The sequence below is a fragment of the Gopherus evgoodei genome, chromosome 2 (genome assembly GCF_007399415.2).
Source record: "Gopherus evgoodei ecotype Sinaloan lineage chromosome 2, rGopEvg1_v1.p, whole genome shotgun sequence".
Taxonomy (NCBI): Eukaryota; Metazoa; Chordata; order Testudines; family Testudinidae; genus Gopherus; species Gopherus evgoodei.
The window spans coordinates 254428803-254500891 of NC_044323.1; the positions used below are offsets into that span (position 1 = coordinate 254428803).

The following is a 72089-nucleotide window of genomic DNA, read 5'->3' on the forward strand; positions in this document are numbered from 1 at the left end:
AGATCCCAGTACCAGGTGCAACCAGAACTGTCCATGCCCAATAGTTGGGATTTGGTACAGTGTCTCTGCTCATTTGGACATTGGTGCCAGTGATACCAGTGTCTGCCATTGGCACCCACTAAAGCCCTATAACTCCTTGTTGGTCTATGATGCTATGCACTAGTACTGATGAGCATAGGATTTCAAGGCATTTATGTGGTATATCCTGCATCTCCTGAGCACTTGGAACATGTTGTCGTTCTCAGAAGAGGTAGGAGACTGATCTGGAGCCAGGGAATAACATTTTCACATTGCAAGACATCCCCAAGGTGTGGTTAGTAGGGCATCATCTGGACAGGAGGTTGTAGCTGGTACCATCTGTCCCTCACTCGAGCAGCCTACTCCTGGCTCTGGTCTGAGAGATGCAATGTGGACAGGTCCAGTAGCTGGAGTGGGGATGATAGTCTATGCCAAAAGTACAGTATAGTAGCTAGTTGTGGGTAGTACTGAGATGTTATGGGGGCCTAAATGCTCCACATGCCATGATCATATGACATCAGACCCCATGATGTTTGGTCCCAGTGATCCCAGGACCAGGCTGGGTCAATACCACACACTGCCATCAGCCACAGGTATATGCCTCTTATCTCCCGGGCGAGGCTGATGCTGTCAAGCACTGGAACCTGAACTGGGGCCAGCTGATGGCTTTCCTGGGAGTCTGAAGAGAAGAGGGAAGAGTCTTCCAGGAAGGGTGGGGCTTGCCCTGTAGGTGTAGGGGGAACTTGACTGGATGGTAGAAGCAACAAAGTCACTAGGCCCAGGAACCTGGACAGTGTCGGGGTAGAGCAGCTCCAGTAGTTGAATGGGTGCCAGCCTTGGGAGCATCTGCAGATTGGTGCTCAGGTGACTGCACTAGAGCCAGTGGAGGAGGCAATAGAATGGCCAATACTGAAGTCAGGCTTCTGCTGGTACCATGCTAGCCAGTTGTCTCTCCAACTGCCCAGCTATCAAGGTGGCTAAAATGGCCACAGCAGCAACAGATGGAGCCTCTATTGTGGCCAGGGCTACTCAGCTGCATGGGGTCCAATGCTCAGGGAACTTCTCTTCAGTTTTGAGGCACCTTTAATGTCTGACAGCCTGGTGGCCTTGTGCAGCCCCAAAGTCAGATCCAGAGAGGAGGATCTTCAGATCGTCTCCTTTGAAGACTTATGCTTTAAGTCCAATTTGTCTCGGCTTTCCAGATGAGGAAGCCGTAGGCCTGAGTGACTCTTCAGTAGTTTGACACTGAAGCTGGGGCAGTCTGACAGCCTCTGGGCTCCTGAGGATCCAGGTGCCCAGAGACCATGATCAGAGACCAACTTCACTGCCTGTTCCATGAAAAAAGGCTCTTGAGTGCCTCTACTTTGAGTGCTCGGTCCATTTTGAGAAGCATCTGCAGATTTCACAACTTTCCAGGACATGCCCCTCACTGAGGGAGAACAGATCTCTTGTCTGTGGTTCAGAGGCATGACTGCCTTGCAGGACAAGCAGTTCTTAAAGCCCAGGGGCTTGCCATGGTCAACCATAGAAGCTGGTACTGCCAGCAACTGCAGGGAAGGATTATTTCTCTCTCCCTGACCCCCACACTCCACTCAGCATCCCATAGACCTAAGTAAGTAACACTAAAGTAGAGGTAAATCCTGAAGGGAGTTGCTCCAACATATGCCACAGGCAGTGAGAAGGAATTGGTGTGATGGGGCAGCTCAACCCTTTATACCCTCACAAAGCATGTGAAGAAAGGAAGGGTACATGTGCCACCCCATTAGATATTGCTGACTAAGAAAATTCTCCAATGCACGTGCACTAGACTTGCACCCACCTGTACTTTTTAGTGTACTTACTTCTTGCTAGGAAGTGCTAACACTTTTTATCTGGCCAGAGCATGTCATTTGGCAAGATCACCTCCGAGGCTTCTTTATGTAACAAATAACAGGTGCAAGATAACGGATGCACACAATAGAGTTAATAAGTAATATATCTGCATACAACACAGAGGCAGAAATATTTTGATTATCTAAAAAAGTCTACACGTTGTGAATTCCATTCAAATACTCTCTATTTACATCTGCCCTTTGCAGCGTGTCACCGGAGGCAACAAAATGCAACAAAAAACAGTGCTTGCTTCATCTGCACTTTTATGCAGGGGCAGTCAAACTAGTGACATCCTATCAATCAAGGCTCCACTGAGTTCTGAGAATGACTCTTCAGAGAGGTCAAGTTTTTAAAGAACACAGCACCCATGTTGAGAGCAAATGTCTAAATGGGAGCTGAGCTCACTTAAACATCAAAATTAGTGGTCACATTTTCAAGAGAACTCAGTACATGGGGTGCTGCGTGCTTCTGAGAGCCTGGCCCTTATTTAGGTGACTAAGTGGGAGATGGGCTGTTTTGAAAACCTGATCCCAATTGCGATTGCAGAGTACTTTTTGAAATTTTGCCCTAACTGCTTCACTATGGGTGGTCAGATTTTGTACTAGAGATGACAGCAACTCATTTTCTACATAATCTTGTTGTACGAATATCCTTTTTGCACAACCATCTAGCCATCCATGAAGACTGAAGAGCCATTTGTATAGTAAAATTACTTCATACTGCAACATTCTATGCGTCACTGAAATTCCTCAGAAAAAACTGGCGGAATGGTGAGCCTTTCCAGAAAGGAAACTGCACCTTCTTAGTTCCCAAGCCACCTTTGTTAAAGTTCCCATTGCAGAATGACTTTCAATTTACACCTGCTGGGGGATAAGCACCTGATCAAAAGCCCATTGTGGTCAATGGGACTGTTTCCATGACTTCAGTGGGCTTTGAATCAGGCCCTAAATTCAATTAGGGTGAAAGTGAATTGTACTAAAAAGGGTTACATTTGCTGGGGAGTAAATAGGAGAGGAGAGGTTGTGCATGAGCTGAAGGACAATAACATCAAGGAAGGTTTATGGTGACATGCTCGTCATTTAAGTGGTACTTTTCATCACACATTCATGGATAACTAAATTTGGCACTGGAGCTGCTGGCAATTAACAACTTGGTAGGAAAATCTTTAACAATGTTTTAAATTCCAGATCAAGTTTATTTTAAAGTAGCATATCCATTAGGGTTGCCAACTTTCAAATCCCTGAAAACCAAACACCCGTGCCCTACTCCTTCCTCCGGGGCCCCTCCCTGTCCTGCCTCTTCCTCTGAGCCCTGCCCCCAGCCCTGCTGTTTCTGCCCATCCCATCACTCATTCTTCACCCTTGCCCCCGTTGCTAACTCCCCCATGCCCCAGGATTCACCTGCTGCCTGCAGAGCTGGGCTGGGAGGAGCTGACGCAGAGAGTCAGCCCCTAGATTGAGAAGCTGGGGTGTGGAAATCAGGGCACAGCCACGTGCAGACATGTTACACACACACACACACACACACACACACACACACCCAGTACTTACATTGGAGCCTGGTTCGGGAGCCAGACAGTTCTCTGTTAGGCTGGGGGGTAGGAACAGCAGCAGCTGCTAAGCAGAGCCATTCTTCTAGGCTCCAGCAGCAGCCAATGACCTCCAGGGGAGTCCAGTCACTGCAGGTAACTGGACTTTTAGTATCCGGTCAGCTGTGCTGTGCTGACCTGACTTGATGTTGCCAGTTTCCCCTTTCAACCAGACATTCTGGTAAAAAACAAACAAAAAAAAAAACAAAAACAGGCACCTGGCAACCCTAACATCCCCTAACTTTTAAGAAAAAGGGCACAAAGTTTCAAATCCTAAATCCAAACTGGTTTTGAGTGTTAGGTCCTCCACCACGAAAGAAGCATTTTTTCTGGAAGCCACACATGTTAAATTGACTATAACTCACACGCAGCTTCATCAGTGTCACTCAAAATTTAAGATTTTTTTTCCATGCTGAGTTTCAGGGGAAAAAAAAAATCAGGTCTAAAGGACGTTTTTGTGTGGCCCCAGCTGATGGAGCCAGTAACCCAGGAATTGTTCATGCACAGGGGGAAATCCCTGAATGGCAGAGTCAGTGTAAGGCTCTGTGCCACTACTACAGTACTTGCTGCCCTGTTCAGGGAACACAGAGGGCCTGGCCAGAGTGGCACTGTTTTCCGGCTCTTACTGGCTGACCAAAAGGCCCCTTGGGGTCACGGTCACCAGGCACAAGTTATCACAGCCCTTGGCACAGTCTAAGTAGAACTAGGACACAGTCAAAATTGACTTGTTTACGTTATTCAGTTAGACCTAGCCATAAACAATATTTGCCAAAGCATATAATCTTAGTACAAGACAGATTAAGATGGGGTTCTGAAACTGGGGGTCAGGATCCCCCAGGGGTTGCAAAGTTACTACATGGGTGTTGCAAGCAATCAGCTTCCACCCCAAACTCCACTTTGCATCCAGCATTATTAATGGTATTAAATATATAAAAAAGGGTTTTTAATTTATAAGGGGGGGTCACACTCAGAGGCTTGCTATGTGAAAGAGGTCACCAGTACAAAAGTTTGAGAACCACTGAATTACGAGGATCTCTAAAACTCAGTAGCCAAATGTACAAAAGAAGGGTATAGACAGGGAGTAGGGATGTCAGCAAGTGGTTCAGGAGTTTGGTAGTGGGATGCAGCATCCTTCACCACAAAAATTGCCGTAAGAGCTGATACTGAGTGCATCTGAGCACTGGTAACTCTTATCGCTAACTATGGGCCTAATCCATTGTAGTCAGTCTTAGCAAAGAGCTCCATTCTCCATATGCACTGAAGTATCTTCTCATTTCTTTGGGTCAGTGTTGAGATACATTGGCAGGGAAGCAGGTAGTGCTACACTCATGGTCTGTGAATAAACTGCAAGCTTCATTTTCCAGCATCTTTTGCAAATATTAAATATGCTTAAAGTTGTGACATTAACCAAAAAAAAGAAGAAATTCATGAAAGGATTTGAGCAGATTGTGACCCAAGAATCTTTAACCTGGCAAAGGGGTTACAAGAATATCCTGATTCTGGTTCACCATTTGAAGTCTCAAATGAAAGCTGGGAACACACGGTTCATAAAGATCATTGTGAAATGTATGCATGAATTGTATACTGAAAATATATTCTTAAACTCTGTATCAAGGTACTACTCACTAGCAAATGTGAAAAACAGGTTATTTCAGATAAACATTTATCTCTGTCCTGATGTAAATTAAGCATTGTAAGCCAACACAATGGATACCTATTTGCATACGAAGTCAAATATAAACAAGGAAGTGAAATCAACAGAAAAGGAGCACACAGGAAAAAACCAGACATGTGCAGAGGGATGTTATCCTGTCTATGAGTAAAGGCAATGAATTTTGAGGTTATCTGTAAAACAGAAAGAAGACACCAGGGTATCCGCATAAAGAAAGTAAATGTACAAAGTGTTTGTATTAATGAAAGCTGGAGACATGGGCAGCTGGTGGACGCCTCCTTTGGGGAGGCTACCTCCTGGCCCCACCCCTTCCACGTGAGGCCCTGCCCCCCATGGCCAGAGCAGCCTCCTCCCCCTTTCCCCCACTCAACTGGAGAAGCCCCCATGGGCTAGCCAGAACTGCAAACCCCTTTCTCCAGCTGCGCCAGCAGGATGACCCGAGCGGCCCCAGCAGCGCTGGTGGGCCGACACACAGGCTGGCCAACCTGAGCACACAGTCCCTGCCACCTGAGTCACCCCAGCTCCAGGCCAGCCTGAGCAGCCCCAGCTGGAGAATCAGAAATGTGGCATGCCTCCCCCTCCTGAAACCCCCAGATGCTCAGCAGAAGAACGCTGAGCTTTTTATATGTGCCAGGCAGGTTCCAGGGTGGCTGAGGAAGCAGTATCTGCTACTCAGCTTCCCGGGTTCATTAGTAAACTCCTCAGATGCCCCAGAACCTGCATAATACTAAATAAAAACATGCAACCCGCATTCCGCAGTAGTGGCTGCACTAGGGAAGGCTGAGCTTTCCCTGGCCTATTGTACCCACTACCTATGGCTGGGTCTCAGCCAGCCTTGGTTTAAAAAGTGTTAGAGAATTTTGGGTGAGAAACTTTTTTAGACATGGAATTTAACCTGTCACTTAAGCTTAGTCTCTTGTTATGGTTTTGTTTGATATAACCATTTCCCCCCCCCAATATCGGTGTATTCTATCACCTGAATTTCTAGTTTTTGATAGTAAACTTCTTCTTGTTTTCATTATAACGATATCTGAGTGCTATGGTGTTAAGCAAAGTACTGTTCTGCGTTGAATATTAAAAGTTGGTGTTTAGTGTTCTTTTGAGTATAGCAGGCCTAGTAATACTATCAGTGTTCAGTGGATAAGAGGCTGGACACTGCAAGGAATGCTCTGAGTATGGGGGGTGTTGATGTGTGCCTGTTGCTACCTGTAGAGAGAGAGCGAGGTCTGCAGAGGCCTGGAAGGTAGTGGTTATGTTGCCAGAGACTGTTGGTTTTATAGAGCTAATCCACAACAAGCAGAGACAAGATTCCTTGATGCTAAGGGCAGGAAGTGGTGAGGATCCTCACAACCGGGCTGCCCCTGGAGAGCATCACATATACTATGGCAAAACCATAAAACTAACCAGATAATGCAGTGACTATGCTGGTCACTTATTGCTCCAACCTTTGGATCTCTAGCAATAGATTTGGAAGTCTGAGGTTTCTGCTTTGTAATTGAAGTCTTAGAGATTACATTAAATGAAAGAGACACAGGGCTTAAAAATGTCTTTGTTACTACATGTATTAGTTTATTACTGAGTTAAATACGTGAAATTACTGCTGCTGGTCTTGTTTTGTCAGGGCACTCCTGTAAGTTAAGCATCAATTAAGGCTTTGGTTGACTAGTTTTGGTGTTACATATAAAAGTATCAGGTATGTGACAGCACATGGCTGCCCAATTTAGAACAGAGTTCTACTCCCAGATTTACCAGCCATTCTTGTCACCAGCCTTTTGGCCAAATCGATACAAGAATGCATCTGAGGACATTAGAGGGTGCAGAGGTTTCATGAGACTTTTTTTTTGTGTGTGTGTAAAAAGAATGCACCAGATATAGCTATATTTTTGAGAGAGATTGAAAACTGGGTGATGAAGCAAGATCACTGAGGAGAACGGATCTGCAGATTTTTCCATTATGATATCATTGAAAACCATTATGTTTTTCATGGAAGTTCCTCCTAACTTTATTATGCTTTTAATGTGTTTAAAGTAAATGCAACTCATTGAAAGATTAACTCAATTCACTCTATTTGACAATACAAAGGGCTAACTTGTTAGTATCAGTACAGTCTTGAAGTACCTTTTCCAATGCTGATATATGATACGTGATGTCTCTTTTCAAAGGAAACTACTGTACCTTTAATCAGAACAAGACGACACAAAATTCAATGCACTGAGAATAAAGGCAGGAACGCTATTTAATAAGACAGTTTATTCTTTTCTTGTTATTATCAAAATGGCAATAACCTAGTTAAAATTATTAGCAAAAGTCATTTTAATATCTTCTTTTATAAGATTTCATTGCTAATTCTAATACTTTCAAGAAGATGAAAGTTCTCTTTGTAAAAAAGTGTTTCTGCTGCTTTGCTCACTGAAATATAGATGTGTCCATTTATCTAACTTCTTTTCTACTGGAAAATAAAATCAAAGAAAACGTTTGTGGAAATTTTTAGGGAGTTAGCCAAGGAAGAAGTAACATTACACAGTGCATATATTTCATAATATTAAAACTAAGGTGTGGTGGATTGGACTTACCTCTTTGAGCACCCCCTAGGATCCGGACATAGTACTACCCTCTTCAGCTCCCAGTGCTCCCAGGAGGCCTTCAGCCTACTTCTGCAGGTCTTCTGTGGCTCAGCCCACTGGCCAGATCACATAGTCCAAAATCTTTCCAGGGTACAGTCCCTTCCCATTCTGGGCCAACTATAAACAAAACAGTTTCTTACCCTTTGCAGCTAAATTTCCTCTCCTGAATTGGGTCAGCAGGATTCTCTCTGAATTCCTGCCGCTGATTATAACCTGGGACCAGATCAGGGCCCTTTAGTAACAGTCTAGGGAACATCCTTCCTCACGTCTCTGGCTCTGGCCACAGACTGACTTGCTGATAATAGGCAGCTTCTTTTATTTTAGTCTGGTGGGCCTTGATTGGGTGCTGCTGGCTCCCAGTCCTTCTAGCTGTTGGAGGACCAAATCTCACTGGTTTCCAAAATGGCTACTCTTCTAGGCAAGCTGGGAGGTTGAATATTTGCTGTTCTTTTCCTCTTAAGACTGTTTCCTAGGGAAGGATGCAACGGAACAGCCAGTCAGGGACTTCCAACAGAGGGCTGTGAAGGCCTGGTACACCTGGTCACAAGAAGTTTTAAATCCAACAGGAATATCACTGTTACTTTATTTTGTGACTGAGTTGGGAATAGGAACATAAATATTACATTATCTTATTTTGTGAATAGGATCAGAAATGTTATTTTTAATTATACTGCACTGAAAATGTAAATAATGCTTTTCAAACCACAGAATAAGGGCTTGTCTTCACTGAAAATTTAACTCAAGTTAATGTTGCCATTAACTTGAGTCCCATGCACACACCCCAACCCCCACCCTTGACTTTAGTGTGATGGTGCTTTTAAATCCAGTTGCCTGGCCAATCTGGGTAGAAGCTACAGCTTGAGTGACCATACCACTAAGGCTACGTTTTAATCACGGGTATTTTTAGTAAAAAAAGTCATGGACAGGTCACAGGCCGTAAACAAAAATTCACGGCCCGTGACCTGTCCATGACTTGCACTATATATCCCTGACTAAAATCTTGGGGAAGGGCCGTGGGGTGAAGGGGGAGCGGGAGCAAGGGGCACCGCAGGTGCTAGGGGGGGCCGCAGCGATGCGCGGCCTTTGACCCTCGCTGGCAGGATGGATAAAAATCAATGATTTAAAAAAAAAATCAGATTTTTTTTAATTTAAGCTGGATTTTTTTGATAAAGCGATTTTTGAGGGAAAAAACCTACCTAAGGATAGTTTTAAGACACATTATAGCTCAGAGATATCTCATCATGGAATAGAGATTATAAATTCTAATTCTACAGTATGAGACAATATATTTATGTAATTTTAAAGGAAAGTTTTGTAAACGAGTTCCAATAGTTCATGGATTAGGGACCCAATTTTATGGGTTCCAGGGACTCCTGTATAGATTAATCTTTCTATCTACCCAATGGGATTCAGTGCTCAGTCTAGAAGATACCATCAGAGATGCTTAGTTTTTCAGTTCTCCAACTGTAGATGTGTCTCCAGAGATAACATGCTTGTTAACAGCAAAAATGTTTTAAAATAAATAAATAAAAATTTAGGGGTGAGAAATAACAGACCTGACCCTTGTTGTCCCTCTACAAATTTGCGTACATAGAGTCTATCCCTTACCTCTCTGTAAAAGGGCAAAGTTTCAAAAAGTTCAGTGAACAGAAGATTGTTGGGGATGGAATAAATCTGGACAAGGAGAAGAAGTCTGGAGATAAATGTGGGAAGGGAGGGACAGGCAGCAGAAACAAAAGTGAAACTGGAATATGCTGCTCTAACAGAAGTCTTGAGGTCTTTCTGAGTGTAGCCTTCATTGATTTGAGATCTACCATACCATTCTCTCACTAGAAGGGAAAACCTGGGCCGTAAGAGAGACCCAGTTTGGGAATATTTTAATGAAGTTCTTCAACCTGCGGGTAAGACAGAAATGCGTGCAAAATGGAAACAGTGCAACAAAGAAATGCAAGGCCTGGTTGCCTGAATGAAACAACATCATGAGACGTGCTCCTTCTCAGGAGGAAGCTGCGTTGAAGATGATGAAAGGAACATATCTGAACACGCAGAATCTTCAGGTTGGTATACTTAATATCACACTCTACTTCTTTCTTAAGGACTGCCTGTCTGTCTTCTGGACTATTCTTGAATTCATATTTGAGCAAAAAATATAGTTGTTGCTCTATGGTACTATCATTTTAGATGCAATTGCGATAAAATATAAATAGCTGAAATAGGCAGATCTTCCTTCTACAATTTCACCTTTAAAGTAGTACTGAGTGTCAGTGACTGCAATGAGTAATAGTAAATGAGCAGTATGGTAATAATAATTAAATAACTGCATTGACTTATTTTGTTTAGGAGAAGCCATTCTCAACATACAAGATTCTGAAGACTATCCATCTTCAAGATCACCATCATTTTCTCTAGTTTCAGAGTTATCTGCCAATGATAGTGTTTCAGTCACATCATGTATGTCACATAGTCACAGTATATCACCTCTAGCAAAAACAAAAAGAAATCTCCATCAACTATAGATAAGCTGTGATAAGAACCAGTAGATTACAAAAAGACGTAATTGATGAAAGAATTGCCAGGTTTGTTGTGCAACAAACTCTCCTTTCCATATGATTGAGAACCCATACTTCATTGATATGGTTCAGTCATTAAGACCAGAATACTGTCCACCCAACAGAGCAGATGTCGCAGGCAAATTGCTGGATAAAGTATATGAAAGAGAAACTGAGCAGTGTGCAAAAGGTCTAGAGGGTAAAATTGTTAACTTGAGTCTTGATGGGTGGAACAATGTCCACAATGATCCTGTTGTATGTGTTTGTGTGACAACAGAACAAGGGAATGTCTTCCTTACAGAAACAATTGATACATCAGGAAATGCACACACAGTAGAATACTTACAAGAAGTAGCAGTAAAAGCTATAACAAACTAACTGTGAAAAAAAATTCAAATGTCTAGTACGCAGCTTGGTCACAGACAATGCTGCAAATGTATCCAAGATGAGAAGAAATTATTTAGAAGAGAGTCCCAAGCTAACAACATAGGGTTGCACTGCTCATTTGATGCACCTCTTAGCCAAAAACTTCGGTGTTCCAGAAATAAAGGCTAATGTTGAAATTGCAAAATACTTCCGTAACAACCACTTTGCAGCAGCTGCTCTGAAAAAAGTGGGAGGAACCAAGCTAACTCTCCCACAAGATGTGCGACAGAACTCAGTAGTGGACTGTTTTGAGCATTATATCAAGAACTGGCCTAATCTGATGACAGTTTGTGAACAAAATAGTGAGAAAAATAGACGGCATTGTCAAAGCCAAAGTTCGCAACATTGGGCTTAAGAGAAATGTTGAACACATGCTGAGTATCCTGAAGCCTATTTCTGTAGCCTTGAACAAAATGCAGGGAAATAGCTGTTTTATTGCTGATGCTGTTGAAATTTGGAAGGAACTGAGTGAGATCTTAAAAAGAGAAATATGCAATGACAGAGTTAAATTATAAGCATTACAAATGAATGGGGCAAGCACTATCTCCAGCACATTTTCTTGCAAATATTCTCAACGCTTGGTACTGGGGTCAAACCTTAACCACGGAAGAAGAGGAGTTGGCTATGACATGCACATCCAGCAATCATCCCTCCATAATGCCAACTATAATAAACTTCAGAGCTAAGGGTGAACCATTCAAGAAACATATGTTTGCTGATGATGTTTTAAAGTCACACCAGTGAGCTAGTGGAAGTCACTTAAGCACTTAGATTCTGAAATTGTTAAAGTGATCGTCTCACTTTTAACAGCACTAGTTTCTTCTGCGGATGTAGAAAGAATATTTTCTTCCTTTGGACTAACTCATTCCAAATTGAGAAATTGTTTGGGACCTGAAAAAGCAGGAAAGCTTGTTTTTCTTTTTCAGATTATGAACAAACAAGAAAATGAAGGTGAAGACGACTGAGTTAGCTGCAGAATCCAATATTTTAAGTTTTTCATGTTGACCTGGCTGACACAATCTATTTATTTATTTTTAAAGTCATTTAACTATTTGAGTTAAAAACAAAAACAAACCTGATTTTAAGAAACTTGAATGTTTAACTAAATTCAAAAATTCATATGCTTGTTTTGTTAAAATATTATGTTTGCTGTTGAAGAAAAAACATCCAGAATACATAACGCTGATTTAGTTAAATAAAACAGTTTAAATGTCTGTCTAGTGATGCTCTCCTCCTAATACAGCATGGCAAGAAAATCCTCCAAATATTAATGATTAACCTGTTTAATTGGAGATAGTTCACCTCCCAATGACTTCATAAATATCTGCTTCAATTACTTTTGGTAAATGAAATAACCAAACAATCATTCATTTCCTGATATAGCTGTAAAACTAAACTAAAGTTTTCAAAATAAATCACTGTTTAAAAATGTAAGTTTCATTTTTAGAAGTACACACTATACATCTATCTCTGAGATGTGAAGAATATGCATTAAAGTTATAACAACCAACAAAAATGCACTTTTATGTAGAAATCCATGATTAAATCGAGTCTTCCTGACTAGTGATTTAAATCAATTTGATTTAAATCAAATCCACCCTGCCCATTGGTGCTGGGGGTAGAGTGGCAGGCTCCCTACCCAGCTCCATGGCTCCCTGGAAGTGGCGACATCCCTCAGCTCCTAGGCGGAGGCATGGCCAGGCAGCTCTGTGCACTGCCTCCGCCCTGAGCACTGGCTCCGCAGTTCCCATTGGCCAGGAACCGTGGCTAATAGGAGCTGAGGGGACAGTGCCTGGAGGTGAAGGCAGCATGCAGAGCCCCTGCACCTCCATGTAGGAGCCAAGGAATGTCACTGCTTCCAGGGAGCCCCCCACCCGAGGTAAAGCACTGCCCAGAGCCTTTGCCCCCTCCCGGACCCCAATCCCTCTTAGCCCCCCCACCCAAACTCCTGCTGCTGTTGGGGGAGGAGGGTGTGGTGGCCCAAGACTGTCCCAGCAACAGCCAGTTTGTCTGGCCCAGGCAGCCCCTGGGCCAGCAGCCACACCGGCCGCTGCAGGAGTCACAGAGGTCCCAGAAAGTCACGGAATCTGTGACTTCCTTGACAAACTCGCAGCCTTAACCATAACTCCTCAGGAGCTAATATGACCACTCTGCAGTGTGAATTAAGGCAAGCTCCACTTGAATGCTGGTAGTCCTCTAATGCCTTTTCCCAGTGTCCTCTATGCACCCAGAAAGGGCAGACAAGTTGTCCCACAATTCACTGGGAAAGTATAGCATGCCTCATCTTACAGTAGTGCAAAGAACCACAGGACATACTCCCATTAGTCTTAGTGCCACACACTAGTGAGTGCAGCACTAATGTAGATACAGAGGTTCAAGTGTTATTTTACACTGTGGCTGCTCGAACTTGTGCTAGGCTAACTTGAGAAGCGTAACTCCAGTGTAGATAACTCAAATTAACTCTACACCGAAGACATACTCTATAATAATGATACTCAGACTGAGGCTCCCAGCTGCAAGTGGCTCTTTAATATGTCTCCTGCAGCTCTTTGCAACACAGAATATTAAAACACTGTGTAATTTAATTATTAACCAGTCTAAGTTACTAATGAATCAGGATGCTTTTACTATATTATTAACCAATTGTAATTGATAAAAATAATAATACTTGGTCAGTCATTTTGCTGTGAGAATATATATATAAAATTTTTAATAGTTTCCCTGTCATACTGTTTAAAATATTAATATATAGTGCTATAGTAAATAAAGCTATGAATTCACACTACTGCAGCTCTTTTGGGTAACGTTGATCGCTAATTTGGCTTCTAAACCAGTGAGGTCTGAGTATCACTGGCCTATAACAACTGTTCCTGCCCCCAAGAGTTCATAATCCAAGGCCCCAATCTGTAATATGACACAAGGAACAACACTGAAGGTAGTGGTGGATCATCCCAGGTGAGGTACTAGAGATTATCAACTACAAAAAGAGAAGATTTGATCAGGAGTAGAGAGATCAATTTTGGATTCATAGGCATAATCGCTGCGTCATATAATGTACTGATCACAGGAATGAGTGCTGTAAACTTCTGAATTCTAATTCTGGCTCTGCCACTGGGTTCTTGTATAGACTTGAACAAATCATATGTAGAAAATTTTTCAAAAATGGCTAAAAATTTTGTCTGTTTTTGTGTGCCCAATCTCAAACACAAAGGGACCAATTTTTAGACTTGCTGAGTATCCCAGCTCCCACTGACTTCAAAAATAACTCAATATTGCTAACCTCAAGAGATAAATTAATGAATCAGACCTCCCCCACCCCGTCATGCAGGTTTTTTTTAAATAAAATCATGGTTTTAGTCTGTCTTTAGACTTTTTAACTTCCCTCTATTCCTCTGCCAATGTGTGTTTTATAATTTCAGGTTGAAAAGTCAACCTTTAATGCACACCACTCTTTGAGAGCCCAGATGGAGACTTCACTTACCTCAGGGATGAGGAGAGGTAAGGGAGGCCATGTATTTCCTAGCATTGTTTTATTGACCCCTCAGCAACATTTCTTTGCCTCCTGCTGCCCTGGCACTTCTTTATCTGGGACTCAATGGCACCACTTGTTTGACTCCCCACTACCGTGGGTCTTCTCCGCCTGGCGCCCAGCAACAGCTTTTCCCCAACTCCTTCCTCCACTGCCCCAGGGCCTCCTTTGTGCTCTAGGACCACATCTGAGGGGAGGGCTTAGTGGCAGAGTTGCTGTCATGTCCTTAGCCCAGAGGCTCTTGCACAGAGCTCTGCCTTCATTCCCAGCCCTGCAAATGGTGGGACCAGAGTTGCTTCTTGTGTCATTGCAACAGCTCCTCCTGCAGGCGGCAAAATCCGTGATGCACGATCAATTCGTGAGAGCTGGCAACAGTGCGGGGGCTGCTTGGAGGGCACTCTCCTCTCCCAGTACCCCCAGGCTGGGGAAGCAGCCACTCTACCCTCTCCATCTCCTGCCCCGTCACTATCCTTTGCAGCCCCCACACCTACCTCCACAATCCCCTGCTCCCCACTCACCTTTCACAGTGTCGCTGTTGCGCCTCACAGTTCCTGGCATGTCCCGTCTAGCCCCCGGACCATGGTGTGGCACAGCTACAGTGCCTGAGGGCATGGCTTCAACCTCTCTAAAAACAGCGGGAGGTAGCAGCCAACTTTATTATGGGCAGCCTCGCTCCTGATGCAGATAGACTGTAGGGAAATGGCAGCCATCTTACTTGCTTCAGCCCCATTAGCAGTAATAGGAGATGGTGGCCATTTTTAATAAGGGAAAATTCGAGCGTTGGTGGCCCTTCAGTAGGTTTTCATGGGACAGGTGAAAAAAACCAAACCACCACCACCACCGAAATTGCTAGATTAACAATCACCTTGTGAGAGTTGTCAGCACTGAGAACTGTGAGTACCCACTGTTAGGAGCTGACAAAGAGCTGCACAAAGGAAACCATTTACAGTGCACAACGTTTTATTGCTTTTACAAGAGCTGTGTGACATATTCTTGAGTGCCATCTCCTGGCACCTTATCTATTCTCCATGTACACAATGACAGAGCTCGCTGGTAACAGTCCACGCTTGTGAACAGCAGGCCCAATGTGCCTCAAACGGAGCAACTGAAAACTCTTCTATTCTGCATAGGTTTTAATACCATGCTCATCACTGTAGCATCTGAGCACCTTCCAGTAGTGCATTAAGCCACCTGAGTACACATCTATCACACATTATTTAGTCTCTCATCCTTTCCCCAGAGGGGGAGGAATCTGTAGAGAAGTTTCTTGTAGGAGTGTGTTTTCTTCTTAGATATATAGCTATAGATATACACACACACATCTGTTGCTATGTGTTTATATGAGAGAAGGCAAGATCACAGAAAAGAACTTGCACTTGGAGTGAAAGGTGGTGAGGTTTGTGAGGTTTGTGTCCTTAGCTCCTGGGGAATTCATGCCACAGTTCTGGACTGCCCCAGGAGAGAATTCTGTCTCCTGCACAGAAGAGCTCTACTCTTATTGTAGAGAGGTCCGCTGTGCCAGACAAGCATATCAACCACAGTCTTCATCCCAGAATTTTAGATGATCTTTTAGATGTTGTGGACACACGTAATGGAGTGCTTTGAAAATAAAGACTAAGACCTAGAACTTGATACAAGGTACACAAGGTTAGTGAATAATCCCGCACCTCTCAATTCTCTTACTTTCTCTGTCTCAGCTTCCCCATCTGTACAATGGGGGTAATGATTCCCTCACCCTCATGGGGGATTAGAGACAAAGAGGGTGAGATGATATTATTTAGTGCAGTTCTCAACTGGGGGTCCGCAGAACCCCAAACCCTTTCAGCAGGGCCATGGGGCCCTGCAGTTGAAACCAGGTGCCCTGAGCCCTGGCATCTCCTCTCCCCGATGGGGCTGAAGCTGGGAGCGGCGCAGTGCTGAAGCCTGCTCTTCCCCCCGAAGCCAGGAGCGGTGCAGGGCTGAAGCCAGGAGCCCCAGCACTCCCTGTGGGCAGAAGCCCTCAGCCCATGGGCAGATTTGGGGAGGCACAAGGGTGTTGGCCCCCCAAACTGCAGTCCCTTACCCAGAGTGGGGCAATCCAGGGGCAGTTCCACTCTCCCACACTTCCACCTCTCCCCCAGCCCCCCTCAGGCCCAGTTCTCTGGCCAGGTTGTGGGTGGGAAGCCAGAGCCAGGCAGTGCAGGTCAGCTGCTCCTCTGGCTGATGGTGTCATGGAGTGGGCAGCTGTGGCACTCCCTCATCTGCTGCTGGTGCTCAGGGTTGCAGCTGCTCCTCATCTCCCAGCACTTTAACTGCTCACGCAGCCGGTAAGAGCTTCCCAGACAAGGGACCCGGCTTGGTCCAGCAGAGCCATTCCAGGAGCAGCCACTGCAGGGGGTGCCTTCCTGGCACATAGCCCCTAGCTACTCCCTCCCTGCACCCTGAGCTACTCCCCTGCCTGCACACAGCCCCTAGCTTCCCCCTCCCTGCATCCTGAGCTACGTCCCTGCCGTCACACAGCCCCTGGGTATTTCCTGCCTGCACCCTGAACGGTTTTCAAACTTTTTGAGCCGAGTTCCCTCTTTGAGTTATATTTTTTGGTTATGGCCCTGCACAGCCCAGACCGGCTGGGTGGCCTACTGAGGTGAGTCGGGGGGTGGAGGTGGCACTCACTCCCTGGAGCCCGCTGTACAGAGCTGGCCCAAGCCCCATCAGCCTTTGCCCCCACCCAACACCAAAATAGAAGTCAAACTATGCCTGTGCCCCAGGGTCCCCTCCTGGCCCAAAGCTCCGAGTCCCCACTCCCCACCCCTGCTGGGCCCTGGAGTTTTTATAGCATGTTAGGAGGAGGCCTCAGCAAGAAAAAGGTTGAGAACCCCTGGTTTAGTGGACCAGCTTCTGTTGGTGAGAGAGAGACAAGCTTCCAAGCCACACAGAGCTCATCATGAAGGATGTAAGAATTAGCTTACTTAGCACTTGGAAGATGTTAGGGTACGTCCAGACTACCTGCCGTATCGGTGGGTTAAAATCGATTGCTCGGGGATCGATATATCGCGTCTAATCTAGACGCGATATATCGATCCCCCAGCGCGCTTATATCGATTCCGGAACTCCATCAACCCCAACGGAGTTCCGGAATCGACACGGAGAGCCGCGAACATCGATCCCGCGCCGTCTGGACGGGTGAGTAATCCGATCTTAGATATTCGACTTCAGCTGCGTTATTCATGTAGCTGAAGTTGCGTATCTAAGATCGATTTCCCCCCCCCCTAGTGTGGACCAGCCCTTAGAAGCAGTAGGTAAGAACTAAGGTACAAACTGAGCATCTGGATACAGGTATGGAGAATTCTCATTGAACTAAATGCCTAGGTAGCATATATATTCCTCTTGGCAGTGGGGCAGAGAAGGTGAGTGCTGTGTAAGTGACGGTCAGGGAGCAGGCTTGCCCTGTGCTCTCAGCAACCCTACAATTGGTATTCAGCCTGTAAGATCTCTGAGTGGGAGCTAGGGGCAGATGGAGAAGAGAGACACAGATGTTCAATGCCCTGGCAACCTACCTGACCGGTGTAGTGTGAGGCTACGTCTACACTACAGCATAAAATCGAAATTACTAAAACCGGTTTTATAAAACCGATATTATAAAATAGATTTTATGCGTCCACACTAGGGCACATTAATTCGGTGGTGTGCGTCCATGGTCCTAGGCTACCATCGATTTCCGGAGCGATGCACTCTGGGTAGCTACATTAAAGAAATGAGACCAATAACTTCGATTTCCGTCCACACTAACCCTAAATCGATATAGTAATATCGATTTTAGGGTTACTCCTCTCGTTGGGGAGGATTACAGAAATCGATTTTAAGAGCCCTTAAAATCGATTTAAAGTGCCTTGTAGTGTGGACGGGTACAGAGTTAAATCAATTTAACGCTATTTAAATCGATTTAACTGTGTAGTGTGGACCAGGCCTGAAAAACTGCTATCTGACTTGCTAGTTAGGGTGAACTGAGCATGCTCAGTAACATCTGCTGAAGCAACTGCCCTTCACCCTACCCTTACTTGGCGTCACATGCTGCGGACAGCTTTTTGGCTTAAAAAGGGGCAAAGGGGGCAAATTGGAGGGGGTGGCGGCCAGGGTCTGAGCAGGGGATGGAAATGGACTGGCTGAGGGGGGTCAAGCAGCTGGTGGCAGGGTTAGGATAGGGGTTGAGGAGAGGCAAAATCAGGGAGCTGGAATTGAGCTCAGGGGTCAGAGGCTGCCAGAGGGCAAAACACTGCACAGGGTAACAGTTATACCCCTGTGGACTGAGACACTAGTGTTTGCAAAAATAGGGTGGGGGAAAGTGGGGGCAGATTTTTTTTTTATTTGGTCAGAGGGGCTTTTTTATTTTCTGTCTCACAGGACAGTCCATCTCAGCATGGGCTTCTCAGGGCTGGGCATCCCAGTGCCTAGTCACCTCAGCTCCTTCCTATCTGATATAATTTACTCAGGCGCTGCAGGAGACTTAATTCAGTGAAATATTTTACATATATCCTCTCAGAAACAAAGAATCACTCATCAGTTTATATGACTGCATAAAGTCTCATAGCAGTTTAGAGATTTGTCTTATCTGCTGCTGGGATTCCCTGAATTGTGACTCCCTTACTTGTAATCTATTTTAAATATACTTTTGCTCCTTTTAATCGATTAATTTTTAAAATGTTATTTTCATTACTCTTAACACTTCATCATTTACCTTTGTTATCACTGAGCAGATGCATGTCATTGTACTATTTAATTTATATTTTAATAATATACTCATTGAAAATATATATAAGCTGCATAATACATGATGTTTAAATGACCTCACTCTATTAAGAAGTAATTGACACATTGATATAGGAGACAGGGTTGTTTGAAAGCTGAAGACTTTATGCTTCCATCTCACACCAGTGTCAACTTTTTCCTTTAGACACTCTTTGTTGCATATAAAAGAAAGTTAGTGTAGCCAGTGGTGGGCAGAGTAGGCTGATGTACAGCGATTGCTCACAATTTGCTATCTATCCCCGGACCAGAGGATGGGAAAGGTCAGAGGGTAGCAAATTAGGACAAGTCAGCAAATAAGAACAACCTTAAGAACATAAGAACGGCCGTACCGGGTCAGACCAAAGATCCATCTAGCTCAGTACCTGTCTACCGACAGTGGCCAATGCCAGGTGCCCCAGAGGGAGTGAACCTAACAGGCAATGATCAAGTGATCTCTCTGCTGCCATCCATCTCCATCCTCTGACCAACAGAGGCTAGGGACCCCATTCCTTACCCATCCTGGCTAATAGCCATTTATGGACTTCACAACCATGAATTTATCCAGTTCTCTTTTAAACACTGTTATAGTCCTAGCCTTCACAACCTCCTCAGGCAAGGAGTTCCACAAGTTGACTGTGCGCTGCATGAAGAAGAACTTCCTTTTATTTGTTTTAAACCTGCTGCCTATTAATTTCATTTGGTGACCCCTAGTTCTTGTATTATGGGAATAAGTAAATAACTTTTCCTTATCCACTTTCTCAACATCACTCATGATTTTATATACCTCTATCACAGGCCTGCACAACTTGTAAAGCGGCAAGGACCACATTACTCCAAAGAAAACAGTTGAGGGCTGAAACCTCCCGGCCCCACAGAAACACCCCACCCCAGGGCCGCCCAGCCCTGCGGAAACAAATCCTCCTTCCCCAGTGCTGCCCCACCAAAACAGCTGTGGGCCAAAAAGGAAGGTTGGGGGTGGAGAGGTGATACTTTATTTTAAATCAACCAGGGGCTCCCAGCTGAAGAGGTGGCTGGGAGCCCTCAGGGTCAAATTAAAAGGCCCAAGGCTCCAGTGGCTGGGGGAACCCGGCAGGGCCGGCTCTAGGTTTTTTGCTGCCCCAAACAAAAAAAAATTTGACTGCCCCCTGTCCCAGCCCCGGGCTTCCCCCTGTACCCCCTTGCTGCCCCAGTCCTGGGCTCTCCCCCCACTGACCCACACTCCCTGCCGCCCCAGCGCTGGGCTTCCCCCTTTCCTCCCCAACAGTGCCCTCCCCCCACCCTGCTGCTGCCCCAGCCCTGGGCTCCCCCCAACCAGTGCCCTCACACACGCACCTCCTGCCGCCCCAGCCGTGGGTCACTGGTAACGCTCCCAGGGCAGGTCATTCAGCAGGAATTTTGGATGTGCACAAAACACAGACAGGATTGGTTCCCATAAGGTTACAGAGCTGCAGTAAAGTGGAACAATTTTCAGCTTGTGTGATTGGAGGATATCTGGATGCATATTATAAGACTGTCCTCCATAAATGAGGAAAAGTTGAGGTGCCTTTATTATTCTTTTGTTCCACTCTTTCTTTCTATGGGGAATTTGCCAATGCAATATCACTGTCTTCCTTTTAAACAAACAAAAAGGTAATGGCTGTTGAAAATAGCAATTCCAGTCCTAATAAGCATTTCTTGCTCAATTTTATCCTACCTTTTCTACAGCAAGTTACAGTGGATCAGTATATTTGATTTGGGACAAATGAAGTAACAGCTGCCCAAACAGAGTTTGAGCACTCCTGAATTTTGAGGTGTTCAAATCTGGAAGGCAGGTGCTGAGGGTGGTGTGGGGGGGGTGAGGCTGTGGGCTCCGCGGGGGAGCATTGCAGCAACGTGTCTGGAGCTGCATGGAGCCAGACACGCTGGTCTGAGTGGCATGGTAAGGGGGCTAGGGGTTGGAGAAGGGGTAGCGGGTTTTGGGGGGCAGTCAGGGGACAGGGAGCAGGGGGAGTTGGATGGGGCGGAGGTTCAGGGGGGCTGTCAGGGGACAGGCAGCAGTTGGATAGGCATGGGAGTCCCAGGAGTTTATCACAGGTAGGGGGTGAGGTCCTGGGGGAAGGTTGGGGGGGTCTCAGGAGGGGGCAGTTGGGGACAAGAAGAAGAGAGGCTTAGATAGGTGCTGGGGTCCCAAGGGGCAGTTGGGGCAGAGGTCTCGGGAGGGGGCAATTGGGGGACAAGGAACAGCGGCATTTAGATAGAGGGTGGGGGTCCTGGGGGTCAGTTGGGGCAAGGGTCCGGGGAGGGGGCAATCAGCGTCTGCAGGCCGGGATTCAAAGGGCTCTGGGCTGCCCGCAGCCGCGGGGAGCCCTGAGCCCTTTAAATCTCAGCCACGGCTGGGAATCTCTACGGGCAGCCCAGAGCCCTTTGATTCCCGGCCGCAGCTGGGATTTAAAAGGCTCTGGGCTCCCCACGGCCGTATGTTGTGCAGGCCTGCTCTATCATATCACCCCTTAGTCTCCTCTTTTCCAAGCTGAAGAGACCTAGCCTCTTTAATCTTTCCTCATATGGGACCCTCTCCAAACCCCTAATCATTTTAGTTGCCTTTTTCTGAACCTTTTCTAGTGCTAGAATATCTTTTTTGAGATGAGGAGACTATATCTGTACACAGTATTCAAGATGTGGGCGTACCATGGATTTATATAAGGGCAATAATATATTCTCAGTCTTATTCTCTATCCCTTTTGTAATGATTCCCAACATCCTGTTTGCTTTTTTGACCGCCTCTGCACACTGCGTGGACATCTTCAGAGAACTGTCCACAATGACTCCAAGATCTTTTTTCTGACTCACTGTAGCTAAATTAGCCCCCATCATATTGTATGTATAGCTGGGGTTATTTTTTCCAATATGCATTACTTTACATTTATCCACATTAAATTTCATTTGCCATTTTGTTGCCAACCTTGTATCAGTAACTGCTACCGGAGCAAATCACAGCAGAAGCAGTTTTTTACACTAGGGCACTAGAGACCCGGCGGAGGCCGGCAGTGGGTGATTGACAGGAGGGGCGGTGCGCCAGGCAGTATGGCGGCCGCCATGGCACTGAGCTGCGGGGCTCGCTACGGGCCCTGTTCTCGGCAGCTGCTGGGGCCAAGCGCCCGTGGGCGGCTCGTGCGGCCGGCGGTCTGGGGAAGGAGCGCGGCCCCGGCTTCCAGCCAGCCCGGCCCCCGAGGGGAGGTGCAGTACTGCGCCGAGCTGCTGCGGTGAGTCCGGTGTGGGGCGGGCGCAGGGATGTAACCCCGTCCCCGCTCTGCGCTCCAGCCCCGGGAGGGGCTGTAATCCCTCCACCCTGAGCCCCAGCCCCGAGGGAGGGTCTGGCCTGTAACGCCCACCCTGAGACCCGTGGGGGGGGGGCTGTAACCCATGTTCTCCCAGTGAGTCCCAGCCGCGTGGGGGAGGGGCTGTAACCCCCGCCCCCACTCTGAGCCCCGTGGGGGGGAGTCTGTAACCCCTGTCCTCCCAGTGAGCCGCAGCCCCGTGGGGGAGGAGGGCTGTAACATACTAAAAAAGCAATAAAAGGCGTGACCCTAATTTACTTTGTAGTTGTTGCAAATTACCTTTAAAATTAATCCTCATTTTGGGGGAGCTGAAGTTACACAAGCAATGTAAGTCTTAAAATGTATCCCCTTGGGGGGAGTTTTACCCTCGTGGTTGAGGAGAGTGGAGGTAAAATTGGATTTAAAGCATGGAGAACTTTAAAATGAAGACTAATCAGTTTCACTGAAATTCACTGAAAGTGTTCATGGCTATAGTGAGATGTTTAAAGGGACACACCATCAGCATAAAAACACACTTCTGTCTGAACATTCTTTGCTTCCTTGTTGTTACAAGCTACACCTAAGCTTACTATAGCTGAAATTTATTACAGGGAGGAAAAAGTTCCTCTCTAAACAGGGAGTGGGGGGACTTTGTATCATTAGTTTCATTGTTTTCCTCTATGTACTCGGTCAGTTTCCTCTGTTGTTTGAGTAGCGGTTTTCACATACTAACAGGAGAGAGAATAACTTGCAAAATAGGGAAATGTCATTGTACAACTACCAATATTGAAGGGGCAGGTGTAATACTGGATACTTTTGTAACTCATTTTTAAAGAATGACTAGGTTTCAAAGTGATGGTATTCCTTAGTTAAGACAATTTTAAAGAAACATTTGATTGGTCTGTAATTAATTATGAAAGTGCCCTTCAAGGACCTGCTCCTAAGCCTATTGAGGAGTAGATATCAGAGGGGTAGCCGTGTTAGCCTGGATCTGTAAAAAGGAACAAGGAGTCCTGTAGCACCTTATAGACTAACAGACTTATTGGAGCATAAGTTTTCGTGGGTGAATACCTACTTCATCAGATGCATGATCTTTCTGTGAAATCGAAGGGTGTCTTTCCATTGACCTCAGTGGTTTAGAAAGTAGTTGCCCAAGGTCACCCAAAGTACTTTCAGGGATTTGTTCTGAAAATTCACAGTAGATTTCCAGTTACTGTTTTTACCTCCACAAAGTACTTGTCTGCAAATCTAGTTTTCTTTTTGCCTTGACACTCATAATTAAATAGTTAAAACTTGCCCACTTATTTTTTATTTTTACCTCATCTATGAAACAAACATAACTAAAATGGGGTGGAAGAGGATCAACAGTTCTCATGAAATTGAGTAAATGTGTGCCCAGATGTTTGCCTCTTGAAGTTAGGGGCTGAACCTTGAGTGCAAAGTTTCACCCTATTTATGCAAGGGGTGGAAAAAACAGGCACCATAACTATATAGACAGTTTTGAATTCTGCTTGCAATAAGAATAGTTGGATAAAACTCTGCATTTTATGGCATGGTTTTGTGTGCTGCAGTTGTTTTTAATTTAATGGCACTCCCAAGTGGCCAAAGGAGTGTATATCAGTTTAGATCAGCAGGATGTCACAGTTGTAAACTTTATGCTGTGATTGGAATTGCAAACAAACAAAAGGACATATCTACACTTGGAGCAAAGAGTTTGATTCATAGTTCAGAGAGACATATTTGCATTAGTGCTCAGTGAGCCTACACACTAAAAATAGAGTGTACCTATGGAAGCATAAGTGGCCGGAGAAGCTAGCTGCCTTGAGTACATGCCCATCCAAGACCCTAAGCATTTACTTGGGATGGGTAGCCCATCTAATGGCTCGCACTACTGCAGCTATATTATATGTTTAGCTGTTAGTTTTGTCAGAGCTAATGTGGATATGTCTTCTCAAGCTAGGAATCACACCCCCAGCTCCAGAAGTAGACATACCCAGAAACTTCACTGGTTAAACAAACAGTTCTCTGCCAAGCTCCAAAGAGTGTTGTGTTTTATAATAAAACACTAATATCTCTGTAAGCATGGTTTCATTAGAACACAAGACTGGAAGTCAGTAGATCTGGACTGTAATTGCAGTTTTGCCACAGACTTCCTTTGTGACTTTGGGCAAATCTCTTAAAGCCTGATTCTAAAAGGTGCAAGTGCAGCTGCTCCTGCTGGTGCACAGAGTGTTCAGATTACTTCCCAGGGAGAGTGAATGGAAATCCGTTCTTTTAACTGTTTAAAATAAAAACATCTGTTTTTGCTTTGGTCAGAGTTACTAGTCGAGCTCACAGTTCACTCCTGTTGGAAGTAAGTTCAGTGCTGACCAGTAGAATGCTTATAAATAAAATGTATAATCTCTTTTTGTTTGTCATATATAGGAAACGTGACTATGAAGGGTTTCTGTGTTCTCTATTGTTGCCTGCAGAATCCCGCACCTCTGCTTTTGCACTGAGAGCCTTCAACGTTGAACTGGCCCAGGCAGGTATTAATATGTATTTGTGAAATACTGAACTAAAACAATCATTTCAAGACTCCAGGTTGAACTGTAAAGAAGTGTTCTATGCTGAGATTAAAGTTTTGTGTTTCAAAGGATGATAAACAGATGGTCCACCACAAAACCCCAGATCTAAACACCTGTAGAAACTGAGGGGGCTTGGAATCTAAACCTGGATCTGAATTGTGCAGCTGACTCGTATCAGTAAAGGATCAAATCAAAAATCTTGAGGGCAGATTCATTTCTAGGTCTATGCTGGCAGAGATTTGGCAGACTTTCAGGAGGGAAGATTGCAGATTAAAAAAAAACACAATGTGATTACATCTTCTCTCTGCTATATGGCTGTAGTAGGCTATATCTCTCTAATGTCCCCTAGGGCAGAGGGTGGGCAGTGCTCCTGTCTCTGGTGCAAAGCCCTTCAGCTGTACTGTTCAGGGCATCTGCCCTCTGGTGGGAGGAGTTAAAGTAGTCCAAACAAAAAGTCAGTATGCTTCCACAGCCCTCAAAAAGCAGAGCCCTAGGCCTTCAGGAAGCCAAGGAGAAAAAAAAAAAAAAAAAAAGTACCCGCCCTTCTCTTTCCTGAGAGGGCTTGGGCAGCCAAGGCTCTCAATCCATTTCCTGGTCAGCAACCCCTATTGCAGGGTGCCAGGGAACACCTTCAGAGTGCCCCCTACACTGAGCAAGCATAATCCTCCCTTTTAAGGACCTGCTTATCTGCAGGTTTGACAAGCCTCACAAGTGTGCTGCTGTGTTACGGCTAATTTTGCCCGGAGGAGCTCTTTAACTCCTTCCTGACTGGGGTGGAGATCTGCCCCACCACAGTGACCCGCAAACTGTCAGTGCAACCATAAAAGTTGATGCTTGCAAGAAAGGCCTGTCTGGAACAGCCCAGGGGATGTGCTGATTAAACATAATCCTGTTCAGCCTCTGTTGTCAGGACTCTTGGCAAACTCCTGGCAGAATTTAAAGCTGCCCTCCCTAGCAGTGGGAACACTGCCTGTGATCCCCTGGGGTGGATTCCTCTGAGGTGAAACTGGTCCAGGACCTGAACTTTGTGTGTTTGAAATCCAGATTCTGATCTGGATTTTGTGGTTCAGCCCAGTCTCCTAATACATGTGCCTTCAGAAGAATATTTGAAATAGTTGCTTGTCTTTGGGTTGCAGTAGTGCAATGCTGAATCTTAAAAAATATATTTTATATCTGTGATTAAAAAGTACAAGAAAATCTCAAGAGCAGTAAAACAAATACTCATCACGAAAACAAGAATTACATTAGTATGCAATAGCTTGCTGCAGTTTAGTATTTTAATTGCCAAGTAATGCATATTAAAATATTATCTAGTAGCAATGTTTAAAAAATTCATAGTAATTTAGTTGGACTGAAGGTGGTATATGTGATTTTTTTTTTTTGTGATAGGTAAAGCAAGTGACTAATGTGAAATGTACATGAAAGTAATCTTTTATAATTTACAGGAAGATATGGGCAAAGTGTTTGATCTTCACTGTGGAATATTAGACACAGTTTTGTTTCTGTCAGAGGTATTGGCCCTTCCTGTGAACAGCTAGTCTAGAGTCATAAATAAAATAGTTATAGACTTATTATTGGAAAATTGCACGACTGAAGAAAAGCTGGTTTTTACACAGGCATGATTGATGAAAAATCTTAATTATTGCATATCTTGGTGAACTGAAGGAGCGCCAGTTGAAACTTTTAAGTTAACTGTCAGAATTTTTTTTTAATAAAATACCTGAATAACTTGGCAAAATGTTTAAAGAATAAAATTGTTCATTTAGTATGCTATGTTCGTGGGGTGAAATCCTGCCCTGATTATTTCCCCCTCCCCAAGTTTTGCTATTGATTTCAGTGGGGCTAGAATTTCACCCAACATGTGTTATTTCATTCGGGATATATATGGCCATATTTCTGAAAGAAGCTGAGTGCCCACAGCTCCTGTTAATTCACGGGTAAGCTGCAGTTGCTCAGCACCTTTGAAAATCAAGCTTTTAATTATTAGGGGCTTGTGCCTGTGAGATGCTGAGCCTGTACATTGCTTTGGGGAGCTGAAAAACTCAGCATCGCTGACAAGGCACTTACTGCCCAAACCTGCAAGATGCTAAGGCAGGGGTAGGCAACCTATGGCAGGTGTGCCGAAGGCAGCACGCTAGCTGATTTTCAGTGGCACTCACACTGCCCAGGTCCTGGCCACTGGTCTGGGGGGCTCTGTATTTTAATTTAATTTTAAATGAAGCATCTTAAACATTTAAAAAACCTCATTTACTTTACATACAACAATAGTTTAGTTATATATTATAGACTTATAGAAAGAGACCTTCTAAAACGTTAAAATGTATTACTGGCACACGAAACCTTAAATTAGAGTGAATAAATGAAGACTCGGCACACCACTTCTGAAAGGTTGCCGACCCCTGTGCTAAGGTATCCAAACTGCAAATAATTTAACATTCTGCTTTGTACATCATCACAAACAATTGAACACTGGAATCCAAGCTCTGCTGGCAGTTTTCTTGATGATAGATATGTCACTATCTGACTTGTTTTCTTGCAGCTGTTGAAATCCCGATAGTAGTAAAAATCTGACTCACTCCTGCAGGCCCTCAGTGTCTTTAGTGCCTTCCTTTTGAAGTCATGTTAAAAAAAGAAAAAAGTACGTGTGTGTATATGTATAAAAATTACATGTATTTTATTTTCTCCTTCTCCTACTCCTTTGGTATGTTGCTCACTGTTTTAGATTGTAATCTCTTTGGGCAGTGGCCTAAGACTGTGGCCTAAGAAATTAGGTGTTGTGAGGCTGAGTGTCATAACTTCTAACTTTTAGGCACCTAGAAAATCCCTGTGATTCACAAAGCCTGACTCCTGGTTTACACTACATAATTACTTTGGTGTAGCTAGCTCGCTCAGGGGTGTGAATAATCCACACCCCTGAGTGACACAGTTATACTGATGTAAGTGCCAGTGCAGACAGTGCTATGTTGGCGGGAGAGCTTCTCCCGCCGACATAGCTACCACCTTTTGTGGTGGTAGAGATATAAAGCCAACAAGAGAGACCTCTCCCATTAGAGCATCTTCACCAGAAGCTCTACAGTGGCACAGCTACTGCTCGTAGCTACTGTGCTGCTGTAAATTTATAGTGTAGACCTGTCCTGAGTTAAGTTCCTAACCTCCTATACAATTAATGGGGAGAGACACCTTCAACTGTGATTCACAAAAGCCATCATGCTGGGCAGGGAGCTACCTAAGCTAGTCATGCAATAAGAGGGGTGTGTGCTACAATTCACCCTTGTCTTGGAGAGAGGCACCTAAGTCTGGGCTGCAGGGAGGTGTCCATGTTGTCTTGGGATTCTCAGCTGCAAACTCTCTGTTTGCAGTAGGTGCCTGCAGTGTTAGCAAAAATCCACAGAGGAGGAAGAGGGCTTCTCTCAACTTTTAGCCCAGTGGTTTGGATACTCACCTGGGATATGGGAGACCCCTTGTTCAAGTCTCTCCTCTACCTGAGGGGAAGAAAGGATTTGAATATTGATGTGACTCCTTTTAAGTGAGTGCTCTAACCATTGGGTTATGGGATATTCTGATGTGGGGCTCCCTCAGTCTTTTATGTTGAAGTTGTTGCACTCTGACTAAACAAAGTCAATGGATTAGGGAGACTAGATCCTAGGTCTCCCACTTCCTAGGTGAGTCCTCAAATGACCGAGTTGGTCTACACTACCACTGTAAGTCAGTCGATCTAAGTTATGCTACTTAGTTATGTAACTGAAGTCAACATAACTTTAGGTCAACTTACAGCAGTGTCTGCACTGAGCTATGTTGACAGGAGATGCTCTACTGTGGCCATAGCTTCCGCTTCTCAGGGAGGTGGAGTAGAGACTTGATGGGAGAGCACTCTGCCATCAATTTAACATGTCTTCACCAGACCCGCTAAATCAACACCACTGCATTGATCGCAGCAGTGCCAATTTAGCTGAGGGTGTAGACATGGTCTTACTTATCAGAGGGGTAGCCGTGTTAGTCTGGATCTGTAAAAGCAGCAAAGAATCCTGTGGCACCTTATAGACTAACAGACGTTTTGGAGCATGAGCTTTCGTGGGTGAATACCCACTTCGTCAGATGCATGTCTTACTTGTGAAAGATGCATATTGATGGCATGTGATCAGAAAAATAATTCAGGAAAGATGATACTTAGTTATGCTCTCTAAGTGTCGTAAACTAAATGCCTCCCTTAGACTGTAAATTTCACTCTTACATATATTCTTTCCAGATTAAAGACTCCATAACACAGAAGACCATAGGTTTGATGCGAATGCAGTTTTGGAGGAAAACTGTGGAAGATATATACTGTGATAACCCACCACATCAGCCAGTTGCTGTAGAACTGTGGAAGGTAAAATATCTTTCCTGTCTTAAAATTGACTTACAATTATTCTTTTACTAGCGGAAAATGTTTTGTTGTTTTGCATGTGCTATACTGCATACTAACTGTATTTTGTGTTATACAGATATTGTATGATATGTTGTATGTGTTATACTAAGAGCAACCTGAAGCAAAAAAGGGAGAGATGGACAGTCATGAAGCTGATATCTAGGGAGAAGTTACCAGAAAAATGTAGCAACTGGTCAGAACTATCTTAATCAGAGAATTTGCCTTCTAACCAGGTGAAGGGACAAAATCATTAGAGTGACAATTGTAAATCAGTACCAATTAAAGTGTTTAAGTAAACTTTCCTGAGCCTGTGCTAGCCTTTTCCAAAGGTTTAAGAACTAAAAGAAGACCGAAATTAGTGTGATCAGAAGCTAAAGCCAGAAAGGAGACCATATAAAGAAAGATACACAATAGAAGGTCCACACCCTCACAGTTAAAACTATAATGCACACTATTTTGTATTCCATTGCACTTTGACTCCCTAGAAAACTGCATAGCTGACAGTTGGTCATTTTTTAAAAAAAACTTTCACAAAATGCAAGTCCTGATTTGGATGCTGAGTTACAGGGATTCTATGTACCTGCCAACTTTTGAAATATTTGCTTCAAGACACCTCTGTTTAAGTTCATGGAAGTTCCAGAACAACAAACTCAAGCATGTCTACAATCTAGCATCTCTGCTGGCCATGGTTGGGGACAAAATGATCAACTGACCAAACCTGTTCACTCTAGTTAGAACTCCCACTGCACCAGATAACTGATGATTGCCTGTACTTAACATGGGAATAAATAGACCCCAATATGTTGCTTTACAATATAAGTCACTGCCTTAGGACCGCAGACTAACATCTTAGACCCTCCATCTAAAGCGTTGTGTGCCTCTATCTGTGTCGAAAGTGCAGAAAAAATATGAAAACTCCCTGTAATGGTGTCTTTGTCTGTGCTTCCAGGAATGGATTTGGTCTTCGGTTCCTCTTTTTCCATTCCAAAGATCCCCTCCTATGTGGTTGTCTCTTGTCTGGATCTAATAGATTCAGCATACTCTGGCTTGGGGTATGTCTAAACATGTTCTTCCCAGCTCTCCTCATTGGAGCCTTCTTGAATGAATAACAATGGTTTCTTCCCAAAGGGTAATTGTAGAAAACATCATGTGGATGAGCATCTGAATAAAATGTCAAATTTTGAGATAGTTAGACCTGCTGGTCATATACCCTCTTTTCAGGGAGCAACCCAATCTTGTAATGGGAGGAGATGAATAGATCCATTTCTGCAACAAGGGTTGCTCTCACAGCTGGCTTCTCTGTCAGGCCCTTTAAACAGAATCACTTGCCAAATGAGCTTGTGAGAAATAGTTCAAAAAGCTTAAAAGCATTTCTTGGATGTTCAATCAGCTTTGCTGGGCAAAGAGAACACTGAGGGAAACTAGCAATCTCCTTGGATTACCTCATAACGGTGCACTCATATTGGTTCCCGGAGTTGTGATTTTATTTCTTGTGCCGCTGGACACACCCAGAATGATCCTGTATGGTCATTTCAGTCTTTGCAGAGAGAAGCTGTCCAAAAAAGGACAGGTTGTTATAAAAATAAAAAACAATTCCTGTAAAAAATAACTTGAAAAAACAGTCCAAATTCATGGATAACCTGCCGACCTCTCTCATAGCCCAATTCATAGAGCTTCTTTAGTTAATGTTTCTTCTATCAAAAACATTGCATACTATATTTTCATTACTAGGTTTGCATGGGGAACAGTTGCAGTTTTACACATCAGTTATCAGTTTAGTATGTATTAAATACCTATTCCCAAATATTTTATATGCAATATGGCCATCATTTTCGAACTTGGTTCCCAAAGTTTGGTGAACAAATTCATATGAAGGCACCTAATGAAACTAGCCTGATTTTCAGAGGTGCTGAACGCTTGCAGCTCCCGTTGATTTTAAAATATGGATTTAGGCACTGAAGTTTAGACACCCATGCTTGAAAACTCTGATCTTTGAAAATGTTTTGTATTTTATCAGGAAACTCATCAGATTGTGTATGAAATTACAAGGTACGTGTGGGCTATCTTTTCAAAAGTGACCTCTAACTCCATCTTGAACGCCAGTTGAGACACTGAGAGCCTAATTCTAAACACATTTCAATGGGAGTTGTCAGTGTTCAGAACTTCAGTCAGGACCTATATGTTTGAAGTTATGCACCCAAAATTAGAAGTAATTATTGACAATTTGGGCCATAGTGTCTGTAATTTAACAGAACTCAACTTGCTGCTTCTTGACCACTATGGCACTATTGCAGCCAGTGCACTTACCAGACAGTTAGTGCTGACAAACTGGGAAACCAGTTGGGCATCTAAGGCCTAATTTAAAGTCTACTGAAATCATTAGAAAGATGTATCTTTGCAACATTTTTTTTAAATATCTTTAAAAATAGTTATTTAGGGTTTAAATTAGATGTAAAGAGGCAGATAATGATCTATAGAAAGCCTTGATTCTGAGAACAGACTGCTCCCAAACTTCTATCATAAACAGTTAATCACGTCAGATTTATTATACTCCAACAGGACATACTGGCTGCAAAACTGAAGGTGATTTTGAGGGAATTATTGTAAATAATAAGATTGAAAAAACTGGAATAGAATGGAGCAGCTGTGGAAGGAGGGCAAGAGTTTGACAGAGATGAGTGGCTAAACAGGAGATGGTAGAGGATTATCAGTTTTCTATAATTAAATAATTATAATTAATATATATATAAAATACTCATGTATATTAGAATGTTATGTATAAACAGTATCTGTTGACATAACTTATATACTCATACTAATTATTGTTCTCTTGAAAAAGCATTTGGGAAGTGAACAACATGATCTGCAAATATTTTGTGGAAAGTTGTAATATAATGACTCAGTAATGGAATGAATGTGTAGACTTAAATTACATTTTAAAGAAAATATTTTTTTAAATTTCTCCTTCACTTACATGTTGGCTTGAGGCACAAGATTCTGTTTTTTCTGTAGCAGTAGTAAAGAGAGATCAGTTGAAAAGTTTTGTACTTAATTTCTTTTTTACACACATTTTATTCTTCCATTTTGATTTAACCCAGCTGCAGAGCAAGTCAAATCTTACTTTTAATAACAAAAAGGTCATTAAAAAATTAGAGCCTTGATCATACCCTGCTTTCAATAATTTTCCAAATTTTTCTTTTTTCTAAACTGTAACATGGCTTTTCTTTGTTCATTTCCAGGCTATCAAGAAACATAACTTGACTAAAAGGTGGCTTCTGAAAATTATTGATGAAAGAGTAAGTAATTTAATCTATTGTATGCATTTTAATTTTTCCTCTCATTTTTGACTTTTTGAATCATGCGTACCTAACCCAAACTTAGAGCTCATCTTTCTGTTTCTGTATGGTTGTATTCTCTTTTTTGAACAGGAGTGTCCAATATACTGGCCCTTGGTAGTTTTTAAAAATTTCTCCCTTGCTTTAAAACTCCACTTCTTGAGATTCCATTTCATATTCTCTATTATCTTTGTGGCCATGGTGGAGAGGATAAAACTTCAAATTTTTTGCTTTAAAAAACTGCAGTTTTCATGAGTTTTCATGCAGATTGTCAGCTCTGAAAACTAATGCCCTCACTTTCGCAATATCAGCACAAGCCTCCGAATGCCACCCTGCAAATTTGCCTCACTGCTGACTGGAGGGTCTAGGGGTCTGTGGGCTTATGTGGTGCTTAGACCTTGGGCTGGCCCTCTACACAGAGGTGAGTTTACCTTCAAGAGATCAGAGACAATTAGCTCTCACACACAGCTGGCTTCCGGTCAATTCCCATTTCTAAAAGATGCAGTGCTCTGCAATTTATAAGAAGTCAAAGTGAAAAACTTTCTCAGACTGCCTTTTCATGCCATCCTATTCCTATCCATTTACATCATCTGAATCTCTTGACAGCATTCTGTGACCTTGTCTGTTTGGCTATTAGAAATTACTTTAAAATATTTCTATATTGCCTCATATCAAGATGAGTTATGAGCTTAAAAACTCAAACAAATGCCATTTATGATAACATGCACTTTTATATTGCCTTCCCTACAAGATCTATATATCTCTAAGGTACTAATATGGCCCTGATTACCTTAGTTGTCTGAATGCCTCAGTCTCTAATGTATTTATCCTCACAACACCCCTGTGAGGTAGGGAAATGTTAATATCCCCATTGTACAGAAGTTAAGGGACTTACTGAAGGTAACATGGGAACCTGTGGTGAAGAAGGCTATTGAATCTGGGTCTCCAGTCTCCTGGATCATACTTCCTATCAGAGCATTTATAAACATTTAATTACTTTAACATCACCACATCAGCATGAGGTAGATAAATGTTAATATGCACATTCTGCATTGAAACTAAGGGACTTCGAAGTCCAGTCACTCGCCCAAGCACACACAAGGTATCTATAGCATAGACCATCCAGGTCTCTTGACTCTCAGGCCTGTATATTTTATCCACAAGACCAGCCTTCCTATCATAGTGAGTGGATGTTCTGTTTCTGGCAGCATTTGCATGAGACAGCCAAGTATACTCAGTAGCTTAAAAGTGCTTTTAAAAAGCACACACTAGAAGAACATATTCTGATACCTGTAATTTTCTTTCTCTGAGATATAAGCCTCATTCACTGACAATGGAATAGAATAGGCAGTTAGTGTGAACATACTGTACAGTACCTTCATCAGAACTAAGGGTGTGAGTCTGCAGTAGCATGGCATGAAGACTCCAAGGCCAGGTCTGCACTACAAAGTTGTTGGCATAGCTGTATTGGTCAGGTGTGAAAAAACCACACCTCCTAGCTGACATAATTATGCCGTAAAAAATCCCAGTATAGATGTACATATGCTGACAGTGTATTTCCATCAGCATAGTTAATATTCAGTGTTGTAGTCATGTCAGTCTCAGGATATTAGAGCTTGTCTCTTTCAGCAACAGAAATTGGTCTAGTAAAAGATACTGCCTCACCCATCTTGTCTCTCTAGCATAGCTAATGTCATTTGGGGTGGTGGCAGTGTTCTTGCCAGCAAAAAACTCCTGTTGGTATACGCTGTATCTATGGCAGGGAACTCTGTCAGTATAGCTATACTGGCAAAGCATTTGTAAAGTAAACAAGCATCAGTTGATTTAGTGATAATGCAATATTGCAAGAGAGAATTTAAATCCATAACAGTTGTGGTTCCTTCAACAACCTTAGCTGGTTGCCCTTACACATACATATTATTTTATATTGCTGGAGATGTTTTTAAATGTACTCCTTAATGTGTATATGGTTATATTCATACAGACACACGTGATTCCTCCCCATCCCCGAATGTGAGTTACTTTGTCTACTATACCCTAATGAAGGATTATGTAGATCTGCTCATAGTGATCAGTTTGCACAAAAAAAAACCCATGTTCATGTTGGAATACAGACTCATATATATTCATATTCTGTGCTCAAACTACAGGAGAAAAATTTGGATGACCGAGCATATCGCAACATCCAGGAACTTGAAACATATGCTGACAACACTCATAGCGCTCTCTTGTATCTCACCTTGGAAATATTGGGTATGTGCTCTTTTTTCTTTTTTTAATTATTTAGGGTTTTATGGAGAATGTATCAGTACTGCTACTATATTTATTAATGGGGAGGATTTTCAAAAGTGCTGATGGTTGAGCTAATTCTGCTCCCATGGAAGTCAGCAGTAAAGCTTCCACTGACTTTAATGGGAGAAGAATAGGTAAGCGCTCAGCACTTCCGAAAATCCAACTTTTAAATCTATAAAATTAAGGGCTGTCAATTAACTCACATGATTAACTCAAAATTAATTGATTAAAATTAATTATGATTAATCGCAGTTTTAATTGTACTGTTAAACAATAGAATACCAACTGAAATTTATTAAATAAGTTGGATGTTTTTCTACATTTTCATATATATTGTATTCTGTGTTGTAATTGAAATCAGTGTACATTATTTTTATTACAAATATTTGTACTGTAAAAATGATAAACAGAAGAAATAGTATTTTTTAATTTACCTCATACAAGTACTGTAGTGCAGTATCTTTTTCATGAAAGTGCAATTTATAAATTGCAATTTTTTGTTACATAACTGCACTCAAAAACAAAACAATGTAAAACTTCAGAGTCTAGAAGTCCACTCAGTCCTACTTCTTGTTCACCCAATCAGTAAGACAAACATGTTTGTTTACATTTGCAGGAAATAATGCTGCTCTCTTCTTATTTACAGTGTCACCAGAAAATGAGAACAGGTATTTGCATGGCACTTCTGTAGCTGGCATTGCAAGGTATTTATGTGCCAGATATGCTAAACATTCGTATGCGCCTTCATGCTTCGGCCACCATTCCAGAGGACATACTTCCAGGCTGATGACGCCCGTTAAAAAAAAAAAATGTAAATTAAATTTGTGGCTGAACTTTATGTCCCTTGCTCTGTTTTACTCGCATTTTGCCATATATTTCATGTTATAGCAGTCTTGGATGATGACCCAGCACAGGTTGGTTGTTTTAAGAACACTTTCACTGCAGATCTGACAAAATGCAAAGAAGGTACCAACGTGAGATTTGTAAAGATAGCTACAACACTCAACCCTAGGTTTAAGTATCTGAAGTGCCTTCCAAAAAGTGAGAGGGACGAGGTGTGGAGCATGCTTGCAGAAGTCTTAAAAGAGCAACACTCCAATGCGGAAACTACAGGATCCAAACCACCAAAAAGTAAAATCAACCTTGTTCTGGTGGCATCTGACTCTGATAATGAAAATGAACATGCGTTGGTCCGTACTGCTGTGGATTGTTATCGAGCAGAATCCGTCGTCAGTATGGAAACATGTCCTCTGGAATGGTGGTTGAAGCATGAAGGGACATATGAATCTTTAACGCATCTGGCACGTAAATACCTTGCAATGGCAGCTGCAACAGTGCCATGTGAATGCCTATTCTCACTTTTAGGTGACATTGTAAACAAGAAGCAGGCAGCGTTATCTCCTGCAAATGTAAACAAACTTGTTTGTCTGATCGATTGGGTAAACAAGAAGCAGGACTGCATGGACTTGTAGGCTCTGAAGTTTTACATTGTTTTGTTTTTGAGTGCAGTTATGTAACAAAAAAAACGTAATCACATACTAAGTAAAACAAAAACAACCAATTAAACCCTAAAAAAATGGGCTAATTATATACAGACTAGTAGCTGTATTCATTTAGAAAGGGAAAAGGAGTGGAGAGTGTAGGGACAATGTCTAACTCTGTCTGCATATTGCCTAATGCAATGGGCCCTTGTGTAAGAGAAAACAGTAGGGTGAGAACTTACCACATGGTTCTTGAACCCTGGACTGTCAGACTCTATACTTCTAATGTTGATAGTAATCATCTGCCTCCATGCTTTGGAGGAAAATCTCTTTGACGGTCTGACTTGCATCTTTTAATTCGATAGAACCAACTCTGGAGAATGTTATGCCTACCATGTCTGTCTCAGAGCTTACTTTTTTCCTCACCAGCTCTGATGTTTTAGATGGACTTAAAAAAAAAAACAACCTAAAAATCTTAGCCATATCTCTTTGTGCTACGGTACCATAGTCCAGGCCCAAATGTGTAGATATGGCCTGTGGCAAATTGCTGGCACTATTATGATGGGTCTTGCGCTTTCTCTTCTTTGGGGGTGGTTCAGGGTGCCATTTCTTGCCCGTAAATTGGAATATTAATTGCCCCACTAGTGTCGTTGAGGAGGGGAGTGGAGAGGGAGGGACCTGGGCCCACCGTCTACTCAAAGTCCCAGCCCAGGGGCCCTGAGGATGATAGTGAACCACTTGAACTGACAGTTCCTTCCCCTGGGCTACTTCCCTCTCCTGCCCTTCAGCTTGTGGGGGGCTTCCTGCCCTCCCTCTGCACAAGCCAGGTGCCCCTCACCTAGGGTCTAGGACTTCTTAGCCTACCACAGCACTTCTCCAAACTGTCCTCTGCTTCCCTTCAAACTGTTCTCTGCTCCAACACCAATCTTTTCTGCTCCAACTCCCACACTGTCTGATTGAAGCAGGAGTTTTTATCATGTGACTGACTGCTGGTACTCTAATTGGCGTTAGGTGCTCTAGTTAATCTATAGCAAACTTTCTTCCTCTTACAGAGAATAAGGCTCCCTTCTAACCCTCTCCTGCTGCCCTCTGGCCATGCTGTATCACAGGCCATAATATAAATATTAAAGAATAATATTGAAAATGTGCTAAGAGAAGAAGCTGTGACTTCATAAAATACAGGCATACCTAAATTAGACAAGTTATATTAGTGAACTAAATATAATTTTCAAATGTGACGTGATAGCAAAGAACATGAATCGGATCAAGGGAATGGGGAAAATCAAAATAAAAGGATATTTTGACTAAGCATCCAGTGAGGGGCTTGGGAATATAAATATACAAATATTTGAAGAGAGTAAATGCCAAAGTAACTTTGCTAAGTGAGCTAAAGTCTTTCTCTTCCCTGAAGAGTAAACCATAAACGTTCTGAGAAACCACACTTCAGCCAATGGCTGCTGCAATAGTTGACTAGCTTTCACCTCTGAGATTAGGTCTCAAGGACAATCTGTGAACATATGCTGTTTGAGGCAAATATATTCTTTACAGCTGTAATACGAAAGTCGTGTAGTTTCTGCTCGTTAGACTTGTTAATATGTTACACTCAGGCTATTCTGTGGTTGGTTATGTGGTTTTTAACCTTTATTTCTGCAAATACAGGTGTGCGGGATATCCATGCAGACCATGCAGCCAGTCACATTGGGAAAGCACAAGGCATTGTCACCTGTTTAAGAGCAACTCCATATCATAGTAAAAGACGAAAGGTCTTTCTTCCTATGGACATTTGTATGTTGGTAAGAAAGTATAGACTGGGAACAAACAATATAGTATCTGTAACTACATCACTCAGCTTTAGATATATAGTATTTTCTGTTAGACCAGAAAGTAAATGTCAAAGAGCCTAGTTGCTATTAGTAGAAGGTTCACTTCCTGTGGCTTGCAGTAGCCCAAGCATGCTCTTTCAGTGATAGGGCTTGTCTTGGTCGTGTTGCTTTGTGTCTTTTGGGAGGTATGATTTAGAGTGATTTTTATTTATTTTAGTACTAGCTCACTGCAATTTTTTTTATTAAATTCAGTAGCATTTTAGGATTTTTCTTCATGTGCAGAAATACGCATGGAATGGGAATCATTCCTTCCTCCCAGTGCTAAATTTTCTAGTGTTCCCTTTGTTTCAGAATGAGCTCCCTAGCCTTCTCTTTGCTGGGCTGTGGTCATACTCTTGATTTTTCTGTGAAACTCAGTAGTAGCTATAAGTATTTGCTCACTCATTGCTATAGCATGTGGGGTATAGTTATACAACTTGAGAGAAAACACCTAACTGGCACTGGAATTCAGCAGCCCTTACGCTAACACGTAATTGTCAGTGACACAAGGATTAAAACACAAGTTTCCCATTAATGTTCAAATGAGTCTGTGGCTAAATCTATAGGCATAGGCATTGAATATTTATAATTTGTTTGCATTTTCAAATTATGACATCATTCTTATTGCTCTTATATAAATCCATCTAATTGTGGCAGTGCTTAAGGCACATGCACTAGTCTTCTATGAATATCATTTAAATGTGAATTAATATCCTTGATTTGCAAGTTTTGGTTGTTATGTGTAGAATAATGAAGAGCTCCAAATTTGATAACCTTTTGGTTTTGCTTTCCTGCTAGGTCAGTATTATGTGACCGGCACAGAAGCATAAAATGGCTGATACGTCCATACCAAACAGTAACTCATGGTGGAGGCTGATTAGGGTCTTCCAACTTTCATACCTTTTTGTTTCCGTATAACTTAATATCATATACCCATGTACACATACACACACGCACACAGAATTGTACTTGTCCCTCCCATCACAGCCATGCATGTGACTGTGAAACTTTTCAGTCATCAGTGGGTGTAGGAGATGGGTGCAAAGGTAATCTGCCCCTTAACCAGTAATCTGAGAGTGCTGCAGAGGCAAGAGGTATCTTGGCAGCTAATCAGAGTCACTAGATTGCTCTTGAATCCATATCCTCTGTGTGGCTTTGTCTTCGCTATAAAATTTTACCATGTTCAATCAGCCTTGTGAATAAGTTAGCTGACATGATGCTGAATAAAACTTGTCTTTAGTCTGCATTAACCACAGTGTCATGGTCACCATTGTGTCATCTAATTCAATTCTCCATAAGTGTTCAAACCATTTTGTAGTATAGACCAGCCCTATGACAATACCTTTCTTCATGGACTAAACAGCTGTATTTCTAGTTAATCCATAACTTTTCCCTTTCCTTGCTTAGCCTCAGCTGATTTTTTTTAACTTGACATGCAAGAAATTGATTGCAGATTACCAGAATTTAAATTCTAGCTCAGTTATCCCTAGTTACTACAAAATATTCAGCGAGTCAGTTTATGCGAAGACTGAGTTAGTAACTCTTTCCTGTCTTTTCCTTCACTGAGCTTTGCTTCCTACTGACTACTTCAAAAATATGCATAAACGTTTTACAGATTTTTGATTGTAGTCTGTCTGCCAGGCAGGCTTCTGGCTTTCCTACTGTCTCTTGTTAAGCAGAAATGAGTGTTTTGTTTTTTGCTTTTCACTCTCAGTATGGAGTTTCCCAAGAAGATTTCATAAGAGCCAATCAAGAGAAAAACGTGAGAGATGTAATTTACAACATTGCCAGCCAGGCGCACGTTCATCTAGAACATGTGAGCTTCCTCTTTTCTTGTTGATAGCATATAATCCATTTTAATGTTAAGAAGCATTGTTAAAATGTGGTCTTAGATGGTGTCTTGTTGGGCACCTTATTTATTGTATCAAAGATTTTAAAAAGACTTTTACCTTCATGTAGAAGATCCGTCTCCCAGCCTATTCAGTCCTGGGCGCCTATGCTGAAAGTGATCTTATAAGTGCTGATTGCAATTACATCGAGGAGTACAGCCTTGTAGTGTTAAACTGTTTGGTCCTTTTAGTTGGAGAATAAACCCACCAAAAAACTTATTCTAAAACAATAAATTAATTTTTGAATGGAGGTTCTCTTGCATGAATTTATCTTTATAGAGTGACAGCTGTATGTGTGTATAACTATTGACTGAAAGCTTTTGCACATACAGTAGAACCTCAGAGTTATGAAGACCTCAGGAATGGAGGTTGTTCATAACTGAACAAAACATTTTGGCTGTTCTTTCAAATTTTACAACTACATATTAACTTAATACAGCTTTGAAACTTTACTGTGCAAGGAAAAATGCTACTTTTAACCATCTCAATTTAAATGAAACAAGCACAGAAAGAGCTTCCTTATCCTGTCAAGTCTCTTTTTTAAAACATTTTGGTTTTTCAGTGGTTTATGTGTAACACAGTACTGTACTCTATTTGCATTTTTATTTTTTTGGTCTCTGCTACTGTCTGATTATGTACTTCTAGTTCCAAATGAGATGTGTGGTTGACTGGTCAGTTTGTAACTCTGGTGTTCATAACTCCGAGGTTCTATTGTATGTCATTATGAGATGTAGGATCTGCAAGGGTGTGCCTGCACAGATCAGATTCCAGAATCCCAGCCATAGACTGTGTGCATGAGTTACTTTGTGTATTTTGGACACAGGTGCAATAATTATTAGGCATTTGATTTTGCCTTTAAGTACCAAACTTTTTTTTCCTGGAAACTACCTATTATATGCATAGTGAGCTACATCAGCAATGTTTCTCTGGTTTTGTGTTTGCTCCACAGCCAGTCTGTTTGGGATCACTGTTTCAAACTTCAGTATTTGTACCACGGCTTTATCAGAGGTTGTTATTCACATGGATCAATTAGTGGATCTGAACTTAAGAAACCACACTGAGACCTACTCTTTACCTCTCTGTTGCTATACATATTGAAAATAAAACACATGGGCTATGCTTATAAAAAGCACTTTGGTACATACTACATAAGCACTTGCACATTTTCCCATTTCTCCAGAAAATATAAATAGTACAAGAAATGCTTTTAATCAGATGTTACAACAATCTGTGTGTGTGTATACATTTAATTAATTAATTGCATTAAAAAACTACATTAAAAGAATAATTAAGGTGCAAAGACAAGCTCTCAAAAGTTAAATGCCTGTATAACCTTAGTTCAGCCCCCTTGTGCTTATGCATTGTGATATTCTTTAACTACGTAATTATACATGCCAACATCCTCCCCTCCCAGCATCTCTGCCTCATTTAATGAATGGGTCTTCAACATTTCTTTTTGTCCTTCACAGTTGGCGTGTGCCACCAGGCCTTATTTAGCAACAACCAAATGCTGCACTAATTACAAAATTATTAACTCCCTCATGGGAATTTTTATGGTGCTCTCACGATAATGTGTGAATACATCACAACATCTCTGTGAGGAGGAGGAGGAGATGATGATGATGATTATTATTTACAGCTGGGCAACAGCAGCACATAAAGATTAAGGTCAAAATTGTCAAGTGTCCACTAATTTTAGGTGTCCAATTTGAAACAACTAGGCCTTGTTTTTTCAGAGTGTTTGGTATTTCCTAACATTTCCTAGGTTTTGTGTGCTTGACTTTACAATGTTAACATTCTTTTTAGGATTTTTGCATATAATTTCCTAACTTTAAAAAAAAAAAGCTGACCCCAGGAAGTCTACCATATGCAATCATGTTGACCCCCACTTTGGGCCATCAGGATGGTTCAGACCATTGGAACAAACTGTCACTGGTAGCAGTCTTAGGTTGTTAACTTTTATCTGGACCAGTCACTAGAGGGAGGATGAGATGCTTGTTTTTGCTGGTGGATTTTACAGGTATTTGCTGACAGCAGAGGAATGAAGAGCTTTAGGATGCCCAGGTTCAATTCTAGGTTTTGCAAGGGAATGTCTTAGTGTTTATGAGGGGTTTTGGGTGCAGGCTGCCCCGGGGCTGCAGTGGGAAGAGAGGGTTCCCCCAAGCCTGCCTGGACTGGGCCAGGCCAAGCCTGCCTGGACTGGGCCACGCTTTGGCGGGGCTGGGCTGGGCCGAGGGAGGGGCTCCTCTCCCTGCTGCAGCAGTGGCACCTCTTCCCACCACAGCTCTGGGCCCCTGCAGCTCTGAGCCCCTGCACGAGGCTTAATAGGGAGCTGCACGGAAACTTGGGTAGAGTTAATTTACTGATCACTGGTCAGTCTTTCCATGACTAGACTAAGGCCTGGTCTATACTACCAAGTTAGGTCAATGTAAGCTGCCTTGTGTTGACCTAGCTGTGCATGTATCTACACTGAAATTTGTCTCTCACCAATGTAAACTCTGAAAAAGTACTGCGGTCGATACAGTGCGAATGTAGACGCTGTGTTACCTATGTTAACCTTAACAGTCCTCCAGCAGCTGTTCTACAATGCCCAGCGCTGACTGCTCTGGTCACAGTTGAGAACTCCACTGCCTGGGTATCAGAGACTGGCAGTTCCTCCCCTTAAAACCCTGCACATTTTTTAAATGCCTTTTAGTGATTGTCCATATTGGCAAGCACACCTACCAGCTTTCCATTATTGTGTGCAGCTGCCCAGCTGACCATGCAGGCTACGCGTTCCAGACGCACTCCAGCCTGGACTGGACAGGAGCTATTGGATCTCCTGGGCCTGCGGGGAGAAGAGGCTGTGCAGGCATGGCTATGAACTAGTTGTAGAAACATGGACATCTATGAGCAGATTGCAGAGGGGAAGCAGGAAAAGAGAGATGATAGGAATTGACAGCAGGGCTCTGTGTCAGGTATGTCATAAGACCAGGGAGGCCAATATTCAATCCTGTGCTTAACTGCCACTCTTACAAGGAGCTGCATGCCATACTTGTGGTACATGCAACTGGGAGGTCCAGCTCTGCAATGAGCCAGGACATATTTGAGACTCCATCGCAGTCTGGTGGTAGTGAAAGTACCCAGTTAGTTGTTATAGTACACTATGCCACAATTCATAGGATCAGTGACAAATACAGTGTAATAATCATATATGTACAGCAAGCACCACAAAGTTAATAGGTGCATTGACAATATTATATTAATAGATGTGTACCAAACACCACACAATTCCTAACAGGTCTTCATACTGCAGGGCCAGCTAGAGCAAAATCAATAGTAATGCGTTGTGGTGTATTGCCATTGAAGTCCTCTTTCAAAGCATCCCTGAGTGGTTTTGCTCTGTGCCTTGAGAGTAAATAATGCCAGTGCCCCTCCAATCTACCAAAATCACATTAAACTGTCGTTTTTCACCTGCTGAGCTGGTAGTTGAGTCTTTCCTTGTTGCTATATAGGTGGCCAGCATATGGCTTAATGAACAAGGGGTATGCTGGGTCCCGAAGGATCACTATCAGCATTTCAACATCGCCAGTGGTAATTTGCTGGTCAGGGAAGAAAGTCTGGGCTTGTAACTTTCTGAAAAGTCCTGTGTTCTTAAAGATTTGAGTGTAATGCACTTGCCTGACAGGACAATATTGATGTCAGTGAAGTGTTCCAAGTGATGCACCAGTGCTTGCATAATCACAAAAAATAGGCCTTTCTGTTGTACTTTGCGGCAAGGTGGTCTGGTGCTAAAATAGGAATATGCATGCTGTCTATTGCTCCACTGCAGTTCAGGAACTCCATTGCTGCAAATCCATCCACTATGTCCTGCATATTGCTGAGAGTCTCAGTTCAGCATAGCAGGAGATGATTAATGGTCCTGCACACTTTTATGACAACCACTCCCACAGTGGATTTTTCAACTCCAAAATATTTCCCACTGACTAGTATCAATCCAGCATTGCAAGTTTCCATAACATGATAGCCACGTGCTTCTCCACTGTCAGCGGAGCTCTTATTCTGGTGTCCCTACCCTGGAGGTCTGGAGCAAGCTTGGCACACTGATCCCTGAATGTGGCCTTGCGTGTCCGAAAGTTCAGCTCATCATCCCAAGCTGCATTAGGATGCAATCCCACCAGCCAGTGCACCTTTCTTGGGCCCAGAAGCAGTGTTTCACGGCTTGCAGCTGCTCTATGAACACCACCAACAATCTTGAATGGTTCTATGTCCTACAGGAATATGCCCACCAGGAAATTGGAATGTTTCTCCTGGCACCTCTTGTGGCTCTGCAGATACTGGAGGATCATGCATCCCATGCATGCAATGCTTATGGCAATACCACAGGCTCTATAGTTCTGTCAGAGATGGCAGATGGTGACACGTCTCATGTGGGTTTGTGAGATTTTCATAATAGGCACAGCAGTTATGGGATAGAGGTGGAGAAAGTAGCATAATGGGAACTGCACCCTGCAGTCCCAGTCACCCTGCATGACTTGTTTGTGGCCCACTGTGCATTGCATTGTCTTTTGGGAAGTTTTGGCACTGGATGGGGGCATACTTACCCATAGTGCACTGCATTGTGCATCGACACAACCACTCCTTGTGAGTGTACACACCACCAACACAAGGAGTCAGGTACGCATGTTCACAAGCGATATAATAACTGTGGCGGCTTTATGCCAATGTGACCTGTGCCGGCATGTTTTGTAGTGTAGACATGCCCTAAGTGATGTGATATGCTCCTGCAATGACAGTTACTGCATATACTGGGGGAGTGTTAAATTTATAACCAGTAGAGGGCAAAATAAGCTAGTGAAGAGAGTAATTTTCTTTAAAAGCTTTGTGACTAAAATACAATGAAAACAATCAAAATTGTATTGAATACAAGTGAAAGTCCTGTTGCAAAGGCAGTCCCTTTTAACAATCTTAAGTCCTACTGACACTTTTTTTTTTCCCTTTTAAAAATATAGTTCTATTCTGAAACGTAACTCTGGAAAGATGGCTTCTGTTGGTTCTTTTTATGCTTCTCAATTGCTCAACATCAAATATGCTCAGTTTACCAAGCAAAAAAATGTTTTTCTAACTGTCAGCCTTACTAGACATGGGAAAGTCAAGCTGGATCCTTTTCTGGCTCATGCATCATCACTAGTAAATATAACCCAACAAAAGTGTATTGTAGGTTTAGTTAAAGGTGAACTTAACCCCCCAAAACAGGGGGGGAGGAAATTGTCCTTTATTTCTCCTGTTTAACCTCAAAGGTTAAAATAAAAAATCCTGCTCTTTGGACTATTTAAGGGATATTCCTTTCAGTTGAGGGCTGTTAAAGATTCAGCCCATTACTATTCCATTCTGTTTGTCCAGTTCTCCAGGGGGCTGTTTAGAAAAAACAGGGAATTCAGTCATTGATATGCTTGGTATTTTTAAAGTTAAAAAAGCAGAAAAAATGTTTTTGGGAAAAAATTGATCCTGTATTTATAAATAAAGAAATCTTAAAGGACAATTTTTTTCTTCAATTCAATGAACTGTACACCTTGATTTAAAAATAATGCAACTGCAGTTTATTCTCCAGTCCTGAAGTCAGATCTGTTGTCTCAGACCCCCCACAGCCATGCGGAGCCCCATAGAAATCAGTGGGGCTTTGCCCAGACCTTGTGGTCTGAGCTAGTGGATTTGATTGCAGCTATGTCTATACTACAGCTGCACTGCTACAGCTGTTGTGTGGTGGTGCCATAGTACAGATACTTGATACAGTGAGGGAAGTGGTTTTTTTCATTGCTGTAGTTACAGCTGGTAGTTAGGTTGATGGAAGAATTCTTCCAATGACCTAGTGGTGTCTACACCAAGGTGTAAGTTGGCTTTTTCTCTCTCAGGGGTGTGATTTTTTTTGTTTTGTTTTGTTTGTACCAGTGAGTGACATAGCCAGGTCAACTTAAGTTTTTGGTGTAGACCTGCCCTAAGTTATTAATTCTTATGATCTGGGGACCAGAAGTCAGTCCCCCCCGCCCCCCTCGTAAATTGCTAACAGGAATAAAAGTAGTAAAACTGCATTTCTTATATTAAAACAAGTAGAACACATGGGGAGCACATATGTGGAATAAAAATAGATCAGTTTACATAGTAAATTTTCTGATTATACCTACAGTTTAAGCCTGCGAAAAGGCACAGGAATGGTAACAGGCATCTCACAATATTAGACACTTGGTTTTGTAATTACTTCTATATATGCTGAAGGGTGGTGCTTGGTTTTTTATATAATGAAAGTTGTACTCTTCATTGCAGTATATTCAAATCTGTAAGATTCAAGCACATGATAAGTTTTGCCAGTTTGAGCCATAAAACTCAGTATTTGAAGTTCACTTTGACATAACTTCCCTACTCAGTATCTTTTTTCCTTCTCCTTTCAGGCTAGGTCTTTCAGTAAAAATGTTCCTGTTAAAGCATTTCCTGCCTTTCTCTATACAGTAAGTGTGATAACAGTGCACTCTTTAAGTGATGAAGTAATTTGTGACTAGTTTAAGAAGTTCTTCGAGTGCTTGCTCATGTGTATTCCACAGTAGGTATGCATGCTTGCCACATGCACCGGTGCCGGAAGTTTTTCCCTCAGCAGTACCCGTAGGGAGAGCGCTGCTGTGACCCCTGCAGTGGCACCTCTATAGCGCGCTACAAGGGGAGCCACATGCTCCCCCCACGCTCAGTTCTTTCTTGCCGCCAGTGATGATGCATCGGAACAACTTGCTCCAGCTTTGCTGCAGCTCATCCCAGAACTCTTTTAGTTGTTACTAGTACCTGTGTGTGTTAGTTCAATAAGGTTTCAGCTTAGTTAGTTAGTGTTCGGGCGGGGGCATGCCCTGGGCCCCAGGGTTTAAATTGTGTGATTCTTGCAGGCGTTCGATGCCTAGAAGTGACCCACACGCCAACTGTCTCTGCTGCTTGGGCAAATCTCTCATCAGTGACCGCTGTAAGATCTGCAGGTCCTTTAAACCCAGAACTAAAAAAGAGAGAGAGATTAGACTTTTGACCTTTCTTATGGAGTCTGCACTGGCCCCAACCCTAGTGCACTGAGCAGAATCGGCACTGGGAACTTCGTCTTCAGTGCGCAGCGATCTCCCAGCATCTTCTGGTCGCCGGCATCGCTCCCCATCCAAGAAGCAGAGAGAGGCCCCATCCTCTCGGAGGCATCTAGAGAAAGCAAAGGGTGAGGCTAGACCCGCGTCGGGCAGCCCCAGTTCCATCCACCACCACCCCCACCCCCGGGCTCTAGAGCTCCAACTCAGGTTGAGTAAAGCAGCCTGGTTGCGTTGACTCAGGCCTCTCCGGACGTCTGCATGCCTTCGATGCCGGAGGCCCTGCAGGCGGCCAAGGACATTATGACTCTGCAGGTGCCCGGGGCACCACCGGCACCCAGATTCCACACTAGGGGCACCCAGATTCCACACTGCTGCTGAGCTCTTGACCGTCGATGCCGACCCGATGCAGATCCCAGTCAGGGGATTGCTCTCTGGCCCACTCGCTGCTCAATGTCCTGTCTCCAGCCTCCGCTTTCATTGCCCAACAGGTTTTCTGGTCCAGTGCCGTCGGAGCAGAGTTCCATGCACTACTCCACGTTGAGTACAGAGTATTGGTGGGATAGGGGCAGACACCGTAGATGATCCCATTCTTGGTGGAGCTACTGAAGCCGCTCCCAACAGGGCGCCGTTGCCAGTCACACTCCAGCTCTCTCGCCTCGAGGCACTGTGTCCATGGCTCCTAGTGGGGATTGCCAGCTCCATGTCGTTTCAGATCCAGGCGTCGAAGCATCTCGGAGTAGCAGCTCGAGATGGCACTGTTTGTCGATGTCAGAGTCCTGTGGCAGATGTCACTCTTGGTACCACCGCTCGTACTGCTCCCATGGCACTGATAGGTCATTGGTAACCCCAGCCTTGACCTACATGCAGCACCCTATGCTCCAGCCGGGCCAAACTGACCAGCTGGTGCCGCACCAGAGTCAATGGTAGGGGCCCCCCTGGCAAGGCCAGTGGTGCCAGTGGACCCCCTGACCCCCCCTGTGCACACCCAGCAAGGCCCTCTGTCAATAGCAGGGGCATCGCAGGCTCCTTCAGCCGCACTATCCAGACCCCTGAGGGATAGATCGGTGGGTCATGGATCTTCGGCACTGCATGAGTCCAACCAAGGGGTGGATCCTGTGGCACCAGCTGACATGCAGAGCCCCGTACCGGCCCCCTCCCCTGCACCGGATGATAACATTGCAGCCCTACCCCGCTCCACACTGCAGAAGGATTTCAGGGCTCATCAGGAGCTACTAAAGCGAGTTGCATCCAGTCTCCAACCCAAGCTGAGGAGATGGAGGGACCCTTGGACTCCCTGTTCAACGTGCTCTTGTCCTCAGTACCGGGCAGAGTGGCCCTCCTGCTGCACGAAGGGGTGGCTAACATCTCCAGCGCCCTCCGGCGAACACTGGCCTCCCTGGCCTCAATATTGTAAAAGGGCACAAATACCTTTATACTCATCCGACCCCCAACTCCCTAGTGGTGGAGTCCATAAATCATAGGGAAAGGCAGGGTCAACCAGGACCCACACCCAAAAATAAAGACTCTAAAAGACTGGACTCGTTTGTCAGGAAGATTTATTTGTCGGCCAGCTTTCAGCTCCGGTGGCCAGCCACCAGGCCCTCCTCAGTCGATATGGAGTTTAACTTGTGGGGGTCACTGCTGAAATTCGAGCCCTCCCTTCTGAAGTGTGAAAGGAAGGATTTTAAGGTGCTGGTGGAGGAGAGTGCCACCGCTGCAAAGGCTGCTCTGCAGTCGGCATAGGATGCAGTTGACAACGGCTGCTTAGTCCATAACCTTGGCTGTGTCTGTGCACAAGGCATCATGGCTACTGCTGTCTGGGATCTTTGCGGAGGCACAGTCTGTGATGCAGGATCTTCCCTTTGACGGCAAGGACCTGTTCACAGAACAGACAGACATGAGGCTCCATGGCATGAAGGACTCGCGACCCTCAGGCTCTTCGTCCCGTCCAAGGAAAAGCCTAAGACGCAAGCCTCCATCCCTGCGCCCCAGCCAAGATATAAGCCTGCCTACAAGAGGTCCAAGACCCAAAAGAGGCAACCTCAGAGGCAGTCTCGCTCTGCCCGGCAGCCTGGGCCCTCCAGGGGCAAGAAGCAGGGCAAGAGGCAGTTTTGACTGGTTGCAAGAGGGTACCCCGGTGACCCCCGAGAGGACCCTCCTACCAACAAAGTTTGCCTTCAGCAACCACTTGTGTGCGTTTCTTACAGAATGGTCCCGAATAACATTGGACCAATGGGTCCTCAACACCATTTCCCAGGGTTACACGCTACAATTTGTCTCACCCCTGCCCCCCCACCTCCCTCCCTCGGACGGCGGGGGGACTTGTCGCATCTATCCCTGCTACAGCAGGAAGTGGGTCGGCTCCTGAACTTGGGAGCTATGGAGAAGGTTCCGGAGGAGTTCCGGGAGAAAGGGTTTTACTCCCGTTACTTCCTGATCCCAAAGGCAAAAAGGGGGGCTCAGGACCATCCTGGATCTGTGGGACCTCAATCGGTTCATGGCAAAATGCCAGTTCCACTTGGTCTCTCTGGCATGTGTCATACCTGCTCTGGACCCTGGCGATTGGTATGTGGCCCTGGACCTTCAGGACGCATACTTCTATGTCCATATATTTGAGGGGCACAAACGCCTCCTAGTGGGACAGGACCACTACCAATTTACAGTCCTCCCATTTGGCCTGTCCACCACACCCAGGATATTCACAAAGTGTATGGCAGTAGTGGTAGCCTATCTCAGATGCCATGGGTACAGATATTCCCCTACCTCGACAACTGGCTGCTCAAGGGCAGCTCGCAGTCCCAGGTACAGAACCACGTGGACCTACTCTTGGCTACGTGTGCCAACCTAGGCCTCCTAGTAAACGAGGCCAAGTTGACATTGGTTCTGGTGCAGCGCATAGAATTCATAGGCGCTCTCCTGGATGCCTCCAAGGCCACAGCCTCCCTTCCCCTTGACAGGTTCCAGACCCTGAAGGGGCTTATAGCCTTGATCATGGAGTTCCCCATCACCGCGGCCAGGGCATGCCTACAGCTCCTGGGCCACATGGCAGCGTGCACGTACGTGGTCTGCCATGCCAGGCTTTGGATGAGGCCCCTCCAACTCTCGTTGGCCTCAGAGTTCTCCCAGGCCCGGGACAAACTGGACAAGGTCCTCTCGGTACCGGCACGGGTGATTGCCACGCTACAATGGTGGTCCTGCCCGGCCAATATGCTCCAGGGAATTCCCTTCCGGGACCCGACTCTGTCACTAGACCTAGTGTCTGATGCATTGGACCTGGGGTGGAGGGCCCACATAAGGAACTCACAGACCCAAGGGATGTGGTCACTGCGGAGCTGTCCCTTCACATAAACGTCAGAGATCTCAGGGCGATACGCTTAGCCTGTGTGGCATTCAGCTCACAGCTGCGCGGCAAGGTGGTCAGAGTTCTCACGGACAACACTGCCGCAATGTTTTACATCAACAGGCAAGGTGGGACGAGGTCCTCGGCCCTCTGCCGGGAAACCCTCAACCTCTGGGAGTTCTGTATAGCCCACAACATCTCCATGAAAGCTTTCCACCTGCCAGGCGTCAACAACACACAGGCTGATCACTTGAGCAGGGTTTTCTACTCCCAACACAAGTGATCACTCCACCTGGAAGTCATTCACCAGCTCTTCTGAGCATGGAGCACTCCCCAAGTAGACCTGTTTGTGACCTGACAGAACCGCTGTTGCCACAGGTTCTGCTCCAGATGTGGGGTGGGGAGGAACGCGATCTCAGATGCCTTCCTCCTGTCATGGTCGGATTAACTCCTTTATGCCTTTCCCCCGTTTCCCCTCATTGGCAAGGTCCTGGAGAAGGTGAAAATGGACAAGGTGCGCGTCCTCCTAATCGCGCCAGCTTGGTCCCAGCAACATTGGTATGGGACCCTCCTGGGCTTGCTCGTGGCTTCTTCGCAGCTGTTGCTGCTCCGCCCAGACCTACTCTCCCAGGACCAGGGCCGCCTCCTCCACTCCAATCTGGCCACCCTCCATTTGACAGTGTGGCTGATCAATGGCTAGATGCGAAGGAGAGAAGGTGTTCGGAAGGGGTCAGGCGTGTCGTCCTTGAAAGTAGGAAGCCATCCATGCACCGAGCCTCCCTGGCGAAGTGGTCCAGGTTCTCCAGGTAGGTGGGGTACTTCCCCAATGTCTGCCCTGCTCCAGCTTATCCTGGAGTACCTTCTTCACCTTAGAACTGAAGGCCTGGTCCCTTCCTCCATCAGGGTGCACCTGGCGGCTATTTCGGCTTTCCAGCCGCCGGTCCAGGGCTGCTCAGTTTTCTCCCATACCATGACCGGACATTTCCTCGAAGGGCTAGACTTGTCGTTTCCTTATGCTAGAACCTCTGTCCCTCAGTGGAATCTAAATTTTGGTGTTTTCCTGCCTCACAGGGCCCCCGTTCAAACCCCGGGCCATATGCTCATAATCTCATTTTTCATGGAAGGTAGCCTTCCTCGTGGCCATCACGTCAGCCTGGCAGGTCTTGTAGCTCAGGGCCCTGACCTGCGACCCCGTCTTACACAGTCTTTCACAAGGACAAGGTTCAGCTCTGCCCACACCCGGCATTCCTCCCCAAGGTGATCTCTGCTTTTCACATGGGCCAGGGCATCTTCCTGCCTATTCTCTGCCCCAAACCTCATGCCTCTTAATGAGGAACGTTGTCTCCATACGCTCGATGTGTGCAGAGCACTGACTTTTTATCTGGATTGGACTAAGCTGTTCCGCAGCTCTTTGCAACTCTTCGTTGCTTCAGTTGAGCGCATGATGGGTCAATCGATCTTCACCCAGAGGTTTTCCCGGTGGATTACACAGTGCATCCACTATGCTATGACCTGGCAAGGGTTCCCGCACCACCTATCGTAAGGGCTTACTCGACAAGGGCTCAGCCCTCAGTGGCGGCCTTTGTGGCCCATGGTCCCTATCCAGGACATCTGTAGAGCTGCTACCTGGTCCTCATTATACATGTTCATGTCGCACTGTGTCTCCCACTCCAGAGATGATTCTGTTTTCGATAGAGCTGTGCTTCAGCCAGGGAATCTGTGAACTCCTACCCACCTCCATCAGACATAGCTTGCAGTCACTTACTGTGGAATACACATGAGCAAGCACTCGAAGAAGAAAGGACAGTTACCTGTTCCGTAACTGGCATTCTTCGACATGTGTTGCTCATGTCTATTCCACATCCTGCCCTCCTTCCCCTCTGTTGGAGTTGGTCTGGCAAGAAGGAACTGAGGGTGGGGAGAGCGCGCAGCTCCCCTTATAGTGTGCTATTGATGCACCGTTCCAGGGGTCACAGCAGCGCTCCCCCTACGGGTACTGCTAGGGGAAAAACTTCCAGCACTGGTGCACATGGCGAGCACACACATCTACTGTGGAATAGACATGAGCAACACATCTTGAAGAACGTCAGTTAGGGAACAGGTAACTGTCCTTTTATAAATGGTAATGCACCAAATTAATTGTTAATTAGTAATAGTTTTTTAATTTCAGTGGGAGTCTGGGGTGCTTAATACATCTGAAAATTATGCCACCTAATTAGGTGCCTAAATATAGATTGAGGTGTCTAACTGACCAATAGTTTTATTTTCTATTTTTTAAGGGCACAGTTTCTCAAAAGGTTTTCCATGTATTCATAGACTGTCAAGAATGGTTTAGATGTTTATAAAATAATATTTCATATACTGCTGTTTGTATCTGTTGGCTATTCTTGTACGTTATACATACTAAACCTTTTTTTTTTTCTTTTCTAGGTTGCTTTAGAGGATTATTTATATAAAATACAGAAAGTAGATTTCAACATATTCCATCCAAGCTTACATAAGAAGAGTACATTACTACCATTGTATTTATATATTAGATCCTGGAAAAAAAAATATTAAAAATAGACTTAACATGTCAGACTGAGTATTGCTTTTTTTAAACTGATAATTTTATAGAAATGTTTGTTAAATAAGCAATTTTGTTATGCATTCTGTGAACTATTCTTAATTGGAAGTAACATGTGAGCATGACCTGTAGCTATTAGCTTACTGATCATAAGAAAAGCTTGTTCTTGTCAGTAAATTAGGCAGATGTGATTTGGCAGACACATAGATATGAACTGTTCTAATGTTACTTTTGTTGTCATTTTTTTGTAATAACCACACTTAAAATTTGGCTTCAAGTAAATAATACTTTAGATAATCCTCCATTAATATTATTACACTATCTGCTAAATGCTTTCCTGACATAAAAGAAGGCACGGTTCCTGCGCAAAAGAGCTTACAGTCTATACTCTCGTATTCAGCTAAGCAACATTATTTAGTATTTTAAAAATTACACATTACACAAAGCAACATTTCTTGTGTATGTCATTGGTTTGACGGCACCATCACTGAAATCTTTCTCGATGCCTTCATCTTGTCCCCAAATCCTTGCTCTTCAGTCCCCACATGGGCAGAAACCTGCTTCTGAGATATGCTGGATGTTCACACTTCCAACTCTCTCGATGGAGTTCCTCCATATTTCAATGGGAATTGGTAGGTGCTCAGCATCTCTAAAGATAACAACCTAAATGCTCAGTATTTCTGATATTTGTTTTCTTTCATAAAATTGTGCTTCCTAATGTCCATTTTTCTTTGTTGCACAAATCCTGTAGTTTCCTTTGCTGTCATCCTTTTCCTGTTACATAGATATTTTGCATTTAGAGGTTTTTTTTGTTTTTTTTTGTTTTTGTTTTTTAAATCAGGTTTAATCTTCCCAGATGCTTGGTTGCATAACAAGATCCTATGTTTTTTTATTGCACAGTGCTACATAATGAATTTCTGAGAGCATGAGCCTTAGCTTTTTCTGTCACAGGACTGTTACTATGGAGGAAACTTGGGGAATCCAATATTAAACGTTTAAAAACAATTCCATTGAATGAAAGACGAAAGCTGTGCTTCTTGCCTTGATTATATTTTCAATTCTACAAGTATTTATCAATCTTGCAGTTCACTATTTCTGAATAAGAAATTTCAATTTGAAGCTGTTTCTTTCAGGACTTTCTCTTGACTCTGTATTCTGTGTTGTTACAAATGCAGTAAGCAAAGTCGGCATGAAAGTAAAAAGGCATCTTGGGCATTATGCTATCATATATGAATGTACTGGATTCTTCCGCCCAGGACTAGAAGTCAGGAAATCTTAAAGGTTCAGTATTGTGATCACCATCTCTTCAGTCAACTAGCTCATCATTGCTGTTTTTGAATCTGCCAAAAGGGTCTGCTTAAAAAAATAGTTACTGTTGCCACCACAGTGCTCCCTAATGTGCTATTAACAGGCCAGCAACACATTTTTCTCTGATTTTGTTCTGTTTTTTTATATAAAGCATTACAACTGGCTTATCCTGCAATTTGTCCACAACCGTCTTCCTAGCAGGCTGAGTCAGGGCAATAGAGGTAGCCCTATCTGTCTTTCATTACAAGGAGTCTCTTTGGAAAGTTGAAATGCAGCAGGAAGCTGATACAGTAACTTAGTGCCGAGTGCGAGAAGACAGGAAAACCTCTGCAGTATAGCCAACATATAAGTTGTTAAAACTCTGAACTCCCGACATGGAAGCAGAGCAATGCCTTGCTTCAGTGCTGGATCTGAGGAGAGTTGACTGCCATAGATACAGAAGAATCAACTGAAGGGCTAATCTGTGCTAATGTTAGTAACCATGTGATATAGTGAATGACTAGCATACTAGTAGAGAGAGCTTGTAAGTGAATTAGTAAAAAGGGTATGGAATAAATAAATCAGTTACTGCTCTGTATGGTCACATGAGTGTTTATGGTGACCTTAGAGAATAAAGCAACAGGCTGAATCACAAATGGCAGTAGGCTTTTTTTAACCATACAATTTATTTTCTCTCCTGTATACCCTTTAGGAGACCATTTTCCCCTTTCATATGCATGCATAACTCTGGTTTTAGGAATGATGTGTGTGCACGGAATTGAGAATATGCCCTAAAATAATTTAAGTACCTCTGAACCTCAGTACGGATCTTAATTTGCCAATGCCCCACCATATAATCCTATCATTTATTGCTTGTAATGATGGCCATCAGAATTGGTGACTGAAAATAAATTTTTCTTTATATAATTTAAATTAATCCCTCATTCGTGGGATTAGTCTCTTTCTATTTTTCGTTATATTCTGGATCTCTCACTTAAATATTTTCTCATATTTGTGCACTTCATGAGAGAGATGAACAACCAGCTGATTTGGTGTTGGTACTTCAGTAGACTAATTAGGGGACATTTTCAGAGGTACACATAGTGATAACTGCCATTAGTGCCTTTGAAAAACTCCTCCATTGCCTGTTAACTTGTTAGTATAAAATGACTGATCTAGTTGCTCAAATTCTGTTTTGATTGTGGAAGTGAATGGTACAAAAGCAATAGGTTGCATGTCTTTGTTTCAATGGCTGCAAAAATTAATCTGGTCATATAATTTATTCTTAGAGGGTCCAGTCATAGAATCATAGGACTTGAAGGGATCTCAACAGATCATCTAGTCCAGTCCCCTGTGCTCAAGGCAGGATAATGTAATAATTAGACCATTCCTGACAGATGTGTCTCTAACCTGTTCTTAAAAAACTCTAAAGATGGCATTTCCACAACCTTCCTAGGCCATTTGTTCCAGTGTTTAACCACCCTGACAGGAAGTTTTTCCTATTGTCCAACCTAGACTGCAATTTAAGCCCATTGCTTCTTGTCCTATCCTCAGAGGTTAAGGATAATGTTTTTTTCACCCTCTTCCTTGTAACAATCTTTTTATGTACTTGAAAACTGTTACATTCTCTCCTCAATCTTCTCTTCTCCAGACTAAACAAACCTATTTTTGTTCAATCTTTCCTCATAGGTCATGTTTTCTAGATCTTTAATCATTTTTGTTGCTCTCCTCTGACCTTTCTCCAAATTGTCCACATCTTTCCTGAAATGTGGCACCCAAAACTGGACAAAATACTTCAGTTGAGGCCATATCTGCATGGATTAGAGTGGAAAAATTACTTCTCATGTCATGCTTACAACACTCCTTCTAATACATCCCAGAACAATGTTTCATTTTTTCTTTTTTTTTTTTTTTGGTGCAACAGTGTTACACTGACTCATATTTAGCTTGTGATCCCTTTCTGCAGTACTCCTTCCTAGGCAGTTACACACATACAAAATGAGAAATAACTGTTTGTTCCTTCTTAAGTGGAGTATTTTGCATTTGTCCTTATAAAATATCATCCATTTCTCCAGTTTGTCCAGATTATTTTGAATTTTAATCCTATCCTTCAAAGCACTTGTAACCCATCCCAGGTTGGTATCATCCACTAAGCTCCAGGTTGGGACCCAAGCTTCAACAGTTCCTAACCTGGGGTTACAAATGAGTGTAGACACTGAAGCCCTAGGTTAATGAACCATGGTCTTCTAACTTGAGTTCTGCTAACTTGAGGGTTTATATTGCAGTGTAAACATACGTTGGGTACCCAGCAGTTGAATTCAACACAGAGTAGTGCGGAGACAGACCTTGTCACTTCCATCTAAGGATCTTAATTATTGCTAATAAATTCTCACAACAGTTGTAGGAGATAGTTGTTCATATTCGTTGTACAGATGTGACAACCAACCATGAAGAGCTGAGTAATTTGCCTAAGGTTACATCAGAAGTCTACTGTAACAAAGACAAGAGGTTCTGTCCTATATTTTAACCACACTACTATCCTTTACCTTCTAATGTCTCAAGAAAACAATATGAAAGGGTTATAGTCTACCTCAAAATGCTAAAAGCACTTTCAGGGGCCTTTCGAGTCAATTACTTCAGCAAGGACTGCCTTCTGGAGGGAATTATGAGATCCATTCTGCTCATACTCTTATTTTAGAAGGGGGGAGCAATTTTGTCCACTAGTTTTGCAAAACAACTACAGTTTACAATAGTAATACCACTGTGCTGGGGATTGTTTAGAGCTAGATTGTGCCTTTTGCAGTAAGCCTTGCACAGAAGGTAGAATGCGGCTGTGCTACTCCAGGAACCCTGGGAGCCATTGTAACTCAGTCACAACTCCCCACATGCCTCCCCTCTTGCTTCAGCTAGGGAGAGATTTCCAGCAGCTCTTCAAAGGGTACAATTTACCAACACTACCTCATATTCCTAGCTGGCTCTGCCTTGCTGGCTGAGAGCATGAGTGTGGGAGAGCCAAGGACAGAAGAAGGTACAAGAAGCCCTGCAGGAGGTAACTTTGGCATAGTCTGCCAATAGGGAAAATTTCTTCCTAATGTTCACTGCTGTGAGGTTGACTTGTGTTGGATTCCTTCAAAACCATTTTAAACCCTGAACTATAGTAACTCTGGATGTTATATCCATATAAGTGTTCAATCTGTTTTTACAGTGTTCCTACCATGAAGAGCTCCATTTTTCACTATTGCATATTTTCCAAGGATTTACCTCCCTTTTCTCACCTGATATGTTTCCATCTTTATTTCAGGGGCTGTGAGCCTTTGCTGTAAACTTACTGATTTATTTTTAGAAGATAAGTTCTGTGGCCCTTAAGTATCCTCAGATCCCATTGAAGTTAATAGTGTAGGACCCTAAGCAATTATGATCAATACCCACAGTTACATTAAACAGAATAATAAGAAAGGAGATTAACCTTCATGCTTTAGGGTATAAGATGGGAGGATCTACTTGCCTGGGGCTAGGAAGAAACTTCCCTTAAGGAAAGATTATTAATGCCTGTGCTTGATCTCTTACATTCTCCTCTAAAACATATTGTACTTACTACTGTTAGGGACAGGATGCTAAACTCAGTGGACAGTTGGTCTGGTCTTATACTTCAGTTGTTATATTCCATATTCTCTGGGCCATTCTGTATTTGCATAAAATCTGAAATGCAAGAGAGAGCTGAATTTCTGCTCCAGGGGTCAGAGACTGAAAGCTTGTAAGTGGGAGTCTTGAACCCCTTTTTGTCCACTCTACCAGGTGACTTTTGCCATAAGTCTGTGTAGCAGTGAAAGGTCGAGCATTGTGAGCAGGCCAGAGGAAGTGGCGGGAGCATAGCTAGCAGATTCATGCAACTAGGGATTCACTAGCTTCCAAATTCCACATATGAAGAGTAGTGGGATATATCTCTTGTTCTATATGCCTGCTGTAGAGTTCAGGAAGCATCTACAATCCACTTACTGCAGTCTGCAGCTAAGGATTACTCAGTCCTGTATGCATTACTTTGAGTACACGGCCCATTTACGCCTGCTATGAACTGTGGGCCAGATCAAAAGAGACGGGACTGTTAAAAAAAAAAAAAAAAGTCTACAAATTATCTAATTCTCAACAACCCATGCACATGGCTGGAATTTGCCTAGAAATAGAAATCCTTTCCTTGACATGGTGCACAATCCATTGCTCATTTTAAACTGTATGTAGGTGGAATGTGACAAGTGAGGACATTTTTCTTTAATTTAGCGCTAACTGATTTGTCCTTTTTTAAAATTAGTTCAGTCATAGCTCGTCGACCTGAACCCAAATATCATAATTTTTCCTTAAGTACCCAATGAATCAGTCTGCCCTCTTAATCTTCAGATTCACTGGCAATCTATAATGAGTCTCAGGATCTCTTTTACTAAACATGCCAACCCACAAGGTTTTCCTAGAATCAGAACCAGACAGGAATAAACACTGGACTTTCTTTAGTAAGCAAATCTATTATACAGACATCCCAATGCTGTTTTCAACTTGATATACATCCATGATGTCTATAAATGACAGTGTTCAATATTGAGGATTTTTTATAAGACAATTAAGGATATGTCTATATTGCAGCTAGGAGGTGTGATTCCCAGCACAAGTAGACAGTTATGCTAGCTTAGCTCTAGCTTATGTGCTAAAAATAGCTGTGTGGACATTGCAGCACTGGTGGCAGCTTAGGACACACTCAAGTCCAAGCCCACCTGATCCCCTGGGTCTGAGCTCAAGTGTCCGGCTGAGCTACTGCCAGAGCCACAATATCCCACTGCTAATTTTAACCCACTAGCCCAAGCTGAGCTATCTGCACTGGGAATTGCACCTCCTAGCTGCACAGTAGACCTACCCTAAAAGGCCCAGATTGATACCAATATCTATGGTATTTATAAGGTGTCTTTTACAGTGGTAGCTAAACATAAATACTAATAAAAAACTGGATTTGTACATGTAAACTGGCACTTAGGTACTTATCTGATTTTCTCTGCAAATGCAAGATATAGCTATGTAGATATAGAATAAGTCTAGCTATATGCACTAGAGATGAGTAGAAGGGAGGGGAAATATGTGAGTGCAAGAGACTCATTAGGCCAGATTTTCAGAGGCAGGGTGACTGAGGTGTGGCTACAGAAACTGCATACAGACCTGTTGTGCCTGCAAATCTTGCATTTGCAAGTGAAAATCAGATAAGTGCCTAAATGCCAATTTGCATGTACAAATCCAGTTTTTAAGATCAGGTATTGGTACTTAGATACTAAAGTAAAAGACACCTTATAAATACCATGATAGATTAGATTAGCGTTACTGATTGTCATGGATGTACACAGAAACGCTGCAGGAACAATAGAAGTACTTGCTGATTTGAAATTCTGATCCAAAGCATTTTGCAAGATTTAGGTTTGCTGTGTTTTAAACATTCACTGAAAAATAAAAGGGAGCCACAGTACACGTGCAGTAGACTTCATAGCTGGTGACTGTAGTTTAAATCTTGGTTTGTTTATAAAAATAAAATCAGCTCAGTGGCTTAATCTATTATGTCTCTATGAAATATTGTCCACTTGCCAATTTACCATGATTGACAGAAGAACTGATGATTATAATGGTTAATATAGATAGGCTGTTCAGGTCAGGTTTGAGCTGCATTAGGAAAGCTGCTAGAGGAGCTACCTGCGCTATGCCTGGATATAAACTCCCAGTATTATTAGTCTCCTACTTCCATAGAATTTAAAAAAGGTCCAAGAAAATCCTCATTTAGTCAGGTAAAAACAAGGTAAGCTAAGTCTGAATCCCTTTGAGTTGCAAAGATAGCTCTATGAATGTAGTACTGTTATGCTTGCAATACAGACTGAAATGGTAGAGAAACAGGTGTGAAATTCCCCCATTTACATGAACCTTAATTTAAAAGCCTATTTTAAATAATATATTTTCTAACATTTTAAAGATAGATGATCTAAAATCGGAGCAACTGGCTTCAATCCTTGACACTAGATTGCATCTTTAACCATTACATTACAGTAATATTTAATAGCTCAACCTGTGCATGTTTTTTTTTCAAAAACTTATAATTTGCTCCTGAACCCACAGACTAGTTCAAATTGTGCTGTGGTTTATGGGTTTAAGTTCTGTGGCAGATAGTGCTCCTAACATCAGAATTCACTGGACTGCTGCTCAAGTGTAAATTTTCTTTCCAAAGAAAGTTTGCTCCTCAAGCAGAAATGAAGAGAAGGGGAGTAGGATTTGAGATTGTAAAACAGATTAGTATCTCTCCTGCCTCAGTTTAAACATGGCACTTAGGAACCAGATGGGAACATTTCACAAGTGCGCTTTGTACTCTCTTGTGTGGGAAATCCATTTCAGATCCTTGCAGTGCTGGCAACCACGGCAGGAGAAATCTTCTCAACTACCTATTCCTATTGAAAAAGGCGTTTTCAGTAAGGGTACGTCTAATTCCAGCACAAAGAGACATACATGAGCTAGCACTCTAAAAACAGAAGTGTAGTCACAGTGGCATGTGCATTGGGAAGGGCTAGCCACCTCCAGGACAATCCCATCAGAACGTACATCTCCTTGAGTTGGAATTTTCACCTTCCAGTTCCAGTGTAGACATTTCTGAAGGACCAAAGACCTGCAGTGGTCTTTTCTTGCCATCCAATAAGCAACAGTAATCAGATGCTGTTTCTACTGTTTAGGCAAAGGAAAAGATACAAACACAGCATACCATCCACAATAAACATGCTTTGTTTGTCTCTTCCTACAGGTAGGAGCAATAAAATGTGCAGAGAATGCACCCCAAAGATAGCAGCCAATACATTCCTTTATATTTAATTAGATTATGCACACTACAGTTAGAATTTTTGTTCATTGCAGAGCAGAATTTTTCCTATCAAGTCTATAACTCTGAACAAGATAACCTATGAGTGGAATTCCTAACTTCAGTTTATGATTTATACAAAGATAAATTGGCCTGATTTCTTCTAGGTAGGGCCCCACCAAATTCACGGTCCCTTTTAGTCAATTTCACAGTCATAGGATTTTAAAAATTGTAAAATTCAGTATTTCAACTTTTTAAATGTGAAATTTCACAATGTTTGTAATTATAGGGATCCTGACCCAAAAAATTATGGGATGGTCACAAGGTTATTATAGGAAGGGTTGCAGTACCGCTACCCTTACTTCTGTGCTGCTGCTGGCAGCATCCCTGCCTTCAAAGCTGGGCAGCTGGAGAGCAGCAGCTGCTGGCCAGGAGCTCAGCTCTGAAGGCAGAGCTGCTGCCAGCAGCAGCACAGGAATAAGGATGGCATGGGATGGTATTGCCATCCTTACTTCTGTGCTGCTGCCTGCAGAGCTGGGCTCTCAGTTAGCAGCCGCCACTCTCCGGCCCCACAGCTCTGAAGGCAGCCACACAGAAGTAAGCGTGGCATGGTATGGTATTGCCAGCTTTACTTCTGCACTGCTGCTGGTGGGGCATTGCCTTCAGAGCTTGGCACCTGGCTAACAGCCACCACTCTCCAACCGTCTCTGAAGGCAGCACAGAAGTAAGGGTGGCAATATTGTTACCTCCATAAAATAACCTTGTGACACCCCCTGCAACTCCCTTTTGGGTCAGGACCCCTGGTTTCCCCTGTGAAATCAGTATACTATAGGGTAAAAACACACAGGGTGTACTTGATTTTAACTATTTTGTTTTTTAATGTAAAGTAACAGTAACAGTCTTTTAAGATATAAGTAAATTTTCTGTAGACTGCCTTTTACTCATATCAGTATCACATGTAAACACCATAACTGATCTATTCTATGTATGTTAAATTGCAGTTCTACTCTGAAGGGACTCTATAAAAATGGCATTGTGGGGCTCCATGCTTCTCTCAATGATTTCCATAGCAAATATGCAGATGACACTAAACTGAGAGGAGTGGTAGACATGCTGGAGGGTAGGAATAGGATACAGAGGGACCTAGACAAATTGGAGGATTGGGCCAAAAGAAATCTGATGAGGTTCAACAAGGACAAGTGCAGAGTCCTACACTTATGATGGAAGAATCCCAGGCACTGCTCCAGAATAGGGACCAAGTGGCTGGGCAGCAGTTCTGCAGAAAAGGACATAGGGGTTACAGTGGTTGAGAAGCTGGATATGAGTCAACAGTGTGCTAACAGCATTTTGGGCTGTATAAGTAGGAGCATTGCCAGCAGATCGAGGGACGTGATCATTCCCCTCTGTTCGGCACTGGTGAGCCCTCATGTGGAGTATTGTCTCCAGTTTTGGGCCCAACACTATAAAGAAGGATGTGGAAAAATTGGAGGGAGTCCAGCAGAGGGCAACAAAAATTATTAGGAGGCTGGAGCACATGACTTATGAGAAGAGACTGAGGGAACTGGGATTGTTTAGTCTGCAGAAGAGAAGAATGAGGGGGGATTTGATAGTTGCTTTCAACTACCTGAAAGGGGGCTCCAAAGAGGATGGATCTAGACTGTTCTCAGTGTTACCAGATGACAGAACAAGGAGTAATGGTCTCAAGTTGCAGTGGGGCAGGTTATGTTGGATATTAGGAATAACTTTTTCACTAAGGGGGTGGCGAAGCACTGGAATGGGTTACCCAGGGAGGTGGTGGAATCTCCTTCCTTAGAGGTTTTAAGATCAGGCTCGACAAAGCCCTGGCTGGGATGATTTAGTTGCGGACTGGTCCTGATTTGAGCAGGGGGTTGGACTAGATGAGCTCCTGAGGTCCCTTCCAACCCTGATATTCTATGATTCTGTGATTCTATGGTCAGTTTACCTGTAAAAACATTCTTTTCTAACTAGTCCTGGGCTCAGAGGGTGAAATTCTGGCTCCATTGAAATCAACAGCAAAACTCCCACTGATTGCACTGGGGCCAGGATTTCAACTCGAGTCAAGCTGTGTTCTGTTCTTTCCATACACCGTCAATAATAGAGCTCTTCTTTTCAAATTGGGCCCTCAGTTACATCTGTGCATTGCCTTCAATGGGTTGGCATAGGTGTAATTGATTAGAACTTGGCAAACAACTCTATTGATGTTCACGTTGGAGCAGAATATAACTCTCACTCTTGGCTGTGCTGGCTCCTTCAATGCTTATAGGCATGTGACAATTCTCCAAAAAGGGCCATATTTTTGAAATGTAATGTACCCACACTACATACACCCACATCATATATAATTTGAAAGCTTATTTTACGTACGTTTAGATGAGGAGCTGTCAAATGGAGCAGTCAGCCTCTAGGCAAGGTGAAACAATGTCATATGAGATTGAAATGAGAAAATGTCATATTTTTCACAGGGTCAGAAACACTGCAACATGATTATAACTTTTTACTGTTTAATTTAATTTCAACACCTCAATGTGATCTTTATTGGTCAAAGCTACCACATGACAATGCATTAAAAAATTTGTATTGGTTTTGCATGGGCAAGTTTTGTGGGGGTTTTCTGTTGTTTTGTTTTTCCAGAAATGCAGAGAAATGTTTGCCATGGGGCAAAAAATGACAGATATCAACATTTTGCAATGTACTGACATGAAATGTTTCACACTGCACATTCTGAATTATCAAAGTATCTAACAAGCAATTTTAATAATTTTCTATATTTTCAGTTGAAATTTGCTCACCAGATCTGTCTCATTATATGTTGTGCACCATAAGCAGATTGCATGCCCATAGTTTGTACTGCACAGTGAGTAGATATAAGTGTACGTGATTTCCTAATATAATGCTGTAACAGTATGCAACATATTCTTCATAGTAATATTATGATGATACGATTATGGCATAACTATGATGTATTTTATGCCAGATAGGTATGTAAGATATCACTGAAAAGGTTATGATTCACTGAATATGATTATCTTATTTGTATGCATGTATCATTTTGGTATTTGAAGTTAGGAAAATTGTCTATGCATCTATTACAAATGTGTTTATACCTGGGGAATGTCCTTTAGGCAGAATGCAATCAGTCTAGATAGCTGGCTGGGAAGGGCCATTAGGGAAAACAATAGGTCTTAGAAGATGCTAATCTCTGACTGGGGAGCCTTCCTGAGGACCCTACAAACAGCCTCTGAGTCATGGCTGCTGTGTCCCTACAGGGGTATGTGACCAAATTTATTCACTGTAATTTAAGGTTTTGTGTGCCAGTAATACATTTTAACCTTTTTAGAAGGTCTCTTTCTCTAAGTCTATAATATATAACTAAACTGTTGTTGTATGTAAAGTAAATAAGGTTTTTAAAATGTTTAAGCAGCTTAATTTAAAATTAAATTAAAATGCAGAGCCCCCTGGACTGGTGGCCAGGACCCGGGCAGTGTGAGTGCCACTGAAAATCAGCTCGCGTGCCGCCTTGGGGTAGCGGCAGGGCCCCGGCAGCTATTTAAAGGGCCCGGGGCAGTAAAGGCAGCAGGAGTCCCGGCCCTTTAAATAACCCCTGGAGCCCTGCTGCCGCTACCCCAGAGCTCCAGCAGTGGAGCTCTGGCAGCAATTTAAGGGGCTTGGGGCTCCAGCCATTGCTCTGAGCCCCAGGCCCTTTAAATTGCTGCCTGGGGAAGCTGGGCAGCCCCGGTATGGCACACCAGCTTACTTTCACCTCTGTTCCTAGGTAGTCATTTCCCATTTTGTGTATATGCAACTGATTGCTCCTTTCTAAGTGGAGTACTTTGCATTTGTCCTTATTGAATTTCATCCTATTTACTTCAGACCATTTCTCCAGTTTGTCCAGGTCATTTTGAATTACAGTCCTAGCCTCCAAAGCACTTGCAACCCTTCTCAGGTTGGTATTGTCCACAGACTTTATAAGTGTACTTTCTATGCCATTATCTAAATCATTGATGAAGATACTGAACAGAACTGGACCCAGAACCGATCCCTGCAGGGCCCCACTTGTTTTGCCCTTCCAGCATGACTATGAACCACTGATAACTAATCTCTGGGAATGGTTTTCCAACCAGTTATGCACCCATCTTATATAGCACGATCTAGGTGGCCTTTCCCTAGTTTGTTTATGAGAAGGTCATGCGAAACAGTATCAAGAGCTTTATTAAAGTCAAGATATACCACATCTACTGTTTTCCCCTATTCACAAGGCTTGTTACCCTGTCAAAGAACGCTATCAGGTTGGTTTGACACAATTTGCTCCTGACAAATCCATGCTGACTGTTACTTATCACCTTAGTATCTTCTAGATGTTTGCAAACTGATTGCTTAATTATTTGCTCCATTATCTTTCTGGGTATAGAAGTTAAGCTGTCTGGTCTGTAATTCCCTGGGTTGTCCTTATTTCCCTTTTTATAGATTGGCACTATATTTGCTCTTTTTCTAATCTTCTCGAATCTCCCCTGTCTTCCATGACATTTCAAAGATAATTGCTAATGGCTCAGGTATCTCCTCAGTCAGCTCCTTGAGTATTCTAGGATGCATTTCATCAGGTCCAGGTGACTTGAAAACATCTAACTTGTCTAAATAATTTTTAACTTGTTCTTTTCCTGTTTTAGCCTCTGCTCCTACCTGATTTTCACTGCATTCACTGTTAGACGTCCAATCGCCACCAACCTTCTTGGTGAAAACCGAAACAAAGACATCATTAAGCACCTTTGCCATTTCCACATTTTCTGTTATTATTTTTCATCCCTCATTGAGTAACGGACCTATCCTGTCCTTGGTCTTTCTCTTGCTTCTAATTTATTTGTAGAATGTTTTCTTGTTACCTTTTATGTCTCCAGCTAGTTTGATCTCGTTTTGTGCCTTTTTGTCCCTACATATCTGTGTTATTTATTTATAGTCATCCTTTGTAATCTGACTTCGTTTCCAATTCATGTAGGACTCTGAGTTTTGGATCATTGAAGATCTCCTAGTTAAGCCATATTTCCTATCTTTCCTGCGCCCTTAATATTTCTTTGAAAAACTGCCAACTATCTTCAATTCTTTTTCCCTTTGGACTTGCTTCCAATGGGATCTTACCTATCTACTCCCTGAGTTTGCTAAAGTCTGCCTTCTTGAAATCCATTGTCTTTATATTGCTGTTCTCCCTCCTACCATTCATTAGAATCACGAACTCAACCATTTCATGATCACTTTCACTCAAGCTGCCTTGCACTTTCAAATTCTCAACCAGTTCCTTCCTATTTGTCAAAATCAAATCTAGAACAGCCTTTTCCCTAGTAACTTTCTCCACCTTCTGAAATAAAAAATTGTCTCCAATACATTCCAAGAGCATGTTGGATAATCTGTGCCCTGCTGTGTTATATTCACCAACAGGTGTCTGAGTAGTCAAAGTCCCACATCACCACCAAGTCCTGTGCCTTGGATGATTTTGTTAGTTGTTTAAAAAAAGCCTCATCCACTTCTTCTTTCTGGTTAGGTTGTCTGTAATAGCCCCCTACCGTGACGTCACCCTCATTTTTTACCCTTTGTATCCTTACCCAGAGACTTTCAACAAGTCTCTCACTTATTTCCATCTCAAACTCAGTCCAAGCATATACATTTTTAATATATAAGGCAACATCTCCTCCCTTTTTTCCCTGCCTGTCCTTCCTGAGCTAGCTATACCCTTCTATACCAATATTCCAGTCATGTGTATTATCCCACCAAGTATCTGTGATGCTGTGACATTGCACTCTGTATGACTGTATGAAAATATGCTAATGAATGTGAATATAATGTTACTGGAATATGCTTCATGCAAATGTCTCTTGTAAGGTATCATTACAAAGCCTATAATCTACTGAGTGTGGTCATCCTATTTGTATAAATGTAACACTTCTGTATCTGAAACTAGAAATATGATATATAATCTGAACTGGAATCCATACTTAATCTGGTTCTTTTCCATTTAGAAGGAGGGATGGGAACCCAGAGAGGGACAAAGGATTCCCGCCTTGTGCAAAAATATATAAGGGAGTGGAACAAAACAAAGGAAGCTGCACTCATGAAAAATCCCCTAGCTACCACCTGAGCTGAAACAAGGACTGTACCAGGGGAAAGGGCCTAGACTAGGAAGGTGTCCAGTCTGTGATAGAAGCTTATTGAAACATCTCTGAGTGAGATTTTCATCTGTAATCACTTTCTTACTGTATTAGGTTTAGACTTTCATTTTTTATTTTATTTTGCTTGGTAATTCACTTTGTTCTGTCTGTTATTACTTGGAACCACTTAAATCCTACTTTTTGTATTTAATAAAATCACTTTTTACTTATTAATTAACCCAGAGTATGTATTAATACCTGGGAAGGTGGGGGGTGAACAGCTGTGCATCTCTCTCTCTCTCTCTCAGTGTTATAGAGGGTGAACAATTTATGAGTTTATCCCATATAAGCTTTATACAGGGTAAAATTGATTTATTTGTGGTTCGGACACCATTGGAAGCTGGCCATTTGAGTGTTGGAGACAGGAACTCTTCTTAAGCTGTTTTCAGTTAAGCCTGCAGCCTTTGGGGATCTGGGTCTGTGTTTGCAGCAGACTAGCGTGTCTGGCTCAAACCAGGCAGGGCACTGAAGTCCCAAGCTACCAGGGAAAACGGACTCAGAGGTAATCTCAGCACATCAGTTGGCAGTTCCCAAGGGGTTTTTTGTGATCCAACCTGTCACAGATGCCAACTATGTCATAGTTGTGTTTATTTATTAGCATTTCCAGTTCTTGCTTATTCCCCATACTTCTCACATTAGTGTACCGACATCTAAGATACTGATATGATTCCCCTCCAGCCCCCGTTCTGTCTTGTTTCTCCCTTATCCCTGTTATAACAGCCCATGCTTGCCCAGATTCTGACCCTTCTCCCAGGTCTCCATGTTTTTGACTTACCTGTGGACTTTGGTCACCTGCCTCCTTTGAACCTAGTTTAAAGCCCTCCTCACTAGGTTAGTATCCAAATATGCTCTTCCTCTTCCTCAACAGGTGGACCCCATCTCTGTTTAGCAGACCTTGGTCAAGGAAACTGAAGAACTCCTGGTGACACCATCCTTGCAGCTAGGCATTCACCTCCAGGATGCATCTGTATCTGCCTGGGCCCCTACCCTTCACTGGAAGGATTGAAGAGACCACCACCTATGCTCCGAATTCCCTCATCCTTACTCCCAGAGCCCTGTAGTCACTCCTGATCTGCTGAGGGTCATACCTCACACTATCATTGGTTCCCACATGGATGAGTAGCATGGGATAGTAGTCAGAGGACGAGATGATCCTCAACAATCCCTCCATAACATCTCGGATACGGGATTCTGGCAGGCAGCATACCTCCCAGGATGCCATGTCAGGGCGACAGATGGGTGCCTCTGTCCCCCTCAGAAGAGAGTCACCAACAACCACTACCCTATGTTTCCTCCTAGAAGTGGTAGCCGTGATCCTCTCAGCCTTGTGGGTACATGGATTTTCCTCCTCTACCTTTGGAGGTGATTCCTCATTGCTTGTTGTCAGTATAGCATAACACTTCTCTGAGGGATAGCTCATTGCCCTGCTAAACCCAATGTTGTGAGTTTAATCCTTGAGGGAGCCATTTAGGGATCTGGGCAAAAATCTGTCTGGGGATTGGTCTTGCTTTGAGCAGGGGGTTGGACTAGATGACCTCCTGAGGTCCCTTCCAACCCTGATTCTATAACCTGTTTGACCCTGAATCACATCCAGAGGTGCTTATCAAGATACCTACTGGACTGCATGTAACATCAGATGTACAAGAGATCTGAAAATAGCTGATATTCGTGAAGAACAAATGCAGAGATTTGTGAAAGGTGGCTTGATTCTGATAGGACACGTAGCTTCTTCAGCCCAGTCAAGAAATCTGGCATCAAAACATTTATTGACATGGCCAATAAAACCATGTTTAACTTTGGCAAGGGAGGGACAATCACAGCAGCTATCAATCAGAAATTGTTTTCTGCAGAACCCTATTCTTAGCAAGATACAGCGATGATGTTTCAATGACAACTGTTCTTAATCACTCACTTGGACCAGTGCCTGTGTCCCTCTTCTGTGGTGATGGAACAATGAAAAGAACAGACAGAGCTGAATTAGAGCATCAGCTGGAAGTTCAAGATGAAAGAATCTATGAGCTAAAAGCATGCAACAAAGAAACCACATTGTATATCAGAGATGCCATGCCTGTCATACAAATGATGACTGGAGACAAATTCCTTGCATTCAATGAACTGGCTGCTGAGTACTTGAGGCAGTCCTAAAAGAATATGAAAAAGCTAATTCTGTCATCAAAGTGTTTGACAGATATGACAACAATAACTATGTGAAAACTGCACAAAGACAGTGCTAGACAGGACCTAAAGTTGGATGCAAGAAATACCAGGTGATTGGTGGACATCCTGTACATCCATGGAAAAAAACTCTACGCATGGCCTCCAACAAGCAGCCATTTAAAATATTCCGCTGTGAATATATGGGTCAAAATGCATGAGAGTGTAGGAGCACATCCAGCACAAACATGCCTTCATGCTGGAGGCTTTTCCAATGGTGAAGAAGTAAAGTCCATTACTAGTATAGGTGTTTAAGAAGCCCAGGACTAGTACAATACTCAGGAGGAAGTGGACATAAGGATTCTTCTGCATGCATCTTAAGCAAAGTAACCTGTCGTGGGCTAAGAGGGAAGGTCCTCTTATGGATTGGTAACTGGCTAAAAGAAAGGAAACAAAGGGTAGGAATAAATGGTTAGTTTTCATAATGGGGAAAGGTAAATAGTGGTGTCCCCCAGGGGTCTTTACTGGGCCCAGTCCTATTCAACATATTCATAAATGATCTGGGAAAAAGGGTAAACAGTGAGGTAGCAAAATTTACAGATAATACAAAACTACTCAAGATAGTTAAGTACCAGGCAGACTGCGAAGAGCTACAAAAGGATCTCTCAAAACTGGGTGACTGGGCAGCAAAATGGCAGATGAAATTCAGTGTTGATAAATGCAAAGTAATGCACATTTGAAAACATAATCCCAACTATACATATAAAATGATGGGTCTAAATTAGCTGTTACCACTCAAGAAAAAGATCTTGGAGTCATTGTGGATAGTTCTCTGAAAACATCCACTCAAAGTGCAGCAGCAGTCAAAAAAGCGAACAGAATGTTGGGCATCATTAAGAAAGGGATAGATAATAAGACAGAAAATATCATATTGCATCTATATAATCCCTGGTACGCTCACATCTTAAATCCTGCATGCAGATGTGGTTGCCCCATCTAAAAAAATATGTACTGGAACTGGAAAAGGTTCAGAAAAGAGCAACAAAAATGATTAGGAGTATGGAATGGCTGACAATTGAGTAGAGATTAATAAGACTGGGACTTTTCAGCTTGGAAAAGAGACCACTAAGGGGGGATATGATTGAGGTCTATAAAATTATGACTGGTGTGGAGAAAGTAAACAAGGAAGTGTTATTTACTCTTCATAACAGAAGAATTAAGGGTCACCAAATGAAATTAATAGGCAGCAGATTTAAAACAGAAAGAAGTACTTCTTCACACAATGCACAGTCAACCTGTGGAATTCCTTGTCAGAGGATGTTGTGAAGGCAAAGACTATAACAGGGTTCCAAAAAGAACTGGATTAGTTCATGGAGGATAGGTCCATCAACGGTTATTAGCCAGGATGCACTGGGATGGTGTCCATAGCCTCTATTTGCCAGAAGTTGGGAATGGGCAACAGGAGATGGATCACTTGATGATTACCTGTTCTGTTCATTTGCTCTGGGGCACCTGGTATTGGTCACTGTTGGAAGACAGGATACTGGGCTAGATGGACCTTTGGTCTGACCCAGTATGGCCATTCTTATGCATGCTGTATGTGCCCATATAGCTTTTGGTTCTCTTGGTGTCAAAGGAACCATGGTAATTATGTCACCTGATACAGTTGTTTTGGTCCTTTCTGTTCACTACTTTCCAAAAATGGAATGCACAGATACCATGTGGATTGAAACAGGCACCATTACCAGCACCACTGACAAGTATTGCTTCATACCTCTGCATGCAACTTGTGACACACTCACTCCTGACTTCTCCAACATACTTCCTGCAGTACATGCATTAACAGGATGTGACTCTGTGTCATTCCTAATTGATACTAGGGGGGAAGACATCTGTGTTTAATGTTAAATGACAAATGTCAAAACCTGGAAGGGGTTCATTTTGATCGTGTGACTCAGCCAGAGGGCTGAGCCACTGAAGACCCGCCAAATGAGGTCAACAACCTATAGGGGGCGCCAGGAGAGGAAAAAGGCTTGCAGTACCGCATGTAGCATTAGGAGGCACTCAGAGGTGAATGTCTCCATTACAGATGCAAAAATGACTTTGTGTCCTTGCTTATTATCTTACAAAGTTCCATGACTATGCCTCAGGAGGCAGGAAGTCCGCTTGGGGGCTCAGCTTGGTGTGTCCACCAGGGAATTGACAACATGTTAATTTTAGCAATCTCCTTCCCCATTGTGATAGGAAAGAGCTATCTCCCTTACTCACTAATTTGATGACTTTGCTTACCATTTATGTAAAAGTAACTTCAATGTCTCTGCCCAACAACCAGGCTGGTCAGACAAGCAAATACATTTCTTTGTCTAAAGCAGACTTGGCTTATACATTGCTTGCAAACAAACATA

The 72089-nt window shown here is 43.1% G+C and overlaps 1 protein-coding gene across 2 annotated transcripts; it reads left to right on the forward strand.

Moving 5' to 3' along the window:
- The first annotated feature begins 22067 nt into the window (after positions 1-22067).
- Positions 22068-53173, forward strand: NDUFAF6 (NADH:ubiquinone oxidoreductase complex assembly factor 6). 2 transcript variants are annotated; one of them, XM_030553515.1, is made up of 9 exons: positions 22068-22284; positions 24763-24862; positions 29152-29274; positions 32553-32609; positions 34799-34901; positions 38081-38214; positions 39998-40099; positions 46598-46654; positions 53031-53173. In XM_030553515.1, exons 1-9 carry the CDS (start codon positions 22106-22108, stop codon positions 53157-53159), a joined length of 984 nt encoding a protein of 327 aa, XP_030409375.1. In that variant the 5' UTR covers positions 22068-22105; the 3' UTR covers positions 53160-53173. The 2 variants fall into 2 exon arrangements, with proteins under 2 accessions (XP_030409375.1, XP_030409376.1); XM_030553516.1 differs by lacking the exon at positions 22068-22284 and having other exon boundaries at positions 24778-24866.
- The last annotated feature ends 18916 nt before the right edge of the window (positions 53174-72089 follow it).

Bases quoted from the DNA above. Each gene is read 5' to 3' on its own strand.
- NDUFAF6 (XM_030553515.1), top strand. From the start codon at position 22,106: ATGGCGGCCGCCATGGCACTGAGCTGCGGGGCTCGCTACGGGCCCTGT. The intron at 22,285-24,762 runs GTGAGTCCGGTG...TGTCATATATAG, and splicing joins TACTGCGCCGAGCTGCTGCG to GAAACGTGACTATGAAGGGT. The intron at 32,610-34,798 runs GTAAGTAATTTA...CTCAAACTACAG, and splicing joins TGAAAATTATTGATGAAAGA to GAGAAAAATTTGGATGACCG.